The sequence below is a fragment of the Epinephelus lanceolatus genome, chromosome 7, assembly GCF_041903045.1.
Source record: "Epinephelus lanceolatus isolate andai-2023 chromosome 7, ASM4190304v1, whole genome shotgun sequence".
Lineage (NCBI taxonomy): Eukaryota > Metazoa > Chordata > Actinopteri > Perciformes > Serranidae > Epinephelus > Epinephelus lanceolatus.
The window spans coordinates 8,219,401-8,291,489 of record NC_135740.1 but is presented as its reverse complement, the minus strand read 5'-3'; the positions used below and the strand labels follow the sequence as shown (position 1 = coordinate 8,291,489).

At 40.4% G+C, this 72,089-nt stretch overlaps 3 protein-coding genes, 1 long non-coding RNA gene and 1 other non-coding gene across 6 annotated transcripts; 1 reads left to right on the top strand and 4 right to left on the bottom strand.

Moving 5' to 3' along the window:
- Positions 1–11,990: 11,990 nt before the first annotated feature.
- Positions 11,991–25,057, top strand: tctn1 (tectonic family member 1). The gene is made up of 14 exons (XM_078169179.1): positions 11,991–12,285; positions 13,369–13,486; positions 15,175–15,308; positions 15,630–15,781; positions 15,882–15,984; positions 18,192–18,304; positions 19,218–19,238; positions 21,209–21,343; positions 21,763–21,888; positions 23,726–23,815; positions 23,981–24,117; positions 24,216–24,369; positions 24,548–24,679; positions 24,778–25,057. The coding sequence occupies exons 1-14, from the start codon at positions 11,997–11,999 to the stop codon at positions 24,922–24,924; spliced, it is 1,851 nt and encodes a 616-aa protein (XP_078025305.1). The 5' UTR covers positions 11,991–11,996; the 3' UTR covers positions 24,925–25,057.
- Positions 25,029–35,381, bottom strand: hvcn1 (hydrogen voltage-gated channel 1). 2 transcript variants are annotated; one of them, XM_033632588.2, is made up of 6 exons: positions 35,282–35,381; positions 32,497–32,718; positions 29,774–29,878; positions 29,459–29,690; positions 28,644–28,756; positions 25,029–25,535 (listed from the first exon to the last, which is right to left on the bottom strand). In XM_033632588.2, exons 2-6 carry the CDS (start codon positions 32,668–32,670, stop codon positions 25,479–25,481), a joined length of 681 nt encoding a protein of 226 aa, XP_033488479.2. In that variant the 5' UTR covers positions 32,671–32,718; positions 35,282–35,381; the 3' UTR covers positions 25,029–25,478. The 2 variants fall into 2 exon arrangements, with proteins under 2 accessions (XP_033488479.2, XP_078025306.1); XM_078169180.1 differs by lacking the exon at positions 35,282–35,381 and adding an exon at positions 32,816–33,276.
- A 2,410-nt stretch (positions 35,382–37,791) lies between these two features.
- LOC117261241 (uncharacterized) lies at positions 37,792–41,767 on the bottom strand. Its single transcript, XR_004502017.2, has 5 exons — positions 41,667–41,767; positions 40,156–40,253; positions 38,623–38,682; positions 38,349–38,418; positions 37,792–38,087 (listed from the first exon to the last, which is right to left on the bottom strand). It is a non-coding gene; the product is annotated as an uncharacterized LOC117261241 (long non-coding RNA).
- LOC117261513 (small nucleolar RNA SNORA74) lies at positions 39,729–39,927 on the bottom strand. Its single transcript, XR_004502046.1, has one exon. It is a non-coding gene; the product is annotated as a small nucleolar RNA SNORA74 (small nucleolar RNA).
- Positions 41,768–44,443: 2,676 nt separating the features above from the next.
- cfap96 (cilia and flagella associated protein 96) lies at positions 44,444–53,639 on the bottom strand. Its single transcript, XM_033633769.2, has 8 exons — positions 53,529–53,639; positions 53,152–53,260; positions 50,494–50,713; positions 50,195–50,332; positions 49,645–49,720; positions 48,168–48,353; positions 47,853–48,016; positions 44,444–44,628 (listed from the first exon to the last, which is right to left on the bottom strand). Exons 2-8 carry the CDS (start codon positions 53,249–53,251, stop codon positions 44,574–44,576), a joined length of 939 nt encoding a protein of 312 aa, XP_033489660.2. The 5' UTR covers positions 53,252–53,260; positions 53,529–53,639; the 3' UTR covers positions 44,444–44,573.
- Positions 53,640–72,089: the final 18,450 nt, after the last annotated feature.

The following is a 72,089-nucleotide window of genomic DNA, read 5'->3' as shown; positions in this document are numbered from 1 at the left end:
TGTGTGGGCAAGCTGTTTGCTAATGCCAATGCTTTGAACAGAGTGCCCCATGGTGGCAGTGGGGCTATGGTATGGGCTGGCATAAAGCTACAGACACACAGTGCATTTCACTGATGGCAGTTTGAATGTAAAGCTAGACCATGAAGAAATGGGGCAGCTGTATCTCAGAGGTGGAGCGGGTCAGCCACCAATCGGAAGATCAGGAGTTCGATCCCCGGTTCCTCCAGTCCACATGTCAGAGTACCCTTCAGCAAAATACTGAACAGGTGGCTCCTTGTATGGTAGCCTTAGCCACCAGTGTGTGAATGTGACTCATAGTGTAAAAAGCACTTTCAGTAGTCGGAAGACTAGAAAGGTGCTCTACTAGTGCTGTCCATTTACCATTTACAAAAACCGAAGGCTTGAAACCTGAGACCCATTGTTGTGCCATTCATCTGCCACCATGGCCTCATGTTGCAGAGATCTGTACACAATTCCTGGAAGCTGAAAACATTCCAGTTCTTCCATGACCAGCATACTCACCGGACATGTCACCCACTGAGCATGTTTAGGATGCTCTGAATCTGCATGTACGATTCCTGCCGATACCCAGTAACTTCGCACAGTCATTGAGGAGGATTGTGTCAACATTCCACAGGCCACAATCAACAACCTGATCAATTCTATGTAAAAAAGATGTGTTGGTAAAAAATCTGAAAAAATCAGATGGCTCCAACCAGTTTTGAATCTAATTTTCAATACTGGGCTTTGATTACAAACCAAAAAAAAAAAATAGTTGAAAAAAGATGGTGATATTTAAAGTTAGGACAACTTCTAATTCATAATCATTAAAAAATTTGAAAGCATGAGAAATTAGCTGGTTCCTATATTAAGAGGGAAAAACATAAACTACTGGACTATCTCACAAATTATATACATATGAGAAAATACATTGAGGTAAAACTCAACACAAAACATTATTATGTTATATATAATAATAATAATAATAATAATAATGATAAACATTATTAGGGAAAAAAATCTATTCCAATGTTGTTATGAAACCACTCAGTAGCTGCTCATTCTATAGGTGACATATGTGTGCTAAAAGTGCTAGTTCGGCACTGAAGCCAGACACCATTTTGATGGTGTTGGGGGCAATCATAACACAGTGGGTGCAGTTACATGATGGCTTCTCATTCAGAATGAAATAAATCTGAATGAAATCATTCAGAATTAAAGTCTTTCCATGTAATTTACATGAGAAATATTCATTCTGAATGAGGGTTTACTCGGGAGATCATTTTAAATGCCTTTATTCCGGTCTGTGCAAGGTTTGGGGCAGGGAAGGTTTCTGATTGGATAGGGGGCAGGGCGGATGACACGTGTTTACATTTACTGAAAGAAAACACTGTAGTCCTCGCTCCGGATAACAAGATGCTTGACGACGCCGTTCTTAGTGCCTTTTTCGGGCTTGTTTTGCTCATATTCTTGAAGCAGCAGTACGACAACAACCTTGTTCTGCTAATGCTTCGTTTGCTGAGGAGGAGAAGGGAGGTAGGTCGAAGAAGGGAGACAGAAGACCGTGCTTTGGCGAATGGAAACCGGTGAGTGCAACAAGTCCGACTGCTCTATCTCAGCCCGTTGCTATGTGCGCTATATATGTCATTGCACCAGAAGGGCAAGGAAACGAGCATGTGCAGAAAGACCGGAATGAACTTAAAGAGGAATGAGTGTACACCGCGTTCCAAATTATTATGCAAATTGTATTTAAGTGTCATAAAGATTAAATTTTTTGTTTTTCAATTAAACTCATGGATGGTATTGTGTCTCAGGGCTCTTTGGATCACTCAAATCAATCTCAGACACCTGTGATAATTAGTTGGCCAGGTGAGCCCAATTAAAGGAAAAACTACTGAAGAAGGATGTTCCACATTATTAAGCAGACCACCATTTTCAAGCAATATGGGAAAGAAAAAGGATCTCTCTGCTGCTGAAAAGCGTGAAATAGTTGAATGCCTTGGACAAGGTATGAAAACCTTAGATATTTCACGAAAACTTAAGCATGATCATCGTACTATTAAGAGATTTGTGGCTGATTCAGAGCACACACGGGTTCGTGCAGATAAAGGCACAATGAGGAAGGTTTCTGCCAGACAAATACATCGGATTAAGAGAGCAGCTGCTAAAATGCCATTACAAAGCAGCAAACAGGTATTTGAAGCTGCTGGTGCCTCTGGAGTCCCGCGAACATCAAGGTGTAGGATCCTCCAGAGGCTTGCAGTTATGCATAAACCTTCTATTCGGCCACCTCTAACCAATGCTCACAAGCAGAAACGGCTGCAGTGGGCCCAGAAATACATGAAGACTAATTTTCAAACAGTCTTGTTCACTGATGAGTGCCGTGCAACCCTGGATGGTCCAGATGGATGGAGTAGTGGATGGTTGGTGGATGGCCACCATGTCCCAACAAGGCTGCGACGTCAGCAAGGAGGTGGCGGAGTCATGTTTTGGGCCGGAATCATGGGGAGAGAGCTGGTCGGCCCCTTTAGGGTCCCTGAAGGTGTGAACATGACCTCTGCAAAGTATGTGGAGTTTCTGACTGACCACTTTCTTCCATGGTACAAAAAGAAGAACCGTGCTTTCCGAAACAAAATCATCTTCATGCACGACAATGCACCATCTCATGCTGCAAGGAATACCTCTGCATCATTGGCTGCTATGGGCATAAAAGGAGAGAAACTCATGGTGTGGCCTCCATCCTCCCCTGACCTCAACCCTATTGAGAACCTTTGGAGCATCCTCAAGCAAAAGATCTATGAGGGTGGGACGCAGTTCACATCCAAACAGCAGCTCTGGGAGGCTATTCTGACATCCTGCAAAGAAATTCAAGCAGAAACTCTCCAAAAACTCACAAGTTCAATGGATGCAAGAATTGTGAAGCTGCTATCAAATAAGGGGTCCTATGTTAAAATGTAACTTGACCTGTTAAGATGTTTTTGATTGAAATAGCTTTTGATTTCAGTAAATATGACCTCCTAATGCTGCAAATTCAACAAATGACTATTTTCAGTTCTTTACAACCTAGAAAATGTGTTGAAACTCTGTTGTGCATAATAATTTGGAACAGTGCATTTTAAGTTTTTTATTTTTGAAAAAAATACTGTTTTCATTGGGAGGTTTGTTCAATAACATTTGAATTAAACTTTAACAGTTGATGACTTGAAAATTATGTTGACTGTCATTTGCATCGACTATTTAGGAAAATCAGAGAAAAATATCATTTGCATAATAATTTGGAACGCGGTGTATAGAAGTGAGAGAAATTCTTTCATTCGGAATTATAACTGGAATATTCCAGCCCCTTACATCGGATTGAATTTTCAATTGCATTGGCCATTTTCATTCCAAATTTGGTGCTTACAAAATCACTTTTAATAGGAATGAACTTTCATTCCGAATGAAAAGGGAACAAAACTGTCCATGTAAACGCACTCAGTATTGCAATTGCCCCTGGTCTCCCCCAAAAGCTGTTCAGACAGTCCCGTAATATGGTGTTTTCCAAAGCTAGTGCTTTTTTAGTATAAAATGTCCTCCTTGTGTTGTCAGAGACTTTTCAGAGACTGTACTGGCGGTAGTACAACTTTTCTAGATGCACAACTACCAAGTCTAGCGTAGGCTATTTGCATACATCCCACTGAAATAGATAAAGGCATTGTTTCCACGTTTTACTATAAACCAAAACCTGGCACTTTGACTCTAACCTTTGCTACAAGACAATGGCAAAACATTGTGACCTACACACACACACACACACACACACACACACACACAGAGCAGGTACGTGTCAGTGAAGGGCATAAGGCTGGTGTTTTAATTTGGAGAGTAGATAACATGATGTTATCAGGACAGAGAGATGACAGACTGACAGACAGAGACAGACAAAAGGAGACGACAGGGTATAGGCTATGGAGAAACACAGAAAGATGCAGACAACATTTCCAGATAATATAAATATTTAATCACTATGTTTTCTTTCGAATGATTAACAGTATTGTAATGTACATATATAGGATTTGTGTATATGTGACAAATGTTTAAGGTTTTTACAGGATGCCACATCAGAGCCAGTGATAACTGAATCTTCTTTATATTTCTTTCTATCTATACAATACTAATTCATATATTGAGCGACAGTATAAGTATCTGCGTGTAAATTTTGAATCCTGAAGATACAACCCAAGGCTTCTGCAAACTATTTTTGATGTGCACATGTGTGTGTTTGTGAAGGACACTGGTATCAGCAGAGGGAGAGGACTGATGTTTGAAGGCAGAAACAGTAGAGACGATGACCTGATGAGAGATGGACAGATAAATGGACAGATAGATGGAGATGGAGACAGAGAGGGGGATAGGCTGAGAGGATTAGAGGAGCAGAGGTGGTGCTCTGTAGCACTGGGACATGATACACTACAAACACACACATACAGTACATGCTTTGTATGGTGAGTTACAGCAGGTTGAAGGCAGCAGATTTACAGCTAAGGACACTGTTTCCTGTGAAGCAATAGTACATGGTGCAAAGCACAGTGAAGGGCACGCAGCATGTGTGAGTCCATTTCTGTCAGTCTCCAACATTTTATGATGTCTGATAGAAATGAGCCAGGAACCTAAAACCTCTCTTTTAGTAAACTGTAGTTTTTCTTTGTTTAACTTTGTTAAGATATTGAACGGTTCAAATTCTAATAGCAAGTGATGTAGCAATCATTATTTTTCTTAGAATACTGATTTAAGTCTCAGACACACCAAACCCACATCAAAGAACTAGCTGCAATGATAGCCGACCATTGTTTCGCCTCACATTGCCTGTGTCTCAGCCAAAAAGTAGCACATGAACACACCGCAAAGACTACAGTCAGCAGCCAGCACGTATGCGCTGTGCCTGCATGAGAGGAAATAGCTCTCCACACCAGCAGATGGCGGTCGTTAAAAAAGGGAAACCAGAAGACCCTTGTGGCACTAGTCAGCCAGTTAACACATTAACAACACAAAGAACAAATGATACTTACCATGCACAACACCACCAATGTGTACTCATCCCAACTTTCACGCCTACATATGAAGGTATCCTCTTGCCTCTGTTGTTGACATTCAAGAACAGCGTGTCAAGTTACGTTTGTTACGTACATTATGTATTTTCAAAATACACTTCTGTTTTCACAGGAAATGTACAGTTTCTGCTCATTAAATGCAGACAGTCTTTTTCAAAATACACTTAACAACACTGGTGAAACACCTCATATTTATGTTCAATTCCTTGTGCAGAAAAAGCGTGTGGTTAGGTTTAGAAAAATAAAAAATCATCATCATCAAATCATGGTTTGGTTCAACCTTCACATGGGAAGCAAACATTGGGCTCCTGGGTAAAAGTCTGGAGTTCGTTGGGCCTGGCCACCTCCCCTCCTTCCCTCCTCCCACCCTTTCAGGACTTTCGAGCTCTTTCTGTTACGTTGTTACCAGTGGCATTTCAAACTGTTGCTGCCCAGCAGCCTATCATACTGCTGCAAAAGGTACCTTGTGTTGGTGTCTGATGCCAATATCACTGATAAAGCAGCGGTATCAGGAAATGTTTCTGCTAAAGAGTTCAGTGGCTAAAGGAAAATAATCTTACCTCATATGACAAGTTTGTTTCAGTCTTTCTCCCTCTTGACTATCTCTTGTTTTACTTTCCTCACTTCCGTTTCTCTTCTTTCTCTTACTTAGCTGAACCAAAGATACTGGATTACTACAAGATGGCCCACCTACAGTATACTCCCATTGTATGAAATGGTATACATTTCCGGTTTCCTAAGTAGGCATTGTCCCCCGTACCCCAATCAAAGACGATGGAGAACCGCCAATCAAAGACGAGTATCCCAACCTCACTTCTGTCAACATGTGTGTACACTTACGGGCCGTAAGCTAAATAAATAAACGGTCTGTGAAAAAAATATTTGTTCCAGCGGATGTCTTAGTTACAACATGATTGAGCTAACTGGAGTAGTTTCATGTCGTATCCGACAACGGGAGGCTTTTAACAGATGACGTCCTGATGTTAGCTTTGCTGCTGCTGTTAGCTGTCCCTGTCAGCTGCAGCCACAAATGCTTTCTAGACATTGTGATTTCCCAAAACTGAATAAATACCACACATAGCAACACAAAACTGCTTTGCTAGCTCAATCATGTTGTAACTAAGATATCTGCTGGAAAAAATATTTTTTTAATCAAGTGTCTTTGGTGAAACTGCACTGATTTCAGCACCAGAGAGGAGATATCTGTTACCAGATCTCACGAGAGTGTGTTGTTGAGACAGAGACAGGTCTTGAACAAAGTAAATTTTCTCCTGATTTGTCCGTCTGAAATTTGCCATTTGGGTGTCGGAATGTTCTGAAGATATGTGGCTTGTGATAAATGGGTCCAGTATTTGCTTCCGTGACTATGGGGCGAAAGAATCAGCCATAATCTGTAATCACTTTCATTTCTCCCACTGAAGTCAATGGACTCAGGACCTGCTGTTAGTCTCCTAAAGGGGCGTGGTGGTCGTGAACCCCACGTGACACTGATACAGGAAACTGACTCGCAGTGGATCGTCTTGGTTTTTCCACCGTCTTTGGCTAAACTGCCAGTCAGAGCAATTTCATTTTCCGATGGGCTCCTCTGAAAAAACCCGACAGGGACTGACAAGGGGTGAAGGTGCAGGACACACCACAAAGATGAGGGTGACAGAGGCTCACTTATGGCCCAACGTTGACCGACAGACAACCGTAGGCTTGGTGTGTTTTTAACCCATGGAAACTGCTTCAGATTTTCATGAAAACCACTGAAAGAAATTTTCAGTGACTTACTTAGTCTAGTTCCAGTCGCCAAGAGCACGACTGGAAGTGATGTGAGGACACTGGCTCTTTGTCGCATCTGAAAATCCTTAAGTCTTTTAGGAAGGGCAGTTTTCAAACCTGCCTTGGTTACTTCAGTTGAATCGAACGATGGAGGGTTAACCTCCTTGGTGTGGTCCATTTGGGCAGGTGTGAACACACACCAAAACAATCTGACCTAGAACTTGTTAAAGAGGTGATCTCACTCTGGTCACAAACAAACTTTGGTACGGTTTATTTGTGGTGAGAACTTGATCCAACCTTGATGCGACCCAGCAGGAGGAAGCTTTGCACCTTTATTGGATTAAACTATCTCCTGTAGCCAGCTGTACTGTGCTTGTACTTTGGCTACAAAAAGCCTACGCTTGCCCTCTGTATCACATCAGTGCTAAACACTTGTAAGTTGTGTTGAAGACCGCAGGCACACCTGATGGATCTTTGGAAATGTTTCCGGCTCATTTCACCTCATGTTGGCCTAAAGTGGTAAATGTGATGCAGCTGTCTCTCCATTTTCAATGTGGAAAGATGAGAAACCATGAGGTTTCCAACAACGAAATTCCGACCAACTGCCGTGTGAACACAAACCAAACTGGAGACAGTACACAACATTGCAACAAACTGGTCACTGATTCGGACCACAGCAAACAAACCAAAGGTGTGCAAACGCTCTCACACTGAGGCCTGAGTGAATACCTGGTCTGTTAGTCCAAAGTTCCAGCAGCGTTGTCACGGTGACATCAGAGCAGAGGGAGAAAACACTGAGAGCAGGAGGGTGGCTGCTGTGTGTTCTGTTAATGACCACAGGATTTATTCAATAAACCGTTTGCTTCTTAATTAATGCTCTAATTAGACTTCCTTCCTCTCACTGCCACCCAACCACACACACACACACACACACACACACACACACACACATGCAATGCAATTGAGGTGGTGACCTTGTGATAACCTATGTGTTCATCGTTCAATGACCATGCCCCAGCACACACACACACACACACACACACACACAATGGAAGCATGCACCAGTAGTACACAGCGATAACACACACTCTCTATCTCTCATGCAAACACACACACCTTGGACATTACCATCCATAGTGCAGCTGTGCCTCCCCCTGACAGCTGGATATTATCCACAAAGACTCAGATTGAATATATTCATCAGTGGTCCGGCCCACGCCGCCTTAATGGCCATTGAGAATTAATTAATGAGTGTGAGGGACAGAAGACACTGCAGGGAGAAAGAGAGAGGTGTAATGTAACAGGAAACACTGGCTGCCGAAGTTATTCAAAGAAATACCTGTAACAAATAAACCTATTTAACTTTCACAGGATCCATTAGCTGGAAAGAGAGACAGGAAGGAGTCAGATTTGAATCAGGAGAGCAAGAAAAGGTGAAGAACCCCATTTGACTCCTGTGGTTGAGGTCACTACCGTTTGTTTAGGCCTAATTGGGGGATAATAACTGTGAGTGTCCGTGTGTGTAAGTGTGTGTGTGTGCGTGCACACGTGTTTGTGTTCAGTTCTCATATGAGTATATCTATAACATGTCTGAAAAATATCACAACTCGTTAAGCACTCGTTTGTGTTATTTCATGCTCAAAGCATTTATTCAGACACACCTCTGTGGACGTGACGTTAAAGGGACAGTTCGCCCCCAGAACACAAATACATATTTTTTCCTTTTACCTGTAGTGCTGTTTTATCAGTACAAGCTGTTTTGGTGTGAGTTGCAGAGTGTTGGAGATATTGGCTGTACAGATGTCCACTTTCTCTCCACTATAATAGAATTAGATGCCACTCTGCTTGTGGTGCTCAAAGTGCCCAAAATTACATTTGAAAAACTCAACAGCAGTGTTTCTTTCCAGAAATTATGACCAGGTTACTTAAGATAATCCAGTCTTATTTTCTTTCTACTGAACTACACTCACCAACTGTATCACTGCGCAAAAGGTAGCCTGCATCTACTACTACCACTAAGCTAACTAACTTCACAGCTCAGCCGAGGAGGACATCATTAATGTTTACATCACATGCTGTCACAAGTGCGAGCCTCTCGTCCCTGAGTAGATGCACACTACCTTCTGAGCAGTAATACGGTTGGCAGAGTGATACTGTTTGCGGGTGTAGTTTGGTAGAAAGGGAATAGTCCCTACATGAAACTGCTCACAACAAGGTCTGCGGATTATCTTCAGTAACTTGGTCATAATTTCTGGAAAGAGACATTGCTGTTGAGTTTTTCAAATTTTTGGCGCTTTGAGCACCACAAGCTGCGTGCCATCTAGTTCCATTATATTTGAAAAAAGGCAGACATTGCTACGGCCAATATCTCCAACACTCTGTTACTCACATCAAAACTATCTAGACTGATAAATAGCAGCACTGGTAAAAGGAAAGATGTGTAATTTTGATTTGGGGATGAACTGTCCCTTTAACTGCTGCATTAATCAATATTTATATAGTCACAATGTTTCAACTGATGTGTCATATGAACAGGGTTGATCCTATGAACTGACAGTGAATTATCACCAACCCAGCGGTTTCCCTCACCTCTACAGTGTTTTAGCAGATTTCAGCTAATTTGTTTTGGTTTTACAGCCCGCAACTTTACTGTTTTAGTTTACTCTCACATCTCCATTAACCTGGTTTCAGGCAGCTGTTTTCAGTGAAAAGCTCTTTACACCACACAAAGGTTACACACAGACTAGCTGGTGAACAAAGTGGAGCGCTTAGCAACTACTTATATTTGACGACCTCCTGAGTCAAAGCTATATTGTATTTTCTAGTGGGAAAGCTGATAAGGTTAATTTACAGAAATGTATTTGCCAAGAATATGATGAGCAATTATTTTTTATCATTTATCAAGCAAACATCACAGACGCACAGGTATTCTCTGATTCCAGCTTCTCAAATGTGAGGATTTGCTGCATTCTCTGTTTTATGTAATTGTAAATGGAGTATCTCTTTGGGATTTTGTAATCACAGCTGTTCACTATTTTCCAACATGTTATAGATTGATAGATTACAATTTGTAATGCCACATCTATGTTTAATCAGCTGAGCTACACCAAATATGATGCTTTAGTTTAGACCTTAAGGTCTTTGTAGGGTTGGCTCACATGAAATGTAATGTATCTATGGGATCAGCCGACCAATAGGCCAAAAGGACAAACTTGTGAAGCTGTAGCAGATTTTCAACCAGAGACCTCACCTCAGCACTCTTCAAACACACCTGCTATTTGTCTGCAGCCTTTTATCCAATCATTTTACTCCACATTCTTCCTTTTATTTCCATCCAACTGATCCATTTTTGAGTAATTTTATCCAATCAAAGACTCTTTTTCTTTATGGTGAATCTCTAATCACTTAACCAGTCTGATCACTCGCCTCCTTCCCCCAGCCATATGTATATAAATGCTCATTATAATATTGTTTCTTTCAGCATGAATGACAGTCCTCCACTTACCTACATCAACTCACATTCAGCAACACTCATGTAAAATGTTTTAGGGTTACTCCAAATTATCCTGTGAAATGAATAAATGGACAAGTAGATCGTAAGTTAGTCTGTATTTGCTTGTTGGTCCACATCTAACTGCATAAAAATACCCTGTTCCATTTACACCAAAAACAGCATGTTCATACATCATATTAATTAAGAGTGAATAAACTGAATGGATATAGCTAATCATATCAGCATTCCAACTTTAAATACGGCTGGGGGGAAGGAGAATGTAATTATTCTAGTCATGTCACTCATGGTTTTGCTGTCCTGTGCTGCCATCTTGTGGATTACTGAAAACACTGCAACAAGAAATTTTAACAGAATTGCCAGTCAGGTCTGTAGCTACTTAGAAACACTAGAGCTAACCCTAAAACACTCCTTACATGCAGTCTAAACTTAAGATCCCAAACTGATTCCAAGCAAGGCATTAACAAGATAATTTATCTGAGATAAAGCCAGAGCTACAAGGAGAGGGATTGTTGGACTTCGATTCATAAGGGCCCCCAAAAAAAGACCACATTAAATGCTGATGTTACTGTGTGTCTGCTGGATGTGCAAATGGAAAATTGTTTGCTTACACATTCACCATCACATCTCTATGTGGTGATAATATGATAAAGTTGTGTTTTTGTTCCTATGCCTCCAAGAGGACAAAAATGATCATGGTCATATAAAAGCTAATTAAGTAAATAGACCAAAAAAGTGCTATTAAGAAAAGTTAGTCAACAATGATTTTCAGGTAATAAATTCACAACACATTAGTTATCTTTTCACTTTCCTTCTACATTAGTTATCACATTTTATCTGTGAAAAAGGAAATTGCATTTGATTTGTTGGGGCAGTGTTTTTGGAATTTGCATACTCATCTTTCAAATGTAGTGTAAATTGACTGAAGCATCATCATTCACCATCTTCTTTAAAGGGGTCAGGAGTTCCTGAGGCCAATTGCAAAACCTTGTTGAATAAACCCGAGGATATCCGCCAGTGACGTAAGGTAGTTACCAAGGGCCCCAGTGCATGCAATTGTGACGGGCTCAGTGCACACTAGTTACTAGTTTTAAGGTGCACACACATCACTGGCAACTGTTTATAAAAAGCCAAAGGAATATACTGTTTTCCTCCTGTTCATTTCCCTCCACTTTTCTGTTTAAAAGGCATGACTGCTTGCTGGGCTTGTAGATGTGCTCAGCTTGTCAGTCTGTCAGCTCTTCAAGATTTTGCACCTAAACTAACTACTGTATCATATCATCTTGTCACATGATTAAATAGAGACTTGGTATTAGGCAACATCAGCATAGATTTTATTGCATACCTGTGTATGACAAAAATATAAACGAAAACAAGAAATTATTGATGTAATTGAATAGTGTATGTATGCATGTTTTTTATAGTTCATGCAGAATAATTTAATAAAAGAAAAGACAAAGAAAAGACCTACAAACCGCAGTGCAAACGCCCATAGGACCTCCTTCCCTTATCCGGCTGAGCAGGAACAATTCCTTACTTGAACAGCAGGTGGCGGTAATGCTTCATTAAAGGCAGTAACATGTTAATGCAATAATAGACGAAGAAGAACCATAGCAACGGTTAAAACAAAGATGGCGGTCTCAGCTGCTGCGCTGTGGTCCACTTTAGTCCTACTCTGTTTATTCTTGTTTACTGCCGTCTCTTCCAATGAAAATACAACAAGCTACAACTGGAATACGACTCTTGGTGACCAGAGCGTCACATACAACGTTACGGACAGTTACACAACTACGCAGCCTACAGAGTTTGAGTCAACAACCGCAACACCGGGCTCCAGCAGCACAGAGGGGACCAGTCAGCCGAGCCTGCCCGCCGACCCGCTGCCTGTCTCCGGCCAACTGCTCACTCCTGTCACCAACGGTAACCCACTCTGTTAAACACGTTCTCCAGTCTTAGTGTTATATTAAAAAGCTAATTAGCTTCGGTCTGCATTTGTTGTAATGTGCCACTTATCTGTTTATTATTATTATTATTTTAACTTTAAAAATACAAACTGTACATGAATCTAAGTATAAAACACACAAACAATAAGACCCCCCCCCCCCCCCCCCCCCCCCCCCCAAATATCCAATATATATTTATAACACGATAACTGATACCAATATCGATATATCCACTTATTCCCCACCAAATTTTAGTGATCATCAAGTCTCTTCTGTAGTGGAATTAACATCATGTACTATGCATGCATACTCTTGTAGTGATGGCCCACCAGCAGATGGAGACTATAGATGAGAATACTTTTCAGCGTATGTAACATTCATTCATTTTGCAAAGTACGAAAAAGCATGTTGGCTCATTCTGTTTCATTTTAAAGCCAATAGCGGTCGATACCGATGATGTGCTGATAGTATTGTGCAACCCTAAAAAAAACAAGCTGTAGAAAGTATGTGCTTTTGAAAGTAACTAATTGTACATATTTGCTCATTCAGATATCTAGTTGCGTATACACACATTGCAGACACATAATGGCCATGTACTATATCTTCATACTGCATATGCTGTAACCACACCAAGATCATATTTCTGTAGCTCAGAATAGGGTTGCAACAGTATGAGATTTTACTGTATGATGACCGTATCAGAAAATATCACAGTATCACTGTATTCGTTATAGCACAATCACTATTATCATTATCAGTAAATGAAAATTGGATTGTTGTTGTTGATGCGCAAATGCTTTTTTTTTTCTTATAACAAGTGCAGGTTAGATTTTTTAACGGTTGCAGTTTTTCTTTTCCAACACTGCAGATAAGCAAATGTACGCTCTATTATTACCGTCAATTTTAATACCAAGGTATACCTTGAAACCGGTATGTCACTGCAACTCTAGCTCAGAAGGTGTAGGTAGCTTTGTTAAGTTAAGGAAAGTTTAAGACAAGTGGCTAAACTAGCCTTGTTGTGAGAATGTCTGTCTAACCTGAGCCTTGTTGTGTGTTTCAGTCGACAGGTTGTGTCCCTGTGACGAGCACAAGGATGTGTGTGACATCAACTGCTGCTGTGACAGAGTGTGTAGTGAGGAGGTGGCTCTGTTCACCAGCTGCTCAGTGGACACTGTCAGGTAAGCCTTCCACGAGACCACAGGGAGAAGGGACTAGGTTGCTAGTCTGTGTCTGTAATACATTACACTTCCAATGATTCATACGTATCCAGGAGCTGCGAAGCATCGCTGTTGTAAGAAAGCATGGAACATAAAAGACAGTTGATTTCATTTCCTGTTAATTGTCAATAGACACTGTTCAAATAATGGCGGAGAATGGGCAAATAAAGGTGGCTGGGTAAAACATTGAGGAGGAGCGGAACTACCTGTGCTCCAGCAGCTCACATTGTAAATTCAATGTGATGAACTTTTCCACAGCACTAATTCAATCAGTACTACAGCACAGTCATGTCATACTCACCAGTTTGCTGCTCTGAGTTTCTCTTTTTTAACAGAAATACTGTTTTAAATTCACTAATTAACTCCTATTACTGACACTCTGCAGTTTTTTTTTGAGTATGATTAAGTCACTCTTCTCCTGCTAACATTTCAAATTAAAAGCCTAGAAGGTTAGAGAGGGATTTGTCTTGCATAGCTAGACCTATCTCCCACATTTGCGCGAACTTGGAATTTGGGGAGGCGGGCCAGGCATTAAAACGCTAAATCCCTCCAAAAGAAAACATTGCAAGACATTGTATCTTGTAGGTTGCTGGTTTGAAGGTTGTTGTTTTACACACAGCTCTACAATGACAGATGGGTCTGTCTATGTGAGACTAGTTCCATGTAGTGACAGGGATTTTCAAAAAGGTAACAACTAGCAGTAGCAGAGAGGGATGAGAATTTTGTCTGAAATAGGCAGCCAATGGCAGGCCTATACCCGCAGTCTATACATCCTGTGAGCCAGACTAGGAGGGGGTTAAGTCCTTTGAGCCCCTGGAAGGCCTTGAATGTAAAATACCTGAGCAGGAAGTGTTGTTTCAGTGACGGCAGCTTAACAGAGATGGAATGTGGCAAAATGGAAGTGACTTGAAATAATTAGTGATCAAAACAATATTTGTGAGGAAGTGAGAGCAGCGGAGTGTTGAGTGTGACAAGACTGGAAGAAGTTGTTGCACTGATGGAATAAGGGCTGTTGAAATGTCTTATGTTGAGTTTAAGACAAAAGTAAAACACAGAGGAAGTGTTGACTTTGTGTTAAAAGCAAACAATGTTAAAAGAGGAACATTTGAAAAAACAAGGAGGGATCTTCTGAAAATATGACAAAATATGCAGCAGAAATAATAATGTGAAACTTTTCATGTTATAACAAGTATATTGTTATAACAAGAACAGTTTGTTGTTATAACATGAAAATATCTTGTAAAAACATTAAAAACATCTTGTTATAACAAGAAACTTTTCATGTTATTACTGATACTGATCAGGTGTTTTTTTCTGGCATAGCAGCAATACATCTGCAGAGGTTCTCTGATCAGCTGAGATACATAAACTCTCTGAGTCTGGCCACTTTTTTATAATTTACAGTAAATTAATTCAGTTCAACTTGAATTCATATGAAATAGATGTATTTATGAAACACAGTTTACTTATGAATTCAACACATCCCTTTGTTGAATAGTCTGCTTGCTTGTGGACAGATTTAATGACCTTTTTTCCATTGTGTATCAGTATGATTCACTGTTTCTTACAGGTACACATGTTAGTAATTTCTGTCTCCATACAGTTTATGTACCGGCTCATTCTCTGTGTTTGTTCCTTTTTGTTTGCAGTGGCCCAAAGCAGCTGTGCAGCCACGATGTGGCGTCCTACTCTTTAAGGAACACAATAGATGGCTACTCAGAGATACAGTCGTCTGTCCGGAAGGAGACTAATTATGACATCTTCTGCATTCACTCACAGAACCGTGAGTCATCAATGGCGTTTATTTGGATTAGAAATGACCCGTGGCCGAAGCTTTATTAAAGAAACTACCACTTATTACTTAACTCTTAAACCAATCGGTCAGTTAGTAAATATAAATACACCTTAGTGCTAAATTTAAATGATAAGGTTGTTGTTATTTTTCTAATTTTCAGAATAGAAATATAATGCAGCATATTATTGTATGGCTACTTGTAGACTGGTATAGACTATAAATAGTATGCAGGCATGTCACAAAGTACTTTATAATGTGTCTGTCTCCATCTCCCAGTCGTCTCAGTCACTAACTGTTTGTTCTGTCCAGGTGTTGATGGATTTTCTCATCCCTCTCCTGCTCTCCCAACTGACAGCAAGTTTGACTCACTCTTCAAAGACTTTACCAGCTTTATTTTTGGCTCAGAGGAGAACAGTGTTCAGGTTTCTGCTGCAGAGCTCCAAGCCTCGTCTGGATACCAGGCGAGTCTCTGTTTATCTGTCTCTGTTTGTCTCAGACTGAATATTTGTAACGATCACAAAATAGCAATGTTGTTTCTCTGCTGCTGGTTTATGGTTTCAGTATGGAGATGTGATGGTGACAGCAGGAGAGAGTGGACAGAGGGGGATGTTCTTGCTGCCAGCTCCTGGTGTCACTGCTGACTGTATGGACAACAGTCCTGCAGGTAACATTCATGCATAGTGGTCAGCCCTTAGGTTGACTGCTTTGGCCTGGTGGATGGGTCGACGAGGGGGAGGGTGCTAACTCAATTAAATACTCAGTCCACCATCTACTGTCACACCAAATTCCTTTAAAAAAATGTATACTTTGAAGTTTCTTTAATGTGTATTATCAGTTACATTTCAGAGTCCAAATGAACCATTCTTCACATCGTTATAAATTAGCTCTACCTCTCAGCACTTATTTGAAAAGAAAATACTTTACTTTTAAAGCATGTTCACTCGTTACTCCAGCACCAAGAGCTGAGTTTCATTAACATGGAGAACCATTTGGTTAAAACAGATCGTTGATGCTGTTTCTCTGATCTAGCTCAGCTAAAAACACAAAAAAATTGACGAGCCTTTAATTCCTTTTACGTAAAACTGTTGCTCAGTAAACATGGGGAAATACAATCAAGTAGTCTATTTAAACCTCAATGAATATTACTTGTGTAAAGTTGGGCTTCAGATAACATATCAATAATGAATCACTCATTTGATCTAGCTCTGAGACAGCGCATCAGAGACAGAGAGAGAGTTATGACACTCATTTACAGAACTCCAGGATTGCAGCACCCAACATACTGGCACAACATCTGTTCATCCTGTTAAAACAATGCTCACCACTTGGATTACTTTTTTGAAAAACCCTTTTAATGCTTTTGATCTAAGGACCCTTTTGAACTAAAGAAATATAAATAACTTACAGAGTAATAGAGGAATGGACACATAATTTGCCTTTATGACCGCTTCAGAAGTAGGGAGTCACCACCTTTGTTTTTGTCGTCTCTTTTCTTTACCAAGCTGGTAAATCCGAATGAATCACTGTATTCGTCGGTGCTCGTGGTTTTAGTTAAATGAACTGAAGGATTGAATTATGGACAGTCTAACCCAGCTCACAATATGTAGCATGTAGCCATACTGATAAAAGTTTAAACATTTATATTTGTATGGGCAATCTAAACAGCTGACTAACGTTAGCTCTCAAGGGTAGCCAACAACCTGGTTTTATACATCCGAAAAACTGGACGTTTAATTGGGACCAGGCTTTTAATTGAAGTGTTATGGTATTTGGTAGCCTTCGACACACGATAACTTTAACTGGATTTTAACTGGTCCTCACTGAAACACTGAGAGCATCAGAAATAGAAAGATCTTTAGAACATTTCATCCCTCCAAAACACCATATACCAGCATGAGGCAGCATCCATACTGTAGTGGCAAAAAACATAAGGTTGGGCTTTTCCTTTAACCTCTTTTCCAATCTCTTTTTTTTATCACACATAGAGAGTGCAGGTGCAGTGTGCCAGACTCACAGCCTTCTTTCCAAAATAATTCCCAAGAGTATTTACCATTCAATGTTTCTTAGAAGTTACTGCAGAATAAACATAATATAAAAACAAGAAGCAATCGGTTCAGTGTCTTTATGTTTTAACTGAAGCATAGCAGGTTTCATTCACCTGTAGCAGCTGAGGTTGAGGTCAGTGACAGGATGTGTTGTCACCTGCCTTCTCCCCACCATGCATCATGCAAAGCAGCTTATAGGATAGCACCCTAACCACCTCTGGAGGGGGCACACTTGCAAACACAAACATCAATGAATTATGTGAATAGAAATAAACTAAAATGCAACTCTTACACATACATAATGTGAAGAACTGACTTCAGAACAACTTCAAACAGGACAAGTCAGTTAAGAGTTTTATTCTTCTGATTGGCCCCCTCACAGTCACACTCTAAATATGTCGCATGACTGCTGTCATAATACATAACCCACAACAGACTTGGTACAAAGTGCAACACAAATAAAGTAAAACACAGTAAAGGTCTGAATTATAGCCTGTAACAGGTGGGTTATTCAGCAGACATTCAGGAAAGTGGTGTAGCTCTGCTTCTTTGAAAACAGGAGAAAATCCTTCATGCATTTTTTAAGATTATTTCATCTTTATATGCCATTATTTTTCAAACTGTGTCAATAAGATATTTATTTAAAATCCAAAGTTTTCAGTTGGTTAAAGGAATGGTCTGACATTTTAGGAAATAACTCTCTTTATCATCTTATCATTGTAATTTTATATTTCAAACATGCTTAAAAGAGTTTAACAGAAGACTATTTTTTTATTTGTATGTGTGTGTGTGTTGTTGCTTTAGTTTCTCCTGCCTGTCTCCTCAGCGTTCCTGAAGGATCAGAGCAGTAAGTGTTCCCGCCGTGTGGTCCTGCAGCAGGACTGCAGCACTCTGAGGGCCCTCAGCATGGACACCTACACAAACATCCAGCTCTTTGCTGTGAGTCTCACATTAACTCACACATACATGAGTATATCTGAAATTGAAGCTTTTTTTGGTCTGCATTTTGGCCTTTCGTCCAAATGCAAACTGCATTTTAGGTCACTGAAAATGGATCTTTTGTAAAACTGTCTAGGGTAAAGATTTTCAGGGACTTCATTTTCAGTGTTGACGTGTAGACAGGGAGTAGCAGACATGACCAAAAAAAATGTATTACATAAATGTAGGTGTTACTGTTCCACTATATTGAGGAACAGAGATGTCAGAATGAGCTACGGAGGTCACTCCTACTGGTAGCCTTCAAGCAATAGCTTTTTTTTTTTCAGGCTTCTGGTTGGCCAACTTCTTCTTCTCCTCCTTCTTCTTCTTCTTCTTCTTCTTCTTCTCCTTCTTCTTCTTCTTCTTCTTCTTCATTTTTACATTGCTTTAATTTTACGGTTTTATAACCAAGTGCTGGTTTGGCATGCTCTTGACAGCACTTAAGTTGTGTCTTGTGTTGTCATTTGGATGGAGATTTTTCTATAACAGTGCTTGTGTGGATGGAAATATTTATGAGAATAATAGAGACAAAACCTTGATTTCACCTTAGGAGATATATACTGTGATTAAAGGGCTGATTAAAGGGACTCTTACATTTTGTAATTTACTTTTTGGTGAGCTCACTTTCTGAATCTGATTCAGCTATATTCCTCTACCTGCTTAACTAATGGACATTTACCAGAATTATTTCAGGTAGCTAGAAAGCATCTCTGGGTGGACCTTTCCTTTTTATTCATTTGGTAACAGGGATGTTTGTTTATAAGATGAATAAGCTACTGTACTGAAATGCTTAAAATACAAAGAGAAACTTAACAAAGAAAGAATCAGTTGATGTTGATTAAAGATGTTTAACTAAATCTTTTCCACTCTACAGGGGAGGAATAAAGATGCAGCTGTAAGTATGATTGCTTTTTGTTTGACTCTGAAACAATCCATCAGTTTTTAGTTGAACCACAGAAATTTAACAACTATATTGATCAGTGAATAATCATTTTAGTCAAGTAAGCATCAGAGGTTAAATGCTACAACTTTGTCTTCTTTAAATACTTTATGCCAAATGATGCCTTCATATACTGAATGTGTATAAAGCAATGATGTGAAGAGCTGTTTGTCTTCACCCTACTTGATATTATATTTTGTTTTTGTTGGTTAGCTGATATACACTTTTAAAGGTACGCCCCTGGTTTTCATTTTAATTCCCAATAGAGCCTCCAAATCCCATAATGACCTCCCAGCTCAGTGTTGGTGTTTTGAAACCCAGCTGAGAGGAAGTCTGGGGAACATGCAGGTGTTATTGGTTGCTTTAAAATAACTATGGAGCTGCATCAAGGTCTGTGTTAAAAACTTTAACATGCATATGCCTAAACAGGAAATTTAGCAAGACACCAACATTCTTTTTGCGCAAAGACATACAGCCCCCAAAAACATGTCACATGCCACATAGTGCAATAGGACACAAAAAGCTGAGGTTAACTGCTGCAATATGAGGACAGGAAACATTTTTGCATTTACTAAGAAGAGGGAAGTATTTAGTTATTTTCACATTTGCATTGACAACACACTGAACTTTTTGCTCTGCAAACTATTTAATCAAACCATACTAGAAGTGTCATTTGTCATTAGTTAGACCTGTTCTTTCTACCTTTCATGGAATTCCATTCATTTCAGCATGGTATGAAAATAAATCAATTGGAACTTGAATCTTGATCTATTGGATCTGTCATATCATATCGAGACACGTAATCCACCACAGTGAAGATGCTGTCTGCTTTTACTGTTTCTTTGATGCACTGCAAACTGTTTTGATGAGTCTGTGCTTTAAAGGGGACCTTTTATGCTTTTCCTTTTTTCTGCAATATGTATGTATAACGTTACAACAGCACGTGTTACACAGAGATCACACTATAGGGACGATACAAATTCCCTAGTTTATGCGTTTTTACACAGAACCAAATGACAGCAGCATCATGTTGCTCCAGTGTGTGATTTTAGACTGCATGCTGGGATCAGGGAAGCAAAGGAGGTGTGATGAGCATGACATGTAATACAACAGCATTGGTCTTTGGTGTGACATGTGACATATACTGTAAGCATCGACAGCACTTTATAAACAATAACAATGGCATTAACATGGCGATAACAACCATTTACCGTCACTGTTATATGGCAGCTGATCTTGTTGTCTGCTTGGAGGGTAAGAAGCTCCCGGATCTCATTGTTTTCCAAATTTGCAGACATTTTTGGTCACTGTTCTTCTTATTTGAGTTAGCTGCTAATGGCTATCAGCTACCTTTTAAATCTCCCGGCAGTGGGTTGCACATATAACATGTCGTCAAAATGTCACACCCGTTCCACCCACGATCCTGTCTGACGTAGTTTCGGCACTATTCTCCTTTACAGTCATTCACTGGCTACAGTAATGGTGCAGAGACCCCAAGATAAGGAAGATCTGGAAATGGTGACAAATCAGAGCAAAATAGGCTTTTTTGGGAGGGGGACTTATAGAGATAGGCACCTAAACGTAGCATTTCAGATAGAGAGTGATTACAGGTGTTCCAGTATAGACAGTGTGAGGAAAATAAAGTATGTGACCATTAAAGCATGTAATCATGTTGTAGTAGAAACCCAAAATACAAGTGTAAACCTAAAAATGAGCATAAAAGGTCCTCTTTAATTACCTCATTATAACAACATAGCTTTGAAAAATGGAAATGAATGGCTTCCTGTAATGCACTGAAATAAAATCAATTGTAACATTGACAGTATACAAACTGTAACTCTGTACACTAAAGATGAATCTGCTAGATATTTGGGTTAAATATTAATAAAAGTGGACTAATGTGTTTGTCTGTGACATTGCTGGAGGTTGTTCCTGTGGAGCTGGCCTCAGTCATCCTGCAGTCTGTAGATGGGACTCAGACAGAGCTAAAGATGAGTGATGGAGAAATCCTCAACCCTGTTCTCCTGAAGCCAACCCTCTGTGCTAATGTGGTGCTGAAGGTGAGTCACCCACACTCCAACACAACATTCTGAAGGGCCCTACCTGTATTTTTGGATTAAAAGCTGCCAATGTAAAAACATATGGAGTAGGGCTGGGCAATATATCGATTATATTGATATCATGATATGAGACTAAATGTCACTGTAGATTTTGGACATTGTAACATCTTAAGTGTTGTCTTTTCCTGGTTTTAAAGGCTGCATTACAGTAAACTAATGTAATTCTTACCAAACGGTTGTAGCTGTTCTGTTATTTGCCTATACTCTTGTAATCATTATATCCACATTACTCATTGAATAGGTCACACAAGTGACTGAAATTGTAGATATAAAATGAAATTGTAGATATAAAATGAAAACACTGGCCAATAGAAGAAGTCATTGTCTGTTGGACAAACTACATATTTTTGTGTCCATAGGTTGCCTATGTGATAAAGTACAATCCAGCCGGTGAGGTAGTGAATGTGACGGTGTCTCTGGTGCTTGGATTTGTCCGTGAAGCTGCGCTGTCCCCGCAACAGGAGTTTCACATCACATTTGTCCAGGTAGTGTCTCAACAAGAATTGTCTACTTACTGTGGAGTGTTATCCACAAAAGGGGTGGTTTTCTAGTTAAGGAAATCTTAGGAGCGCTGTGTTGCATTCAGAACTACTGTTAGATTAGATACAGTATTAGCTACAAAACAGGCTTAATAAAAAAAAGCTCAGTATGATTCAAAGGTTGCTGCAGTGAGGAATGGGGTCATTGCTGGTTCTGGATTGGACTGCATTTTGAGGGCAGCTGTCTTTTTTTTGGTTTACATTTTAACAAGCCTCTCAGACAGCGAGGGGGCAACAGACCAGCAGCAATGAATGGATACACTAGGGCAGTGGTTCTCAACTGGTGGGCCATGGACCAAAAGTGGGTTGCGGGTCCATTCTGAATGGACCACATGTTACTCGCGAATGTGACAAGTTTGTAAAAAACACACTTTGTTTTGAAGTAGAATAAATTTCCAGCACAAGCTTAAATTTTGAAGCGCTGTCTCCTGCTGTAGAATGAATAAATAATGTACAGCTACCAGACACAGCAGCAACCTGGCTCGAGGACATGGCCAAATGGAAGTACGACACTGAATATATTAAACTTTGTGGAACTTGATTAAAGACTAAGGCAAAATTTAGACCTTGTGGCTGGACCACTTGGGAACCACAGGACTAGGCTAAAGTCATAAAATGTTGGGGCGTCAGTGGCTTAGTGGATAGAGCAGGCGCTTTAGTGTGAAAGTGTTTGTAATATTTCTGATGTAACAAATCTTTAAACCTACAGCTGAGCCTAATATTGTCTTTTACTTTATACTCACGACATTCATATTGGTTTAAATAAACAATTTAATAGTATAAGGTCTTACACAGCATTCGGATTAAGTGTTGAATACCAACACTAATAGTAGAGACACCAACACATTTGATTCCACAGCCTCTACATATTAATGTCTCACGTGGGAAACATACAGATACACAGATTACATCGACATTTGGTCATAAACACATACATTATTGCCCCTACATACATATATACTCACAGGTACTTCAGTGTTTACCTGCCCACTGCCATAGCTACCACTGAGGACTCAAAGTCCGGCCCCCAGCAGCTTTTACCATGGGCTGCTTTTGTATGTGGATCTTCCAATAAAGACAGTCTGTGTGCACCTGTCTGGATGGTGTGAGTGTACAGGAAGTCTTGAAGAGATAAAGAAATATGTAGAATAACAGAATTTTCCCCTTTGGGCTATTTTGACCTGCATGAATTAGTAGTCATGGTAATCAACAACAACGAAACGAGACCTTGGTTAACATTTTGACCTGGCTACAGCCCTGTGCACGCCTGCGTATGAATACACTCACATATACACACTCACCATGGTACTTAATTTAGAGCAGCCGAGTCAGACGAGACAAAGTTTGAGACTGAGATACGACTGAAAGCTCTGTTAAAGATCTGCTTTCTTCATGCAAGAGTGCAGATTTGTGAAACTTTTTAGAATGTGTTCCAATGATGTAGTCATCCGTAGCATGCTACCTGTGCCTAGACTACAGACACTCATGATAATACAGTAGCAAAGATCATTGGCTATGAGGGTTGCTCGGTTGATCCTGTAGGTTTTAAGTCTGCCTGACCCTCTACTCTTGAGGAAAGCTGCAAAATGATTTTTGAGACTTACAGCAAGTCAAGTTTCCCTTTCACATTGTTATGGGGTGGTGAGAAAATCTATCCATTCGTGTTAGTAGACTCTGATTGACTAAAAATAAATAAATTGTGCACAAACTTTAAATGTAATAAATTAAAAGTAGTTTTGAGACTAATGTGAGTAATGTACTTTATCTTGTGTGTATTAAACAGGAGGATATGGAGGAGGTGGTCATCCACTACAGTGGAAATCCAGGTTATGTGGTTGGACTACCTCTTGTGTCCGGAACAAAAACAGCAGAATATCCTTTACCTCCCTGGACACTGGATTTCCCTCAACTTGACCTACAGACAGTATGAGTGAGCAGTAGTAGTAAGGGTTAAGAGTAGTTTGACAGAGTTTGATGAAAAGGGGATATTCTGATGTGCTACAAAGCCCAGGGTTTGTCCTTAATAGTTGTCATCACAGGGATTGCTCGAAGCATCGACCCCAGAGACACACTGTCTCTTCTCCACAGTACTGAGGACCAGGACTGTCTGCAGGGACCACATCGGCGCTCCCCTGTCCTGTTTGGTGTGGACTCTGTGTCTGGCTGCACATTAAGGCAGGACATCCTTACACTCAACAAATCTGATCACTGTACAGATACAGGTGCTTCCTCATGTTGTAATACTTATGTGATGGCTTGTCTTGTCCCTGTAGACTGGAGGATGCTGCCAACTGCTCCCTGGTCTTCCAGGTACTTTTGGATGTTCTGAGAGGACCAAACCATGCTCTGTATGTGGCTTCCTTTGGAAACTCGCCGTTAGACTATCCACTGGACTGGGTATCAATCAAGAGCAACTTTAATCCTGGGGTGAGCACAGTTTGACAACATCTGATTGGAGAAGTCATAAGGGGGACCTATTATCAAATCTGACTGGTTTATGAATTTTAAATATATTGTATATTTTCACACTGTACGTGTTTCCATGAAAACACAGTATGTGCTTTATGTTGTGGGTCCACAATCCAGCAGTGTTTGTGTTTTGCAGGACGCACAAAGTTGCAGCATCCCGTTGTCACTTCATTTAGAAATTGAATGGACCAAATATGGATCCTTGGTGAACCCCCAAGCTCAGATTGTGAGCATCAGAGAAGTCATCCAAACCAACACCACCAGTTTGGTGAGACTTGCTTTTGCATAAATGCTGCCAGGTTTTTACATACAAATAAAAAAAGATGCAATCTAATCATTTCTACTGTCTGTCTTGTCCTCCCACAGGACATGTTGTCTGGAGGCAGCAGCATCTTGTCAATCAGGAGCTCTGTGACCTTCATACCAGTTTCTTCTGCCGCTCTTCCTGGTTACAGAGCCATGCCCACCATCGATGCCAAACTGCCCTTTGACTTCTTCTTCCCTTTTGTCTGAACACTCCATGTAGACTTATCTTCCCTCTGTTTGTATGATTGTGTTCCTGTAAATTGTGTAAATAATGTATATAGGATGTTTGTAAAAAGATTATTTAACAAATGTTTTTTAATAAATGAAACCAATTCATTTATTTATTTATTTTTTTACACAACATAAAGTACTTTTAAATGTCACTAAGCAGATGTATATTAATTTTATGTACAATTCATCAGTGTGAGAACAAATATTTACTTTGAAATTAAGGCCATGGCCTTGCAGCTTTATGGAGTGATATCCAGTAGCATCTGAATATCTGACATTCATTACATATATGCAGATCTTTAACTGATTTCCATCAGTATAATGACAGGAAACCTGGATATGGATCTACTATACTATACATATATTCAAAAAGATGCTTTCTCTTCAGGTAATGTGGTAACAAATACAAGGAATACTGAAATCAGGTCTAAAATATAAGTTGATCATGGAATGTATAGTTTAAAAGAGTGCAGAAAGATACATGATAAAATGACACTGAATGGCAGCTCCTCAACAGTATGGTCGATGAGTTAGAAGTCTATGCTGTGCTTCTTCAGGAGGGCTTGAAGTTTCTGGTTCTCTTGTTCCTAAGGTAGATGGAGACAGAAAGGAGAGTCAGTTTGTTGCTGGACCTCATCTAAAGCTTTTACACCTGCTGTCACTTAAATTGTGTTAGTCCAAACTCATGTCCAGATTCTCCAAGGTCTTGTCCAGGGAAGGTGCAGTATGCACAACCTGTCTGAGGGTCTGACTGTGCAAGTTTGATCCCCCGTTGGACCTATTTTTGGCGTTGCCACATTTTGAGACCTCAGCATCTCCAGTACTTTAATGAGTACAATGTCATCATGACTGACAGAACCAATGCCAGTGCTAAAAAATTAAAACCTAAGATGGAATAAACTAGTTTTTGACCAAGTGGCAACATCCAGGGCTGAAAAATAAAGTCAATATTAAAAACTGCAGTTCCTCTAATGGCCACTTGAGGCTGGCTCCAAGAGCGAGTCAATCCTCTTTGAGGATCATGTAAAAGTGCCCAACTTTGCAGCAGAAATAAACATATTTACAGCCTGATACAAAAAACAGTTTTGGTCTCTATAGCAAATTTTCCTGTTCATGACAACTGTACAGGGGGTGGTTTTTTGTATAACTCACTCATTTAAATATTAAGGCTTAAGGGTGGATGTGGCCACTCTGGGTGATAGGTGGGTGTCATCTGTTAAGATAAGTCGCGACCATGCCAACAACATTGATTGGGTAATGTAATCCATGGGTGTGTAAAGAGAGTACACATTGGAGCTGGGGCCCTGTTCATTTCTATGAAAGTTACTCAGTGGCACATGAAGCCAAAATGGTTCAACTGATCATCCTGGTAATTTTATACTTGGCAGTTGAACTACTTCTGCACTGTGGGACCCATAGAGCAGGCCCATTAGAGACTTCTGCTGGCCAAGCTGGCTACTTGTGGTTTAGCACTCCGCTAACATGGATGGGGATAAAATGATTCAATCATGTGGCTCTTCTAGACTTTCCAATTGTTACTGAACTGAATTAATTGAATCCTTATAGTGAAATGAGTCATTTCACACAGGTTGTGACTCTCAAAAAAATGTATCCACTGATTTACAGATGTCTCTTTCACAATGTACAGTACAGGCCAAAAGTTTGGACACACCTTCTCATTCAATGCGTTTTCTTTATTTTCATGACTATTTACATTGTAGATTCTCACTGAAGGCATCAAAACTATGAATGAACACATGTGGAGTTATGTACTTAACAAAAAAAGGTGAAATAACTGAAAACATGTTTTATATTCTAGTTTCTTCAAAATAGCCACCCTTTGCTCTGATTACTGCTTTGCACACTCTTGGCATTCTCTCCATGAGCTTCAAGAGGTAGTCACCTGAAATGGTTTCCACTTCACAGGTGTGCCTTATCAGGGTTAATTAGTGGAATTTCTTGCTTTATCAATGGGGTTGGGACCATCAGTTGTGTTGTGCAGAAGTCAGGTTAATACACAGCCGACAGCCCTATTGGACAACTGTTAAAATTCATATTATGGCAAGAACCAATCAGCTAACTAAAGAAAAACGAGTGGCCATCATTACTTTAAGAAATGAAGGTCAGTCAGTCTGGAAAATTGCAAAAACTTTAAATGTGTCCCCAAGTGGAGTCGCAAAAACCATCAAGCGCTACAACGAAACTGGCACACATGAGGACCGACCCAGGAAAGGAAGACCAAGAGTCACCTCTGCTTCTGAGGATAAGTTCATCCGAGTCACCAGCCTCAGAAATCGCAAGTTAACAGCAGCTCAGATCAGAGACCAGATGAATGCCACACAGAGTTCTAGCAGCAGACCCATCTCTAGAACAACTGTTAAGAGGAGACTGCGCCAATCAGGCCTTCATGGTCAAATAGCTGCTAGGAAACTGTGTATTAACCTGACTTCTGCACAACACAACTGATGGTCCCAACCCCATTGATAAAGCAAGAAATTCCACTAATTAACCCTGATAAGGCACACCTGTGAAGTGGAAACCATTTCAGGTGACTACCTCTTGAAGCTCATGGAGAGAATGCCAAGAGTGTGCAAAGCAGTAATCAGAGCAAAGGGTGGCTATTTTGAAGAAACTAGAATATAAAACATGTTTTCAGTTATTTCACCTTTTTTTGTTAAGTACATAACTCCACATGTGTTCATTCATAGTTTTGATGCCTTCAGTGAGAATCTACAATGTAAATAGTCATGAAAATAAAGAAAACGCATTGAATGAGAAGGTGTGTCCAAACTTTTGGTCTGTACTGTAAGTCAATGCGAAAGTCTTCATGGGCTGCAGGGCATCCCCTGACAGTGTAATTAAACGGTTTGGCCACTATGAAAAATTGGCTCCAATGCCCAGGGCACTTCTTGGGGGCCTGATGTAACCATGGCGTAACCCCAGATTCACAGGTTATGGGTGAAGCTACAGCTGTCGCTATTTCTATGTATTGTAAGTTCATGTAAGTTAACTGTTAAATGTTGGTTGCCTAAGAGTGTTGTTCAGCATTTAGTTGTGCCAGAGCACCCTCTAAGGGGTTGGATGTTCAGTTCTTCCGCTTAATTGTTTAATGACTTTAATCTTGTTTACCCCTACCAATATTAGCATCAGCATTATCACCATAGCTGATGCACTGCTAACCAAGGTAGCACCTAGTGTTAGGGCTGTCTTCACCCTCTCGTCCAATTAAGGTCAATTCAGGCTCCAAAAATCCAAGATGGCGATGGCCAAAATGCCAAACTCAAGGCTTCAAAACGGGAGTCCCCAAATCAATGGGTGACTTCACAATAGCTACATCAATTATTTAATACCGTCCATTTTCTTGAAAACTGAGTTAATGAGCAGAAATAAAATTCTGGGTCACATGCTAAAGCTTTATTATACATTAGCTAAATTTATATATTTTGAGTCTAAAAGCAACAAAATGAGCTGATTCAATCTCCACCATGTATCAGTTTTGAACTGTAGGACAGAAAGTCCCCCCAGGTTGTCACATGACCTCAAAATGTCTCAATTGTAGCTACAGCCCTGAAGACACCAAATACATAAATTCCTTATTATAATATAAATAAGAAACTTGATACATTGAACTCCTTTTTTCACTGAAGTAAATGTGAACCTTTCTAATTTAGTATGAAGCAGCTGTAAGGAATCACCAGTTTATCAGTGCGCTCCTGTAGCTCTGTGACTCTTCGAACGAGGTGGTCATAGCTCTCCTTCAGCTTGTGGATCCTCTGGTCTGCACGGGTCTTCACTGACACCAGAATACCTGCAATATATTCAAACACAGTCATTGCCATGTGAAGCAACTACAGTGCCTTGCAAAAGTATTCACCTGTGGCCTTTTTCTTATTTTGTTGTGTTACAACCTGTAATTTAAATGGATTTTTATTGGAAGTTTTTGGCAATGGAACTACACGATACAGTCAAAATTGGTGAGGTGAAATGAAAAATAAAAAGACTGAGAGGTGGTGCATGCATATGTATTCACCCCCTGCTATGACGTCCCTAAATAAGACCTGGTGTTTACCAATTACCATCAAAAGTCACAGAATTTGTTAGATAAAGTCCACCCGTGTTCAGTCTAAGTGTCACATAATCTCAGTATATAAACCCTTCTTTTGAAAGGTTTCAACTTTTCAGTTCATTATTATCAGATTGTATATTCTCTTTTGATAGTAAAGGCTGTTGATGCCTGAATTAGCCAAAATGTTGTCTGGATCTGTCTTAAGTTGCTAATGTAACTGTCAACTATGACCGACGCAGAGAAGAGGAAGTCTTGGCCTGGATATCTGCTGGCTTCAGTGGAACCCCCAAAATTGTATGTTGCCCCCAGAGGCTATATCATCATCTTACAAGGCCAATGGGCTCCAAGATTGCCCTTTAAGTGCAATATGACCCCCATCCAATTCCCTCACCCACACATAGGAATACTTTTCATTGTACATCCTTTCAGACAAAGGCTACTGACCGTTGATAATTCTGGCCACCCTCCAGAGTCGCAGCAGGATGAGGAGACCCATTCCATCAAAGGCTTCTTCAAGGAAGAGGACCACAATGTCCAACACGAAGGAAACCACCACCACCAGACCATCAAACACCTCAAACTTGTGTTGAAAGAACTCCAGGCGGTAAGCATACAGCTTACCAAACAGCTCCACCATGAAGAATGTGAGAAGAGCCAAGCTCAGGTAGTGAAACACCTGCAAAAAAACTTGTGTCAGTAATGGTATTACATAAAGGTCTGGGAGTTTGCTTGGAGTATGGGGACAAATCTGTGTCTCACCTCAGAAGCAGTGTGGCTATGTTTCAACTCGATAACAGCCAGATCTATAAGCAGCTCCGCCAGAACAAAAAAGGCATCGAGGATTACCAAACACACCACCAACACCTGGAAGCAAAGTCAGACATTCATACAAGGGGCCTCTCTTTTAACTTTAAAGGCAAGTGCACCGATCCTATACATCAAAGTGGGTTCCAAGGTGCTATGGAGTACTACTGCATATGTGAAAAAAGTCTCAAGAGGGACATAAATTTTTTTAATAATAAATGTCCTCAAGTGATGTCCCTTGAGTCATCGTCAGCTGGGTCTGAAGCCTTCTTGTTTGAAAAGTAAAACTAGAATTACCGCTCGCAGTTATATCCCTCCACAAACCCATCTAGTTGCAGTTACAGTTTATATCCACGTCTGTGAAATCACGGATTCTTCACACACATCTTCCCCCCGACAGCAAAGAAGATCTATACAACCAGCACAGTTTCAAGGTGGGCACCGAAGATTAGTGTCACCAATTTTGTAACTGACCAAATATTTCCTCTTCTTTTCTTGAGTTATGATGTTGAATAATGGCCAGAAAAGTGTTTCTGTAGGACAATATGATGTCACCATTAAGCTGACCTTTGACCTTTTGGATATGAAATGTCATCAATTAATCATTTTATCCTACAGGACATTTGTTTGAAATTTTTGTCATACTTAGCATATGAATTCCTGAATTATGGCCAAAAGCCTGTTTTGTGAGGTCACAGTAACCTTGACCTTTGACTGCCAAATTCTAATCGGTTCATTTGGAGTCAAAGCAAAGTGCCAAATTTGAGGAAACTGGCCCAAGGCCTTCTTGAGATATCATGCTTAAGAAATTGGATGGCACAAGGTCACAGTGACCTTGACTATTGAACATTAAATTCTAGTCTGTTCATCCTGGAATCAAAGTGGACGTCTGTGTCAAATTTGAAGTGATTCTCTTAAGTCTTCCTTAAGATATTACATTCATGAGGATGCGATGGACAAGGTCGCAGTGACCTTAACCTTTGACCACCAAATTCTAAATCAGTTCATCCTTAACTCAAAGTGGATGTTTGTGTAAAGTCTGGAGAAATTCCTTCCAGGTGTTCCTGAGATATTGTTTTCATGAGAATGAGACAGACCAAAATGAAATTGACTTTTGACTACTACAATCTTATCATTTCATCCCTGAGTCCAAGTGGACGTTTGTGCCAATTTAGAAAAAAATACCCCAAGGTGTTCCTGATACATCACATTCACAAGAATGGGACATACATATGTACTAAGCTAAAACAAATAAGAATGCCAAACATTTCCTGGTACCAGCTTTTCATATGTGACAATTTTCTGCTTCTTTGAGTTTTGTATCATTGTAAATTGAATATCTTCTGAACAATGGTTGGACAAAACAAGCAATCTGAAGACTTCACCAACAAGGGTTGGGAGAAAAAAAAATCAATTCTTAAATGATAACGATTCTCTCTTGAAAGATTGGCTTAGGAGGGGGACATACAACCATGTGACTTTAAACAGTTGTATTTTTTATTCATTTTAAATACACTCTAACCCGAAAAGCCTGCTGGTGGTTTGGAAAGTGTGTTTTCCTTAACAATTGCTCAAATTGGGGCACCCATTTGCTCACCTGGTAGAGCAAATCGCTAAAATTACACAGTTTATCATTGCTAAAAGCTGTGAAAACAGAAATTATCATCAGATTTTTAAACACATCGTAACAACAAAGGCTTCCTTTGGGAAACATAATCACATCTAAGCTTAAAATAGTGATTTTTTTTTTATCAAAGTCACTTTGTTCTACATGATTAATTTAAACTTTTGCCATAGAAAACCATTTGTACAAAAAAAAAAAAAAAGAAATCTGAGCTCCTGCATGTATGACAATAAAAACTAGGCATTTTTTAACCCCAAGAATTTATTTTCAACTTTTAACTTTCAAACAACAAAGGGTTAAACTTCAAAATCCAGTAACAACCACTGTGCCAAGTTACAGGTATTATTATGGCTGCTGCTACCACTTTTGTGTGTGTCATGGTTTATTTAGGAAAACTGTCTTTATATGCACACGTTGTCAATGTGTGTTCACTGTGATGTGTGTATGTGTGTGTTTGCAGAGGTGTGTGATGTGTAGGCTTATTAAATTTTGTTGGTTTTGTGCGGTCGGACAGGTGGCTGTCATGCACCCATATTCTGCTGAAGTGCACACACAGCTTGTGTGATGATGCAATATTAAAGGAGAACCTGCATTTTGCTTAAGTAATCAGCTGTTTGTTTAGGTGATGACTTCCTCGATGCTGTTGCTTGTTGCATCAGCTCCAATACCTACATTTGGTGTGAATATAAAAAAATATATATATATATGTTATGGTGGAGGGAGGGTCATGTATTTCCCCCCACTCACTCAGAGAGGCTTAAGGAAAAATATTTGTAGCTTTGGGGAGGGACATGGTAAAGAAGAAGTCACACCCACAATCATTCATGTACAGAATTCTAAAATTTTGATGCATCGATAATGGTTTTATACTTGCATCATAGCCCTCCTGAAACAGAATCAAACTGTGAGGTTCCTAAACATTCTTACGGCTCCCTTGGACTGATTGGTATTGTTCATATCTGTTCCTCCAACAGTGACATCATTGTGGAGAGACCATGATGGACCGTTGACATTGCCTATTAACAAATGCACTGAAAAGCTTAGAGTGACGTACCTGGAACCGGTCGGAGCTGTAGAGCCTTTGCAGTGACTCCCTGAAGGACAGCGTAACTGGAAACTGGCCAGTGGCTGGACTCAGCTCCTCGCTGTTCTCGTGTAACTCTTCATCCTCCCACCGGAGCGGCTCCTTATCGCCCACAGTGGTGAAATAGCTCAGGTACCGAGCCATGACGGCAGGCTGTACAACAGGAGTGGACCAAGCCCCAGCTCAGCTCACCTCAGAGGGAAGAATCAAAGTGTACAACTCAATTCAAATGTAGCCTACGTTAAAAGCTTCACAGCAAGATTACACAGCTGTTTCTTTTGCTACGTACAAACTGTTTTCCTCTTATTTCACAAAACCCCTCCGGTTGGCCGTGACATTTGTTAATGGCAAAGCCAAAAAATCAGTGAGCGCCAGAGTGAAAATGTCGTTACTGTATTCCACCCAGAGCTGAGTAATTCGTATCAGCATCTGCTCAGAATTCTCCATATGTTAGACAATCTGAGTTTACTTCTCTTTTCTTAGGTTTGCAACACGTTATTGAGAAACCAAAGTCTGGTGTCAAAAGGAAGATGTAGGCTTCCTCCTTGGTGATCCCTCATACACAATCCAAGAGCTGCTTGCTTGAAGGAAAAAAAGTCATGAGACTGTTCATAGTTGAGGAGAATGTCATCCTCCCAGTACTACAAAATCCTTCCCTCTTGTAAAGTCGATCAAACTGCCACTACATCCTCATTCTAGACAGATAAATGAAATCTGGACATGGAGGTTATTGATTATACCATTTACAAGCCTGACAACATTCCAGTGAAAAGAACACAGGTTAAGGGACTGTTTATTATTTACGAGAGAGGAGGGGTGGCGCAAAAAGGGGGGGAGATGTGTCAGATAAGTTTTTAAACACTGGGGTGGGACTTAAGCAGGATTTATACTTCTGCGTCAAATGGACGCCATACCCTACGCTGTAGCCTGATGTGCTCCTCCCCTGAAATGTAACTACACCTTGTGGCGACATAGACCTCCTGTCTATTTTTGTGAGCTAAAACCATTTCCCTCAGTGGAAAGGAAGCTTTTATTCACTTTTATCTCACAAACAATAATTTGTGAGGACAATAAAGGCCCCAAGTCTTGTGTGTGATTTATCCTGGCTTCATATAAGTAGAGGAAATCTCTGCTAGTCGCTAGGCTAATTTATACAATGTAAAATGCTGCAGGTTTGTGCTAATAGCATTAGCATGTTGTATCTGTTTGGAAAAAAGTGTTTAGTATAAGACAGTTGTTTTGTCAGTGAACCTTGTGAGTTGTAATAGAGCTGAATTTTGTACGTTACTTTGTTAAATGTTGCTGTTGTCCCTGGTTTTATATGAGTCAAGAAAATCTCTACTAGCCCCAAAGCTAATTTATAAGATGTAAAATGCCATAGGCTTGTGCTAATAACATTAGCATGTTGTTTATGTGGGGAAAATGTGTCCGACAAAAGAGAAGTGGTTTGTCTGTGAATCCTACGAGTTATAGTGAAGCCAATCTGTGTTCTTGTGTTTGAAACTGTATCTATTAAGCCATGTTTAATGTGTGTTTTGAATCAACTCAACTTTACAGCACTTCACAGAAACCCTGCCACCAACTAGTGTTGTAGAGGTGTAACTGCAGAGTGACACAGACACACCAGCGCACAAGTTTAAATGCACACAACGGTGTAGGCGACGTGCATAGGCGACGGTGTAGACCCTGCATAGAGCTGATGCACAAGTAGAAATCTGCCTTTATGTCTTTTTATTTTGGCTTAATGGAGGGGCATATAACTTTAAATGGTTGTATTTTGTATTTACTTTAATGTCGATTTTTAAGGAAAACTTGCCTTCCAAACCAGCTGGCACATTTTTTTTTTAAAACTTGCCGATCTGAAACTGTAAAATCAGAAATTATCATTGGATTTTCAAATTTCCTATGATCTTTGGACACATCATGTGTGACACACGCTTTCGTCAGACAAAAAACATAACCAAAACTGAACTTAATAAAGTGATATTTCATTAAAATCACTTTATTTTATGTCTCATTTAAAATCTGGTAAAAAAAAAAAAACAAACAACTTCAGCAACTTCAGGATTTCATCTTCAGCTCTGAACTTTAACATCACAGGGTAAATTATAAAAACCTAATAACTAACTCATGGCGGAGGGAGGGCCATGTATTTTTTTGCCAGTCACTCAGAGAGGCTTAACGAAAAATATTTATAGTTTGGAGGAGAGTCAAATTAAAAAATACATAAATAAATAAAGTCTGCGCCAGCCACCCCCTCTTCTGATAAGTAAAGAACAGTCCCTAAATCTAATCAGACATACTACAAACACCAAAAGTATGCATCCCTCTATGAAGACATACTAGTCATGAGATAATCACCTTTGAGGACATGTTATTTCCACATAAAATAATTGCAGCCGATTAATCTGTAGCATTCATAAACTACCAGACAATAAACTAACTTGTTTGCTCGGTCGCAGAGAATATTCAACGCTTCCCAACAGACTTTGCAGAGATTTAATGCTGCAGTTTGTGTGGACAACCTGTCCCTCGTTGTTTTAGCTCCTAGCCTTTGCTGAAGGGTCACAGCAGCTGGACAGGAGGCTAAAACTCGTGATAAAAACATCCGTCTTACTCGTTTTTGCCAACCAAGCGTTTTTACTGACAGTCACGTTCCACAGTGTGAGCTCTGCTAGAGGCAAAGACTTAGCGCGTCAGATCTGACAGTGTTACTTTGACTAGAATAACAGTTATATCGCACCAGATGTCTTACCTTTTTCTGCTCCACTTTGCCCCCTAAAAATCACACTGCTCTTCTCAGACACAAAACTCTGAAAAACTTGGGGCAGAAAACTCCGCCTCCGCCTGCAAACCAAACCCCATCTGATCTGTGCGCAGACACACAGCGTCCTGCCAAACTACCTTCAAAAATCTGGGACTTTTATGTTTTCTCATTTAGCTTTAAACATCACAGTAAAGAACTTATTATGATACTCTACTTACATACACACTGTTAACACGACATGCACCAATGAAAATTAAATTAATATGTTTTGTTTCCAGCAGTGTCCCCACAAATCCACTACAAGTCACCTCATATATGGCGAGTAGCATTTTTAAAAGTGACGTTTCTATAATGCTTTTCAGGAGGTTATATACGAGCCGAATTGAAGTGTTGGTATAATTTATTTGGACAAGGTCTTGTTTGGTAACTAAAGAGTATAATTTCATGTTTGCAAGGTAATTAGGCTTAAATGTCTCTATTTTCGGATGGGGTTTGCTAGACATAACGGACCTGTAGGGGCTGCCCTATTAGCATTTCCCAAAGGGGTTTTGCATCCTGTCAGGCTTTCTACTCTTTTTTCCAGCAATTTAAAAAGACAGTAAAGACAGTGTTTTTTTAAAGCCAATATTGGTTTATTGGAGGGATTAAATATTTTCCTGCATCAATGGACTGGATTGTACTCAGATTACATTCAACTCAGTTCTGTGCATCTGAACTGTGCTGCTTCGTGTACAGAACATGAGAATAGTAATAATGTGTTTTAAGTAACGCTGTTCACAGGCTTTATATTAACTGTCTGGTGTAGTTTTATTAGACTTTGCTGAGTTGTGCAGACACGCAAGCTATGTTCTCCACAACAGATACATCTCAAGACCATTGTCTGTGACCACACCGCCACCTACTGGCACATACTGGCATCTAATGTATATCTTAAAATGACGAAAACTCTGTGTGTGTGTGTGTGTGTGTGTGTGTGTGTGTGTGTGTGTGTGTGTGTGTGTTCCACGTTTTTCTTCTCACTGACTTGGTCAATCCAACCAATTGAAATTGCAAACTTTGAATGGGCACATCTCATGCCCCGTATGTCGTAGAGACATGAAACTTTGCACAGAGGTGCCTCTCTTCATGAGGAACAAATTTGCCCCAAGAACCCATAACTTCCAGTTATATTGATTTTCCGCCATTTTGAATTTTTTGAAAAACACTTCAAATCGATCTCTTCCTAGGAAGTTTGACCGATCTGCATGAAACTCGGTTAACATAATCTAGGGACCAATATCTAAAGTTCCCTCTTGGCAAAAGTTGGAAAACTTACTAAAACTGAGCTTCTATAAGGCAATGAATATTGCGGAGGGCGTGGCTCATCACATAAAGGTGTATAACATCTCAAGGGTTTCACCGATCACCACGCAACTTTGTAGGCATATGACCACACATAATCTGAGGGGACCCCTCCATTATTGACCCTATCAAACAAAAAGGGGGCGCTAGAGAGCTAATTTCTTATCTAGGCCTAACCGCCATATGGATTTTTACTAAACTTGGTAGATATGTAGAACAGGACGCCTCAAGGTGACTGGAGAAATTTAACTCTAATTGGCAACTGGGTGGCGCTATAACAACAGAAAAATGCTTCAAAATGGCTAAAATGCGACAGATCGCTGTGGCTCCCCCTGTGGCCCAATGTTGTTGTTTTTCTAATTTTTGGTATGACTAAGTCATGGTATGGTATGCTGTACATAATCACGGAAACTGTCAGTGTGTCATTCTGTCAGTCAGTCATTCTGTCTGTCCCACGTTTTTCTACTCACTGATGTGGTCAGTCTATGTGAAACTGCACATAGGCATTGAGGATTGAAGCTTTGCTGGAGGCTTTTTGAAGATTTTACTGAGATAGTCTGCACTGGTTTCTCTTTTGTCACCCAATCAAACACTGACACTCTGTCCCCTCAAAATCTAATTACATCTTTAATGGTATTGTCGCCTAAATTGTACCTTCAAAAGTCCATTTTACTTTCTAAATCCTACATTCTGTACAGATAAATTGTTGGGATTCTTCATCTTACAAGCAGCTGTCAATCACTGATTGTGAATTGCAAACTAGGCGCTGGTCAAATATGACTCAAGATTCTGTTATGGCAGCTGCCATGTTAAAAACTAAGCACCACCCATCAGCCAAAGCAAACTCTGGTTTTACTGCTGAACAGTTCAATGTTTCCTAGTTTGACTACAGTTAATGAGCAGTTATTGACAGGTATGTTCAATACTCGTAGGCTCTGATTGGTTGTCAACATGATTCTTTCAAATGCTATTAGAACTATGGAGGCAGAGGAGCATGATTCTTTTCAGATTGTCTGCCTCATGTATTACTGTCAGGACACTGCTACAACAAATATCTTTATATAATGCAATATTTGCTAAAAAAAAGTTACCTACAGCTCTAAGCCTTGAGTCAACTCTGAAAAACTAATGACAATCACCAAACAGGACCATTGTGATAATGCACAATTAAACTTTATTCAAACATGTGCACATGATTTCAGATGTACTTAGTTCAGACCACAGATTTTATATTCTAGAAAAACCGGTCAACTTATTTTATGTAGATGTTTAATGTAGGTGATGCCTTCATAATTTATAAACTTGTTTCTAGCCTAAACCAAGTTTTGCAGACATGGTTGCACCGTAGGGGTGTACTGATGACTGTCCGCAGCCCAGTCACATCCCAGCAGGCGGACTGAGACAGGAACATATCCACTCATCCAGACCAGCCCGGCAGATTACACCAACCACACTAGAAACACAAAGCACAAGTGTTACCAGACAGCACATACCAAGGTTTAGTTTAATGGGCTGTAACAGAAGTGTGTTTCAGGTCTTCAGTCAGGTTCTGGTAAATGGTTTTTACTTAAATCTGTGCCAAAGTCCTGAGGTTTCTCTCCCAATACTGAGATTCCACAGCAGAGAGGAGGAGGTCTCTGCCACGGCAGTACATGATTGGGTTTACACTGTTTCTATACACACTGTATGCAAACTGGCAGGATGTCATAGATACCTGGTTCAGTCTCACTTCTTTTTTTTTCCAGAAGTTTGCTCTCCCTGCAGGCCAGCTGCTCCACATGCTCCTGCAGAGAAAAGAGCAATCAGTAAAACTAAAACCATACAACTGATCACTGCTGTCTGTCAGCTGCTATGCTCAGAGCTTTTATGCTTCACCACGGTGTTTGTCAGCATGATGTGTTATATTGAGTCATCACAGCATGAAACATGATCGTTTCATATTAAAAAAAAAAAAAAAAAAACACGGTTCAAGTGGTTCTGCTACTTACCCTCAGTCAGCCTGCAGCATGACAGTCAGCCCCACGCTGAGCAGCTTCAAGAGGCTCTGCCTACAACACAAGGAAAACAGTAATGTGTAAAGAGAAGTGTACCAGGTCCCATTTGTCTGGTTTAGTAACAGTTTAAAGGAATTTGAGCCAACGTGTCAGATGTGAATGGAGCTCCTTGCTATGAAAACCAACTGTAAAATCAATCAATCAGACAGAACTGGGACACAGTCTGTCAGTTTGTATTGGGGCTGGACCCATTAATCACTTTTGTATCAGCATGGGGATTTGAAAGAGTGCAATTTAAAAAATGTGAGTGCCACACTTTTAATTATGACTTAAATAACGTAACAAGTGTCTGAACAAGCTGTAGTAAGTGACAGTTTATAAAACACGAGGCAAGTTGACTAAGTTAACTCACTGGTTTAAAACAGAACCCTGAGAAGACCTCAGTAACAAGCAAGTGCATTTAGGGCTCCACAATGGCATTAAAAAACACATTTTTTCCTCAATTGATCGATAAATATAATGCTGCCAGTCTAAAATGTATCTTGATAATGAGTGAAGCCTCAAGGAACTGCAGGGTTCTTTGTCAAACTTAATACTGGTTATTAAACATAATAGAACAACAAGAATTAACTGCAATTTTGGCTTGGTTTAGAATATATTTTGTAAAAATATTAAACTACATCTAAATGTTAATATCGAACTGGCACATGCTTTCTGTCTTAATACAAGTTAGCTTGCCTTATTAAAATAATGGTGCCGTCTCTGGAATGGTACTTTTTCAGATTGAACTGGAAGTCACCCAGAATTCATAGAACTTCAGTTACATTAGCAACTCTCAATTTGTTGCATTTCCCATCTTGACTGGCACCTACTGACAGCATATTTTACAGCATAAATTGCGGTCATTTTTTAATCTCTAAACCTATGAGCAAAGCCAAAATGCAACCCTCATCAGGACAAGGCAATGTAATCCAAGTTAAAGGTTTATCTGGGTTTGAGCCTGTGAGAAACATGTCGCCTATTGTCAGGCTCCACTAGTGCATATCAACAATGTAAGCAAAAGGCATACCCAAAAGCCCCCCTAATGGTGTCAGTATGTCAATGTGCGGCCCTGCACTAGGCCTGCCCTGCTGTTGGATCAGGGCAGGCCACTCTCGTTGGGCCATGCTCTGTGACAACTCAGAAGCAGCAGACTCTAAAACAGAACCCGCAGAGCTACAAGCAGGCACAGAGACTTCCTCTACCAGCACTGTAACACTGAGCCAGACACATCACCTGGTCAGCTGACTGAGTGCTGGGGTGGGAGGGAGCGATAATGTGGGTTGCGCTACAATAACTGAATGAAAGGTTGGGAGAAACCTGAGCAGAGCCTCATGCAGAGACAGAGGCCCATCCCCAAACAATGCACCTGCTGTCATCATTCCTCTTAATGTCATGTCATTAAATCTGTGCTCTCCTTCCACATCAAAAGTGATAGCATGGTAGCTAATGCTTTATAATACTTAAATGACAGTTCTGAATATTTACCATTAGTCCCAAAGGCAAGGCAGGACTCCCGTTGGTGGCTCTATCCCATAGTGTCTGCTATATGATACAGCACTTGCTCATCAGGAGACGCTGCAGCTCTGAAAGGGACAAAAATGAATGTCACATGGGTGCACAATGATGAAGGCCACAGTCAAGCCTTCAAGTGTTTAAACCTGTCAAACAAACTGGGTACAGACTCTACAGTAAGGTATAGTTACTCATCTCTTTGCATCTCAAGGGCATTATATGCATTTGCAACCTTGTAGCGTTACATAAATTAATGCTCAAAGTTTGCCAATTAGAATTTTAGCTAGGTGCATTTTAGCTCCAACCTTTCTGTTGTCAACAATCATGCATCACACATAATAAAACCTCACTATTAAAAAGTCAGTATGAAACAACCATATCATATTAGAAAATGACATTAAGTTTTTCATCTTGAGGAAAAAAAAGATCAGTTAAAGATAAACCCAGGAAGCCTTTGTGCTGTTTCAGTTCTTTTTAGTACCTTTGGTTTTTGAAGCATTCTGCAGCTTATACTAATGTAACCTTAGTTACTTTAAACATTATATTTTTGTGTTATTTAAAAAGGAGGTAACTAAGTCAACATTCAAATTTATATTTTACAGAATACTGTGGCATGATGATGACTTTAGCAGGTATAATCCTACATTGTTATTTTGGACTTACAAATTTATACTATTACATTCAGTAATTACTCCTTTATTATAAGCACATGAGCCGTTATTCAATTAATATAATTTCGTGTGTACCTTTAGTTGCTACTTTATGTCCCCTTAGCCTCAAGTGAGTGTTAACTATAGTTCCTACCCAACGTTGTTTTGCGGGGGACAGGTGTTGGTGTAACAGACTCGGGGTAACGTGCTGCAGTTAACAGTGAAGCTGGGTGTATGCTGCCCTGCTATATTTTCATGTGAACTTAAAAAAATAAAACACAAATTGTAGCTCGTTTATCTCCCACAGGCCAGCCGGACTGGGGAACGCTACCGAACGGGAAAGTAGTTAGCCAGAATGCATTGCGCCATGACGTCGTTGCCTAGTCTCCATTTAGGACCGTCTCCTACTAGTAACTCAAACAGGGCAAGCCTTTGTTACTACATACATCTTTCACTATATTCCCACAACACTTGAGTTTTAGAGTTTGTTGCTTCGGACTCTTTTCCACCGAAAATATTGAGCGGGACGGTTAGCTAGCAGCAATCCTATTACACTCACGTGCTCGAGGTTGCGCACGTGCATCCCTTTGAACAGTAATTGGCTTCTAGACCATGAATTAACAGTTACTGTACATTCAGGCTGCTTTGGCGGGAATGTTAACTTCTTAGGACACAACGAGCTCACATACAACCGCCACTTCTGCACAGAAATAAAGTAACCGCATTAACTTTACAGAGCTAACCGTTCACTCTCTCGTGACGGTTTATATGATTCAGTAACGTAAGTTATTACGTCATTACATTAACGCTTGTTTAAAGTAATGAATTACTCACCTTAGCTGACAAGCATTTCTGCACCGATCCACGCGCCATGATTCTGGTAGACTGAGAGACCGAGCGGAAGTCGCGCATAGATTTATGAAGTGTACTATGCCGCTGTGCATTGTGGGAAGGGAAGCTCTCCCAAAGATCGTCGAACGAACAGATGCACCATCTGCCCATTTTCCTCTGAACAACACAACAGCCTGCAGAACTCCAGTAAAGCTCTGCTCATTTCACCCAAATGTATTTACGCCACACTTGAAAAAGCATTCAGCAAGTAATACAAGAAAACAAAGCCATCGTGAAATAATATATAATATTAGATATCAATTTCTGAGTAATTCTGTTACTGATGACTCAGCTGCTGGTGAATTTCACAATTGCAAGCCATAGATTTGACAATTTCCTTATATGTGGAATCTTCAGCAGAAGGACTTAAGTTACACTCACTGGTTCCTCTGGCCATTCCAAAGAATTGTTGCAGGAATTTGTACGCAATCATCTATATGTCAGTGACACGATGTATTTTAGGGGGTCTTTGTAATCATGTGTAGTTGCCCTTCTTGTGTTTGTATGTTTCACTTACAGCACATATTAACATAATCTTTGGCTTTTCTCTGTAGGTTAGTTATCTCATTTTGTGTTTTATATTGTTTGTTTTAGAGCTGAGACACTTTTATTCTGTATTTTTCTTCCATGTTGTCTGTCTGTAAGTTATGTTGCTGCCTGTCTTGGCCAGGACACTCTTGAAAAATAAATTATTTTTTGGTCAAATAAAGGTTAAATTTAAAAAAAAGAACAGTATATTCTTGAGGGAAATTCATATTACGATGGAAAAATGCTTTCAAAACATATCAGAAATATACTAGATGAAACTCACCCACAGGGGATACTTTTTTGGACATTCCTTTATGTACAATTGAACTGGTATTGCTACCCTGTTATACATACTATGTTAGTAAGAAAGTAAGAAAATTTTGCTTTGGATAGGTACAGGAAACCAGAGGTGATGAGGTTAGACAGGCTTAATATTCTGGTGAGTTTTGTGTATCGAAACAGAAACAAGTATTTGCCACCTCTTCTTTAATTTTACAAAATATAATCTGAATGGACATTGAGCATTTTGTAAGGAGAGGTGTAGTGACAAGAAGTTCATTGACAGAAGCCATTAACTGGAAAGTTCCAAATAAATAAAAAGAAACAGACTGGCTCCAACCTGGATTTTTGCAAAAAACCTTTGACTATGGTACCACAGTTAGCTATGTTAACAACAAGAAGGCAGTCAAAAACTTACTCAGCAAACAGCTAACTTTCAGGGAATGTTCTCTAATGTTTGGTTATATATTTTGCAACCTTTAAAAAAAGGTTCTAAGAACAGTTAGATACTCATATTTCTGCTTATGTTTTGGTTAATTTCATTGCTGCCCTATCAGCAATAGATTTTGTGCTGTACTATACCTTTCCTTAAGCTACTGCTTGTCCTGTTTAGCATCCATCCATCCATTTTCATCTGATATCCAGGTCCAGTTCACAGGGGCAGCAGGCTGAGCAAAGTGCTCCAGACATCCCTCTCCCCAGCAACGCTTTCCAGCTCTTTCTGGGGGATCCAGAGGCGTTCCCAGGCCAGATGAGATATGTAATTCCTCCAGCATGTTCTGGATCTTCCCTTAGGGCCTCCTACCAGCTGGACTTTCCTGGAACACCTCTAATGGGAGGTGCCCAGGAGGCATCCTAATTAGATGCCCAAACCACCTCAACTGACCCCTTTCAACGCAAAGGAGCAGCGGCTCTACTCCGAGCTCCCTCCTGAGCTCCTCACCCTATCTCTAAGGCTGAGCCCAGCCACCCTACAGAGGAATCTCATTTCAGCTGCTTATATCCGCAATCTCATTCTTTCGGTCATTACCCAAAGCTCAAGACCAGGGGTGAGGGTTTGGACATAGGTGGACTGGTAAATCGAAAGCTTTGTCTTGCCTTTACATGATGATCTAGTGTAGTGCCAGCATCACTGCTGAGGCCGCGCCAAACTGCCCATCCAGCTCATACTCCATTTTACCCTCCCTCATGAACAAGACCATGAGATTCTTGAACTCTTTCACTTGGGGATGCAACTCCCTCCCAACCTAGAGGGGGCAACCCACCGCTTTCCAGCAGGGAAAGACCGTTTAGCAGGTTGCATATAATTCTTTATATAAAGATACAGTAACTTGCTTGTTGTGAGTTATGTCATAAATTATGTAACAGTATCCAACCCTCTTACACTGTATCTACCTGTAGATCATATGAATCAGCTACAACATGGAATAAGTTGAATATACTCATAGCAAGCATTGCAACACATTCTCACCTTAACTCGCCAAATACTGCTGAAACCAAAAGATCCATTAAAATACAATTTCACACATAGTGTTTGTGGTGTGTTTAAGAACAACGTTTAATAGAAGACATGAGGCGACACAAGGCAACACATCAGTCAGTGTCAATCAGCACTAACTCTCTGACCTCGAGGACCAAACAACCATCATCCAGTTCTTTTGAAAAGAACATTGTAAACAACTTGCATAGACATACTGTTGTACTGATCATGGGTAATTCTTCTTTTCCATAAAGTCTCATTGTAAAAGCATCCTGTCACACAGTGCAAGACCAAAGTAACTTCTCAGCTTTATTTGATCTCTTGTTTGTTATTGGGTGCAACATCCATTACAAAGATACCCGAAAGAGAAAATGAAACAAAGATGCAAAACAAAAAACACTTTCCAATTGAATTAATCCTTTGATCCATCTATATAAATAAATTTTGTGATAAACATTTTTTAAAGCATTATATCTGTATGAATCCTGTGGCCGATAGAAAAAAACACAGAAGTAGTAAAATAACTCAAGTCAGCCAGTGCTGGTGCAGTATGGGTAATGAAGTCAGAAGGTCATCACAGCTGGAATGGTTGAGGTGTAGTTTGCAGAGTTCACACTCCTGAAAAAGCAGAAGAAAAAACAAATAAAAAAGATTTAGCTCAGTGTGTGTCTTTCTCTTTATACTGACTTTTTGCACAGTTTTGACTATTTATCTTGCAAAAACTGGCAGATTAAATTACAGCTCTCCTCAGAGACTCTGATACAATACCATACCACATTTAGTTCAACTAATATTGTCTTTAAAATGTCAAAGTTATAATGTATCAAAGACTAAACTTGAATTTTATTTTTACTCATTTATTAATTTCAAGAACAAAAATCCTTAACATTCAAGTCACACCACAGGTACATCACTCTATGATCAGGGCCAACAAGTCAACTTAACGAAACAACAACACACATTGTTTTTACATTTACAATGACACACACAAATGCTTTTTGATCTGAGGCCTCAGTCAGCAGGAGCACAAAAACAGCGTGGTTCGGAGAAGATCATGGTTTAGGTTACAGTTAGCTAACTTTTTTAAAGTGCTGGTGGGAGGTCTCTTCTTTGAGAAGCAAACACATGGCCAAGGGCAGAAAGCTGCTAAACCCTGTGGCCAGCTCATCAGGCAAAACCACCTACTGCCATGTCAGAGGGGGGGAATTTGGGTTTAGTTCGGTTTTTTTTTCTCCTTCGTATTAGTTCTAGTTAAACGTCCATTTTGTTTTCCCCTTTTTATGTTAGATGGTTTGGGCAAGCCACTATATGTGTTCCCTCATGTTTCATTTTGTTAGGTCACTTTGTTTAGTTAACACTTTGTTTTGTTGCTGTTAGTTTGAATATAGTTCTATGTTGTTGACCACTTGCACCACTTTGCATCTTTTGGGTAAATAAAAACCCTATTTTTCCCAACACACTCCTGTTTTCCTCATTGCCTCACTGCTTGGTCCCTGACGTGACCCCTTGTGGTATGTTCAAGAAATGGTGAGAAAAGAGAATCAAGTCATGAACAATGGAAACGAGATCATATTCAGAATGACTGTAGAGAGATGACAGAAAAATGTACTTCTAAAAAGGGAACAAGATACAGGACTAACAAGCCATTAATCAGGATATGTCTGATCATCCACTTTATACCAACAATACACCCTATACTGAAGTCCATCTGAGAATAACTTTTACATGGTTACGGTTATCCTCTCATAGACTGTGTGTAGAAATGGGGAGGTGGAGCCGCACACCACCAGAACAACGTGTGTGTTGCTGTAAGACTGGCATACAAAATGAAACACATATACTTGTGTGTCCTCTTACACAGGATATCCGTGAGAAATATGGACATGAAATGAACTGAACTAACTCTTCATGAACACTAATAAAAGAATATTAGTCATGTTGCACGCATGTCATGCGGTACTTGAATACCAGCAGGCCTCTACTGAATGATGGGACTCTGTGTTGTTAGGTGTATTACCTTTTAAGGTAATTAGGTCCTTATGTGTATCCTGTTGGATTTCTTTGGAGTGCATGTTAATGACATCAGCTGACAGGAAGTAAACATGGACCCAGGCTGTTGTTTAGCAGTGCAATTCAGATCTACAACACACTACTTCCTCTTTTGCTCACAATAGACAAAAGTCATAATTCATATAGCCTGGATTTTATGGGGAACCTAGTGGTGCATTTAGCAGCTAAAGCGGCTCATTCTCATCTCCAGGTGGGGCGGCTGTGGCTTAGGAGCTAAAGTGGGTCGTCCATTTATCTGAAGATCGGTGGTTCGACCTCTGGCTTCACCTGTCCACTTGTTGAAGTATCCATGGGCAAGATACTGAACCCAAATTGCTCCCGATGGCTGTGTGTGATTGCCTATGGGCCCGTTTCCACCGCAGGAACTTCGGGGTAATTTTACGGGGCCGGGGCCATTGGTGCATGTCTCCACCGCAGGAACCACCCCCGAAGGACAGAGTTCCGAACTTTTACAGGTGCTAAACAAGTCCCCGCCTTGGAGTAGGCACTCAGAACGGCCCTGAAAAACTCCTGGGTGGGGCTTGGGGTTTACTTGGTGCTGATTGGATACACTCAAGGTGGGATGTGACGTCAACAGAAAGCGGCAAAATAGCCGGCATTTTTAAAACTCAGCAGACGAGGGTTAGCTCGTTCATAGCTTCCACCGCCATGTAAACGAAGAGACACGCCAGAAACCCAGCAACCACCTCAGCTCCTTCCATGTTGATTATCGTCTTTCTTATGTCTGCTTTCTTCTTCTTACTTCTGCTTCGTACTTCTGCTTCTTCTCCTTTGTTGTTGTTCTTCTTTGTTTGTTTCTTTGCTGCGTCACCCCGGTCAAAATGGTCGCGCAACGAATACGTCACATCCAGAGCCCAGTAACTTTACAGGAACCTTCCTCCTACTCCGCCCTCTCAGTGGAGACACGGTGGTTGAGAGGGCCGAGCGAGAGGACGTTCCTGTAAAGTTCCTGCCCCCCAAATAGTTCCAGGAACTTCTTCAGTGGAAACAGGCCTTATGACTTGAACTGAGTAGCAGGTGACTCCGCCAAAGGGTATGAATGTGTGCATGAATGGGTAAATGTGACATGTAGTGTAAAAGTGCTTTGAATGGTCAGAAGTCTAGAAAGGTACTATACAAGTGCGAGTCCATTTACAATTTACCAGGTTGTCAAATAGGGAAACTTTTTCACGACCCTTGGCAAGTGATGCAGACCCCGAATGGCACCATTCAGCTTGCTTATGAGACGCACCAGGCTTTCAAGTAACTCCAATGAAAACCTGTCAGTGGCAATATTTGACACTGAGAGCAAGTGACATAGTAGAAAGAGCAAGAAAGTCTAAGCTGGGTGGGATGGAGGGAAGTGGATGGGTAAACAAACACAGGACTTTCATCCATAAGATGGTTGTTCCTGTCCCACGTTAAACTTGTCAATCTTGTTTTAACGTAAGGTCATGTGACTTATTTATGGGCAGCACATCACTGACGTTATGTATTTATGTTGTGACATTACATTTACCAATAATACTGTAACAAACATACTTATTTTAAACCAAACCATGATCTAGTAGTAGAAGTAGATTTGTGGCCAAAAAGTCAGTTAATGCAGCTTCAGAATGAGACAGTTCCACTAACTAGAAATGCCCTCCAAAAGGATGCTGCCTTAGATTTGTGACCTTTACTGTAAATAAGGAGAAGCCATTGTGATCTCTAGAGGGTGATTTATGTCACTTGAAATCCCCCCATGTGAGAACAGAGAAAGGGAAGATCAATAATAGAGACAGGGATCAAACCTGTTGACATTGACAGTGATGATACTCTTGACAGGTATGCTCTTAGGACCAGGTACAGGACGGAAGATTGGCTCTTGCTTGGTTGGTTTGGAACGGCGAATGACGTACAGATCTGCAGAATGTGAGGGATAAGTGCCAAACGTCCCCGCTTTCATTCCTCCAATCTAACACAAGATACAGTCACACACACACCCAGATAAATTATTAAAAACAGACATATGTCAGATCAATGTCACTGAATGGTAAGCAATTGATTTTTCACTCAGACATTTGCTTCTAACCCTGATGTGTTGCAGCAGACAGAGGGATAATCACCTTTTTGCTGGGGGACGACGGCTTGAAGGGAACTGTGGAGACCTTCTGTGCAGCTGGGAGGGACTTGTTTGCTGGTGGGGGTGGCTTGTCAGAGCGATATGGATTACCTTGGAAGTAATCTCTGGGGTGAAGGTTGAGTTTAAAGGGGCCATCTTTTATCTTGGAGTGATGGATTGCTGCCTCTTTCTGTATAGTGCACACAAATACAAACGTTTGAAATTCAAAACTAAAGAGTTGTGCAGACAGTTATGAGACAGGAGTCGATGGTACTAGTAGCCCATGTTTTTTGAACATGTATGTTAAGTTAACTGACTATAACTGAACTCATTACCCTAGAGAGCTTTATTTTCCATCTTTAATATTTTTTAATAGTGTACAATGGTGACCAAAATGCTAGGAACTGGAGGGAGAAAACAGAGAGAAGCTGTGAGAGTTGTTGTGACTGGCTAGTGTCAGCCTGGTGAGCAAGTAAACAGCTCGCCAGCTACAGCAGTTCATCAACTGGCCCTGTGAGATGTCACTATAGGAGACACTATATATAACTTTTACATAGTGATAAGAACCACCTGTCTTGTTGTGTCCGCACCATAAGAACTAGGAACAATCATAGTTCTTAAAGCATAATTTTGAGGGACTTTTTTTTAGCCATGTAAACAACAAAAAACACAAAACCCAAACAACAGCATGTTATGTAAAAAGTGGGGGAAAAAACACTGAAAAAGTGACCAACAGTAAAGTCTAGGGATTTCTGAGCATATATGTGATGGTGGAACTACAACACAATTTTGACTTGTCAAAGCAAAAGTGATGTTGTTTTACCAACCGCTGGGTGGCTTACAGTACATCACTTCAGCATTCCTATTGGCTATGTGAATGCAAACAGAAAAAATGCCCTTGAGGGTACAGTACGTAGTTCTCTGGGGAGCTCTCCAGTGGGCAGTTCCTTGCAGGGAGGTCCCAGAAATTTTGATCCAAAAACACCTTAAGGCCCTAACTTATACAGGCTAAACTTAAAAGGTTTTCTCCTTATCTTGGTCTTATACTTAAGGAATCCCTTAAAATTAGAAACCATTGCACAAAGGACTTAAGGTATCACAAGCTTGAACAAAAGCAAAAAAATGGTTATCATTGAAACTAATATTTTACCACTGTAAAATCTTTCAATGCAGTAAATGCCTTAACATTTTTACTTCACTAAGGTAACCCTGTTAGGGATTCTGTGCATCACCCTTAAGTCATACTTAAGGAGAAAACTTAAGGTGTTTTGTGCAACTGGCTTCTGAACATCTGAATGTGCTTGCTTGTTGCCCCATCTGACTTCTTCTGAGAGCAGTCACTGTATTTCCAGATGTTAGCAATTTCAGTAATTTGGTGAGTAGCCTACAATGTTAACATAACCAACAGAAATGATGGCCCAAACTAAAGAAGAAAATAAGGCCCAAAGGTGTAACACTAATCCAGAAGCGTCTTGTGTTACCTTCATTGCTTCTTTGGCTCTGTTATAGGGGTCTGAGGCATACAGCTCAATCTTGGACAGTGTCACATTGGGATAGCTGCAGGAGATAACGTGGTATTTACTTCAGCTGCAAATATTGTGCTATTATCATGAGTTAGCCATAGCATCCTTGTCACAGAGTATGTTTTTAAGATAAAAAATGAGTGCAATTCAAATATTTAAGTCTAAAAAAAGATCACAAAATCCTAGTGTCAAGTCCCTCTCTGTACAATGTCTGTTGCACAACACTGCTCATTGTCACGAGGACTGTGACACTATGATAATTACATATTAGGATACATTTCATAACAGATTTATCTTCCCAGAAAAGCTTTGGGATTTGATTCATGTGATTGCTAGTTATTAGAAGCTGTCCTACAACAAATAATTCATGACATGCAAATCTTCAAATATTTGAGTTGTATGTAAAAATGCATTTACACACTCTGGTATTGTAGTTGTTCCAGGGTATAGAGAACAAATAGATTACATTATGATGTGCTTTAAACTAGAAAGACTTCTTGCCATAAACCTGTAACCACTGCCTTTCTTGGGAGGTGAGGTGACAATGTTGCGTCCAGGAGCGCGATTGACTTTCCGGGTGACTGAGAGTGGACTCATGGATTCAACCGGTCCAGATAGAGTCCCATAGTAACTACCTGAACCACAGCTGGAGGCAGAGAGAAATGAAGGAGACATAAATACAACACATGAGTAGATGTAGGAGTATGTGGTTTTGGAACAGGATAAGAACATTTTTGTGCTATTTTTGTGTATGTTACTGTTTGTGTGTGTGTTCTCTGTGGTGTGTTTGTGTGTGTGTTCTCTCACGGCTTCTTGACTCCATTACAGGGCAGGAACGCCTTGCCCAGGTTCTTTTTGGCCTGCTGGATGCGGTTCTGTCGGGCAAGTTTCACCGGGTCACTCAGTGCTTCACGTTCAAATACCCGTTTGAAGGATTTCTCAAAAAAGCCGTTCTGCAGGGCACATCGTTGTTTAGCCACACCCGCCTGCATCTGTCGGCTACGATAGGCCGACTCATTAAATGGACCTGGATTTAGAAGGAAGACGTCACATATTTACATGCACCCTGCAATATTTTTGATGATCTCTATAGAGTGATGCATCTGTGTCACCACACGTATGAATGTAACTTTGCTAGAATGTAGCTAATACGTGTATACAATGTCTGTTTTATGTTTGTGTCATCATCAAAAGGTGAGTTCGCCCATATCACCAAAATCATATTTAGTGCCAGCCCCATCTCATGGAAATATATGCACTAAGTCTTAACAATGCATCATGTGGTGGTGGTGGGTATGTAATATGTTACAATAACAATGCCAGTGCAGAGTCAATGAGGACCATTTTTTGTATTTGGAAACACAAATTAAGAGCCAGAAAATTCACATAGCATGGGTGCTGGATGGGTCAAACAAACATGGACTTTCAACGAGGAGACCACTGTTAGTCAGCGTAGCTACATGACTTTACAGACTTCATTTAACTATGCAGAGTACTTTATGTAGATACTTCACATAACCATGCAAAGTATCTAAGCTTATGTCACTCACATCCCATAGTTATTTAAAATCAAGCCATGTTCTTTTCCTAAACTTGAAGTATGTTTCTTGTTCTCTAAACCTACCCTAACTGAGACTGTTTCACACCAAAACTTTGACTGTTTGAATTGGCATTGTTTTCGTGTTGTCAGCATGTAATTTTAAGACATTTTGTGTCCACCACCACCTAGCTAATGCACTGTTAAGAGGACATGAAACTGTGTTAATATTGCTCTTGCTTACTACTTGCCATGCAGGCAGTTATGGGTTTTATCTATTGAGATTTTCCAATAAAAATTACATGTAAAAACTGAGCAGCAGAATGTCTTTCCAGAAACAGTGTACCAGTTACTCTGGACAATTTACAGACTCGTGATGGAGAGTTTAGAACCATATATTATAGGGATGTAACAATAGCAAAAACTCATGGTACAATATTACCACGATAAAAAAATCCACAATACGATATATATCACGGTATTTAAAAAACAAAACAAAGCCAGTTTTGGGTGGTTGGAGGAACATTTTCCACCAAAAAGAAGATGGTTGCTCATTTTTCCATTGAGGAAGTGCATTTGAGATCAGAGCTGCCACACTGTCAGAAACACAGCCTCTGATTGGTCAACAAGTCAGAAGCACTGCTTCTGATTGGTTGACAGACTCAACCCAAAGACGGTGGTTGTGAGATAGACTCCTGCAGGCAGATCAGCTGGAATAGCTCTGCTTCAGCGAAACAGAACATGTTCAGATAACGGTACATTTGACATCCCATTCATTTCCCTTGCCCGATCAGACAACTGCATGAGGCCTACACTACTCTGAACACAGAGTTTACTTCCTGCAGGTAAGCATTAATGTCGAGCCCTGGCAATTTTTGACAAGGAGAAATAACACAACGTAGCTATAGACGAATTCGGCGAGCGATTTGTGTATGCCGCCATCTTGCGGCGGCGCCATTGCTGTGGTGACTTGTGTCAGTCATCAATTCATTATGCTGTCATTGTGAACTGACTCTCTACAATGACAGCATCATGTATAGCTGGATTGATGATGTTAGACGGTGGCCTCCGGTAACTGATGAAGGTATCTTAAATGAGTATCGATATTAATATAGAAATTAATCATTTGTTTGAGCGATAAGCAGGAAAGATTAGAGTATTAGGGAGATAACAGACTGTATCATTAAACAATGTGTAATATAATATTAGCATACGTTACGTGTGCTGACGTTAGCAAACTAGCAGCTTGACATTTAATCATTATAGACAGGCTATGTGACTAAAAACAACAACAACAACAACAACAACACGTGTTTGTGTTTTGTTTTAGGTATTCAAGAACATTTTATTGATCGCCTGGCCTCCGATGACCAGAAAAACGGCAATCTCCCTATTACTCTAATCTAATCTACTAATCTACTCTAATCTTTCCTGCTTATCGCTCAAACAAATGATTAATCTCTATATTAATATCGGTACTCATTTAAGATACCTTCATCAGTTACCGGAAGCCACTGTCTAACATCATCACTCCAGCTATTCATGATGCTGTCATTGTAGAGAGTATAATGAATTAATGACTGACATGTCACCGCAGCAATGGCGCCGCCGTAAAATGGCGGCATACACAAATCGCTCGCCGAATTCGTCTATACTTGTGAAACATGTTATCTCGTGGTAAATTTCATCGAAGTCCCACAACAATATTGAAACATTTTATTATCGTGATATCGCAACATTTTATTTATTGTTACATCCCTAATATTCCCCCAAAGAGGATGGTCTGTGGATTGCTACCTGCCACTAATGTATCTAAAAGGATTTGTTTTGTCATTTAAGAAAACTTGTTAATTAATTCTCATCACATACAGGTATATATATTTTTGTGAATTAATTCTATACTACACTATATTCTATACTATACTTACGGCTGGTGGGTGGGTTGTACTTGTCTCCTACAGAGATGTAGCTCATCTCTTTAAAGACCCCCACACGCTCCATGTCACTTTTCCCATCACCTGACGGCATCTTTATACACTGGAGACACACAGAGGAGACACACACACACACACACACAAAAAATCAGGATGTGTATCTTTTAATACAATGCAGTGTAATGCAACATCACCATGGCCTCAGAATGACCAGAGTTTCATAAAAGACAAATGAATGTACTGGTTAGTGAGTGTGTAATCCTGTATTAAAGTATAGCAAACTGTAAGCTGGACAATAAGGAGGACATTTGATGTAAATACACGTTACAAACACACACTTGGTTACACACATACAGATACAATAAACATACCTGTGGATGACGGACTAATTGGAGGCTGTCTTATTGAATGTCAGTGTCATTAGACATCTATCTATCTATCTATCTATCTATCTATCTATCTATCTATCTATCTATCTGTCTATCTGTCTGTCTGTGTCACTATGTAACTATAGGATACAACCTCTGTGTCTGTGTATACAGGTTGGTTACCTTGGAGAAGGGGAAGTAAATAAACTTCGTCAAGCAAGAAAGATCCTTCCTGGAAGTAAGGCAACATTGCCTTCAAAATAAAAGCACAACATTTTTTTGATGAATTAAAAATTATCTAAAATATATTGTTTGTGGGAATAAACGACTGGACTTGTGAAATCTTGCATTACAATCTACCAGTTGTCGTTTTTAAAAAAGAAAAAAGAAAAAGAAAATCAAGCTATGTTTGCTGGATGTCTTTAGTTTAATCATGTACTCTCTTTTGAATTACTTAGGCACGCAATGCTCTTGGGCCTGCTGTAATTGTAATGCTAATGTATATTCTACATGTCTGCAGTTTCCTTATTATCCCTGTTGAAATACTGAAATTTATCAGTGTGTTTCTTTCAGTGTTTCATGTGGGTAGAGGACAACACAAAAGAGGGAAGCGTGCTCCCACTAATCCAATAGAAATGAATCAGTGGACTGTTTCACCAGCATCATGCAGCCTTAAATTCTCCAGGGACTCCAAACTGTGGTGCTGGTGCAGTGAGCTGTACTGCTGACTTGTAATTGAGCTACAGGGATCACATTTCAGCAGCAGTGCTTCTACAGTTTCATTATGTTTTCCTCCGCTTTTCATGCATTTGTTTGAATTATTATGTTCTATGTTGCCCCATATAAATATTCTTTTAGCTTAAATCGTGCATGACTGAAGTGTATTTCGTGGCCAGTATATAACATAAGGAGAGAAAGAGAGTTCTTTATTGTCATGTGCAGCCTATTACAGAGAAGCAATCACTGGCATTGGAGCTCTTACAGCTCATGCTCCATTCAACAATGCTCATTAACTATATAGAAGGATTAGAAAAAAAAATACACAAGTAAAAAAAGAGAATCTAAGACATCAAATACTACAAGTTGAAGTTAAAATGTAGGGATACAATCTTTAAATTAAATTCTTTACAGTAACTTTGTCTAATATCACATCAAATCAAGTTGTAAAGTATGCTATTAAGTTTTTTTTTATCAGTCCAGACACCATTTCAAACTTATTGACCCTTTACTTGCTGCACCAGTGGCAAAGAACTCAGTGTCTATTCCTTGTACGATAGCCATAGCAACTGACACATGGTACAACAATAGCATTAGCTCACTATATGATCTCTATGTTGATGGCACGTATGCCTCTTTTGACCAGCTAATTAAAAAATCTGACATCCCTATAGTACACTTTTACAGATACCTAAAGCTCCGAAGCTTTGTGGCCTCCTATTTCGGGTGTTTCCCTTCCTGTATGTGCGTTCCCTTTAGAGTTTAGATTCTCTGCCCGAGCCCGAGCCCGGCCCGACCCGGCATACGGGCCCAAGCCGGGTCAGGCCGGGAGCCCCCCTCCCTCTGACGGGCCCAGGCCAGGCCCGGTCAGATATGACATTTTTATTTTTTTTAAGCTATGATTTGATAATGTTATAGGCTATGTATTGTAGCGACCCTGCAGTAAATGTTCTGTTATAATCTCAATGTTCTGTGAGTTAATGGCATGTTTGGGATTGAATGAGGTGTGGGGTGCGAGTGTGACGGGGATGAGGAGGGCTGTGTGAGTGCGCGTGCTGTGTGTGTATAAGCGAGCTGGAGGAGAGAGCAGGAGTGCACAGATGGAGTTACAGCTAAGTTGTTGTTTGTTGGTTGTCTTGGCGTGGTTACGGCCAACAGTAACCTGTACTGTTCAGTAATAAACCGTGGTTTAATTGCCGAATAACTGCGTCATCCTTTCCACACGTCCTGGCGGACGCTACAGTATTATAAAAAAATAAAATTAAACCACAATTTGTATGACACATAGCCTAAAATTACAACAAACTTAGTTACAATGTTGCAACACTGTGCACGCACAGCCCTTCACCACCTGTATCCTAAAATAAACACCTGTTTTATTACATAATCATGCTTCCGTGTTGCGCCATTCATTAAGATCCTATGTTTCTGTCATTCAAATAACAAGACTTGTGGTTTAATACTCTTAATTATAACAGCCAACTTATTGAAAAATGTCGGGTTTAAATCGGGCTCAGGCCCATAATTACAGTTAATTGGACGGGCTGGGCCAGTCCCGGACATAACGTGCACAGGCTTGGGCCGGGTCGGGCTGGATTTTTTGGGCCCGATCTAAGCTCTAGTTCCCTTTCCCTACGAATGGCTGAAAATCTACGAAATATTCCATGCTCATAACCATGAAGCTCTGGACTCTTTCAAACAGAGATGGGAGGAGGACACTGGAGAGTAGATATCGGATGGGGTGTGGCACAACACTATTCAAAAAATGTATTAAGAGTTTCTCTATTTGTCTGATCCAGAGCTAAGCTGGATAAGATTAGCAGCGACATTGAGAGGTGTGAACAGTCTTTGGCTATTTTACGTCACATGTTCTGGTCATAGGGTGGTACGGTGATGTGATGGTTAGCACTGGTGCCTCACAGCAAGAGGGTTGCCGGTTCTCCCCGTGTCAGCATGGGTTTTCTCCAGGTACTCCGGCTTCCTCCCACAGTCCAAAGACATGCAGAGTGGGTTAAGTTTAATTGGTGCCTCTAAATTGTCCGTAGGTGTGAATGTGAATGTGAATGTGAATAGTTGTCTGTCTCTATGTGTCAGCCCTGTGATAGTCTGGCAGCTGGGATAGCGAACGGGCCGCTGGAAAACCGAAGATCAAGGACGTGGCGACGCGGCCCTGCCACAGCAGCCGCCCGTGGGCAAACAAATCAGTCTCCAGCATGCTGCTGTCCAGCAACCTCGAATCTGTAGGGAAGGGGGGCGGACATGACTCGCGGCAGTATTTTGAATTTGAGTGCAGTAACCGTTTTGGCCACATTCTTACATACAGCGCCTTTAAGTAGAGCCCAAGAGGACGTTGTTTCTTTCTGCTCACTTCTGGCTAGAAGGCTCATCCTGCGTAAATGGAAGGACTCCTCACCTCAAACGTATGGACGTTGGATCAAGGATGTATTGTATTATTTACAGCTTGAGAAAATCCTTTGTTTTATCAAAGGATCAACTGCATGCTTCTTTGCCACCTGGCAACCATTTTTAACTTTTGTGTCAGATATGGAAGCCGAAATTGAAATATACCATGTTATATTCCCCTACTTATTTCATATAAGATAATTAATTTGTTGTCATTTTTTTCCCTTTTCTTCTCTTTTGTATTCCCTTTGACTGGTCTAGCTTTCTTTCTTTGTTTTTGTGTTGGTGGGTGGGTGCACATGCTGCTCTAAACCACTCAATAAGCTTCAATGGTCCATAAACAACTCAAAATAAATGTATCATTGATACCAGTACAATTTTCAACCCAAACCAAAAGCTGTACTCCATATCAGTGACACAGTCACGTAACTTCAGCCATTCTTATTATGATTCTTAATTTAGAGACAACTTGTATGAGAGAGATCTAGAGCAACTGTTTTCCTTTACCATCTATTTTCATTATTTTCAGAATATTCTGAGAATAAAGTTATAATTTCAAGGGAATAAAAGTAATTATGTTTTGATATGAGTAAGTTATTGCTCTGAGAACACAATGTGGTACATTATGATTGGATTGGGTTGGGTGGCAGAGCAGCTATGGGGTGGACCCAGTGGGCTGCTACTGTGAGCAAACAATATTGGGCCTTTCTGTGGGCTGAAGTGACAGGCAAGTGTGCCTGTGGCTGTCTCCACATTCAAACACCATGGATACCTAAACCACGGATGTATCAAGAAGTACTCACAATACATAAAGTAGTGTTACACTGTTATATACACTGATCAGCCAAAACATTAAAACCACTGACAGGTGAAGTGAATAACACTGATCATCTTGTTTCAATGTTCTGCTGGGGAACCTTTCTGGCATTCCTGTGGCTGCTGCTGGACACTGTTGCAGCTCAATCTATTATCTGTTTAATCTATTTATTTTACCCTGATAATAACCCAGTACTTTCAGAGGCAGAGAATATTTAGGGCATTATTTTACATAAAAATGTTTTAATTGGAAAATCTTGAGTTATGTTGTCACTCTTGCCACAAGGGGGCAGGCCAGCCTTGCGAATAAGGGGAGATGATACTAGAGCGCTCTACTATACAAATTCCAAATGCTCTCAGCTAGTTATTGAGGATCACTGAGGTACGCAGAGAAAGAGAGTGGTGAAAGGAACAAAGACAGCCAAGTATGACAGAGAGGAGATAAGAGATAACAGGAGAGGAGGTGGGAGGAGAAAGTAAGACAGTGACAGACAGAGGAGGGGACAGAAATGTAGAAGAAGAGACACAGAGAAACACGTGGACTCAGACATGGAGGATACAGGGACAGTGGCATAAAGGAGAGGAGAGGACATGTACAGAGTGAGAGAGGTAGAGAGACATTGAGACAAGGGGGCTGACTCTCTGTTGGCCGAACGTCCTTGGAGATCGGGGGAGGGCAGCTCAGCAGCAGCTGGGTCACACACACACACACACACACACACACACACACACACTAACATGCATACTGTATGTAGAGATACTCCACAGTAATATAAAAAAGGAAAACACGCACAACACTCAGAGCAAGCACACAGCAATCTGTTATAGCTGAATGATGTCATTGTATCTTTATCATCCTCTGACCATCAATATATTTTTTCATTTTTTATCTGTATTAATGATGCACATGACAGCCCACAACCTGCGGGTCCCACAGGTTGACCCGCGTGTCGAGTGGTTCAGGTAGGTGGGTTATTAAGTGATAAAGAAGCGTTCTGAGTTATTAATAACTTAACCTAACCTTTTGCAATAGTCCACCTTCCACCGCTCCCCTCTGTCTTTCTCTTTGAATCTCTGTCTGTTTTCAGTTCAATAGGCTTTATTGGCATGACATTTGACATGTGTTGCTCAGAACACAGCAAGCAGCTTTATCTTCAACGCTACTGCACTCAGGGTTACCATTGTTTAGTTTATGACCACGAAAAATCTGTTAAAGTCCAACATATTTAAATCCCTCAAGTCATAATATCCAGTGAAGATATTTCCCTCTGAGAATATGTTGTCCTAACAGCAAGCGAGCGTGTCTCTGTCCACACTGAATCTGCTCTCCATGCACTTCTGTTACATTACATAAATAAACCACTGTACCTATTAGCTGTAGGATGTCAGCTGTGTAGGACCACGTAGGATGTCAGCTGTGTGCACGAGATGATACTTAAGATGTAAATACTTAAAAGATGGATGAGAAGGTTGTTATGAGTTGTATCTAGGTGCTCTGCGTATGCTCCAGTGTCCGCCCTGGGCTTTGACCCGGAAGTCAAAAGCATTAAATGCATAACAAAAGAAGCTGGTAACAACATGGCAAAATCTACATCCATAGCCATGCATTTTTTGACGGACAAGGAGACACAGTTCATGCTGTGTCAGCTGAAAGAGTTAAGTATTTTAAAATACATGGATGGGAGCAAAACACGGAATAGTGACCTGTTCAACTTGGTCTGTGACATAATAGGTCAACCGGTAAAAAGTCCAATACTAACAAGCTGAAAGGGGACATATCGCCACCTATCGTAGCGGAGCCGGACATACTTTGGTCAATAAATCGATTCCCCTCCCGTGCTTGTATACTAGGACAAGGATGGTGATCCAATCAAATGGTCTAGTCAAGCTATAACTATAGCTCTTAACTGTGTATGTTAATGTACTGATTGAGCACATGTTTGCAGGTCAGGTCGGGTGGATTTGCTCTCATAACAGGGTGGGGTGGTGCAGGTTTTAAAAACCCTGGCACACACATTTGTAATCTCTATCAGTTCTAGCTGAAATGAAATTCTTTAGCTTTTCTGATGAAGAAATATATTGTTTGCACTCTGCTAGTGTGAACAAAACAATTTATTGAACGCAGCTCAACAGAGCCAATATGAGGGCGTGGTTGTCCCATACTACTCACAACGTGCCATCACAGGAGTATCACTCATTACAGTCAGGGAGACAGGAAACTGTTAAGCATTTGCACTTACAAGCAGTATGAATATATCTCATAAAGGATTTGTAAACATTATAATGCACTCTTGAGTAGATATATTATAGACATTTGTGTGTTTATAAATGCATTTTATTATAAGTATAGCTAACAGCATGAACAGCATGAAAGGGTTATTGGTCATTGACTGCTCTGTGCAGATTTAGATGTTACTGTGATGATACAGTAAATCTTTTAGTAAATTTTTGTTTCATCTTAGCTGTCTTCATCTTTAATCATACCTTTTAGGCTGAGCTTGATCATCACATCATACAGGGGGATGAGGAGGAATGGACCTGACTGATAATTAGCTACTGATGTGTCACACCTGAAGGAGCACAGGAGCAATGGTAGGAATGTTGAGTTGTACAGCACTAAAGCTCCATTCGGACAGGGCTAACATTAGAGAGGGAGGTGGGGAATTCACTGTACTCCTCAGCAATTTAACTCAATGTTCTGGGAAATTACAGGATATAATGAGGCAAAGATGTTGTATCTGAATCACAAAGCATACATATCTCAACACACAAATATATTGATATTATTCAGTGTGACTTCCTGAGGACACTTTAACTCGCCTGAGAATCGTCACTTTCAATTATTCTTCAGTATTAAAGCAATTCAGTGACAGATGTCTGTACATCCATGGGTAGACTGGCATTGCCAGACCACATCACAAATGTGAGTTAAGGCCTTTGCACATGAAGGGTCTCATTCATTAAACATGAGCAAAATGACTTTGTGTGTAAATATGTTAGTAGCTACGACCTTTTTGTAGGTACTAACAAAATCTACACCTGCTTCTGATTGCTCATAGTTCTTGTGTAAATAAGGAATGCACATAAATATTGCTTGCCATTATTAGAAACATGACAGAAGATATAAAACATATATAGGCTATAACACATTTAGCTAAATTAGTTGGCAACCAGCAGAGTTAGGGTACAGATTAGGTTTCTTCAAAAAAAAATGGGGTTATTTAAATAGACTTTATACATTTGTTTTCTTTCATTTCTGGCATCTCATTCCCACTTGAATCAATCAGGAGAGAGAAATGTATCTTCTGTTTGAGTGGCCAAGACTGTGAGATCCAAGTTACTGACCAAACACTGAGCTATCAGTGATGGCTGTCAGACGGCTGTATACAGTGTATAGTGTGTGTATAATTCACCTCCCGTCCACGTCCATTCAGTGCGAGTGAAGGGGTTAATAAAACATTTGCTTCCAGTGGCAAAGCAAATTCACATCTTCACATCAGGTTGAGTTCAAAGGCAAAGAAGCATGTGTGGAGGAGACACTGATTGTGGCCGTCTTTAACCAGCAAATAATGCATGATACTGGCTACTAAATATAAAAACTGCCCCACATGAGTTCTGCCTGACTGGCAGTGACTCGGAAAAAGGGAATTAAAATAATCCTTGATTTGAGATAATGTTAGTTGATTTTCCAATCAAGAAATTATGATTGTTTAATCCTGTATAACAATAAAACTAGACCAGTCAGTGGTGATACTTTACCCACTAGAACCTGTGTGTAAAATAAACAGGTGAGACTGGAATTAGATAGTTGTTGCCAGACCATTTCGTTCATCCTAACTATTTATACTTTGTCGAATTGTTAGACTTTAAAGATGGGCTTGTGAGTATTGAGACCAGCAACCCTCAGGTTTACTATTGTAAATTATCCATATTCTATTGTGATGTGTTGTAAGGTTATTCAAGCAAGTATAGTTCAACACTGAAGATGGCCAATTTGCCTGCAACCTACTGCCATTTTAGCAACATAATGTTTTTATGAATATAATTTCAAATTCGAAATAATCATTTTTCTAATAATCATTCCTGTCCTGATCCAGTTATGATGAAGCTGAATGTATGGACAATCAGCAAGACTTTCTTTATGCTATATTCATTAACAATTTCTATCCTTCCTCCAATCAGCTGACTATAGCCCCTTTTACACTGCCAGATTTTTGGAGAATGTTGGGCCATTTTGCCGGCAAGCTGCGAGCGTTTAGACACACAGAGCCAGATTGGCGAGTTGATCCGAGGTGCCCAATTTTCCACCTCATAGGGTAGACATATTTTTTGGTTTAAACAGAACGAGGCGCCCTACCGCCACGAGAGGGGCTGTTGATGACTTGTGGGAGGAGCTGTTGATGACGCCGCACGTGTGAGCCACTGGCGGTGGATAAACAGGAAAATGGCTGATAGCAAGAATGAGTAGCTAGTACTAGTAGCAAGAGGGAAACGCAAACCTGACAGACACAGTAAAGATGAGCAACTGTGGAGACAAAGAATTGCACGCCCTCCTTGTCCTCCAGCCATTAACCGTCAGATGACGGGGACAGTGAAGGACGGGCCGACTTATGAGAGAATCGCCGAAGGACTGACCAGCCGCGGCTTCCCTCAGAGCACATCACTGTTTACGTCACACGCTGAGCTACACGTTTTGTTACTTGCTCACGCCCCCCCATTGCCCCAAAAAAGGCACATTCTGTAAACAAAAGTAGTTTGTATTTATATTGCCAATGCTGAAAGAAGACTGATTGGGCTTTCCTGCAAATTTGCACAATTCCTGTCTAAAAAGGGCTTATGTGTGTGTGCCCTCTCTCGGTTAGCCAATCAAACTTTGCCACGATGTCCTTCAGCCATTCATTCAGATTCAGATTCAGATTCAGAATACTTTATTAATCCCCGGGGGGAAATTGTTTTTGTTCCAAAAACAAATTCCAAATTCCAAATTTATGTTGCTACTGCTGAACTTTAAATCTGTTCTCCTCTCTGCTGCTGTCAGCTGTCATGTTAGGCGGAATCATTGAGCCCTCATCCACACCATTCACTTCCAGGCACCTTATCTAGAGCCCAGGACAAGCTCATCAAAAGCCCACTCTTCCTTACATCCAGATCCTCTGCTCCCTCTTCATCTCATCTCATCACCCCTATTTCCACCACCAGCGTCTAGACTCCATGGAGGGCTCCCTAATCTACCTTCTTTACCACCCTCCTGGAATATATGACATCATGATGGGGTCTAATCGCTTTTCACATTTACATTATGTGCACATGTCAATAAATATTCTTCTCTCTCAGAACGACTCTCTCCTGATTGAACTGCTCTTGATTTTTCCAACCGGTTGTCATTCCGAAGTCATCGAATACCACTGCTTGGTTAGTGATTTCGGCATCAGACACCAAAGAAAAAATGCTTCCCTTCGCGGCAGCATGATATGCCACTGAGTGGTGTCAATATGTATCGCCACCAGACAGCATCAATTTAAAACACCTCCGAATAACAACTTAATTTAAGGAGCTGGAAAGTCTCTATAACACACCTGAAAGGGGCGTTGGATGGGTCCAACAAACACTTCCCATGCGAATGTTTAGCCAAACCATGTTTTTTTTCCAAACCTAACCACTTGCTTCAGTTGCAAATAAATTTAGATATGTGGTGTTTTACCAGCGTTGTTCATTTTGAAAAAGACTGTATGTGTCTAATGAGCATAAACTGTTCATTGCCTGTGAAAATCAAAGTGTATTTTGAAAAGACACAATGTGTGTAACAATCTTTAATTGACATAGCGTTCGGAAACTTCAACAACAGGACACAGGAGGATACCGTCATTAATCTAACTAATCTAGACAAGCGTAAGTGGTGTAGAAAGGGAGGAAACAATATGATTTCTGGGGGAGAACCCAAAGATCCACCCCCAAAGATTTAGGCCTAATATATAATTAAAGAAATATGTGTTGATGTCTAAGCTAACTCAAGAGTTTTATCTGTCTTTCTTACATATAATCTCTGTTGCATCACCATGAGCCTAATTATACAATTCATAACTTCTTAAGGTTATCCTAGATGTAAGTCTGCATGGTGGCTGTTCTGGAGATGGTGTCAAAATCCATTTCTAAATTCAGTTACATGAGAGTTGCCCGAGTCATAAAATACAGAAAGTGGACTTCTGATAAGTGTTGGTCTTTCCTCAGATGAGACTGAATGTGAGTGCTGCATTCTGCATGTGAGGCTTCACTGTTCAGTATTGTGTCATGGCCTGGGGCGGCATCACTGATGTCAGGGCTGGTTATTTTTTCCATTGGCAGTCACAACCAGCAATGACTGTCACAGTGTACTTGAGAGGGATGCCACTCTGTCAGGATTTGGCTTCTTGGTCAAAGATTTGTGAAGAATATGAGTGAAACAACATTTTGCAAACTCAGAGTGACACATTACAAAGCTGAGAAACTCAAAGTAAATTCAGAATGAACACAAAGGCCCATGTCCAAACATCATACGAAAGTCCAGCAAATAATTGTGTCTGTGCTGAGTGCTGAGTATAGCTAATGTGTCATTAGAGTTGAATCAGTAATTTGAACTCACTAAATACTCATACCAGCCTTCTGATTTCCCCTCTCTCTTTGTTCCCGCTTCCTAAAAGTTGTATTGACACATTGCAGGAAATCCATTCAATTACTGATCCAAGAGGGAAATCATTGAGGAATTCACTGTGAATTGATTGTAATTTGTTGAGTTTTAAATAGCAGCCTATATTACAAAGTTTCATCAACAGTCTCAATCAGAATTAATTTGATTTGGGCACAGCCACAATCACAAGAAAAAGTGCTGGTATTCATAGTCACAGAGAAAAATAATAAGGTGACATAAAAATAACAACATTTAAAACCATCTAACACAATGATCATCAGTGTTAATGGGAGCTGCTCACAGCTGTTAGTTTTGCTTCAGACATCAGCCTTGACAAACGGTCTTAAACTAATTTGAATTTAAAGGTTCAGCGTGTAGGATTTAGGGGGATACATTGGCACAAATGGAATATAGTGTATAATCACCTGAAAATAAGAATTGTTGTGTTTTATTTACCTCAGAATGAGCCATTGATATCTACACAGAGCAGGTCCTCATCTACAGAGTTCGCAATGTTCACCACCATGTTTCTAGAGCTGCCCAGAATGGACAAACCAAACACTGCCTCTACACAGGGCCATTTGCATTTTCCGCGCCAGCCACTGTACTCAGAAGCCCATCTGCAACAAACAGCTTCAGAAAAACACTGATTTATAATGTGAAACTGCTTTATTTGGTGTTTTTACCACACTTAACTATTTGGGTACGAATGATTAACAATACATCACCTTTAAATTAGTGTATTATTTATTGAAACCTAAAACAAACTCGAGACCTTCTTGGTAGTGGTCCCCTGCTTGGACCACACCCATCTTCGCACTCTAACCTTCATTTTTATCTTGACTAAACACCTCTAAAGACTGTGTAGTATCTGACGTGCCATGTTATGTGATGACCTGGGTCTTTTATGATCAGTTAAGGGCCCAGGTCAAGACTTTATTATGGCCCAGGTCAAGGATTAATAAACTAGGTTGAAAGGTTGGATTCCATCTAGATTGTCTCTCTGTCACCTGTCACATTTTGTCTCAAAGTTCACAAGTTGAGCCGTTATTCAGAGCAGTTCATATTGGCTTTGAATTCTCTCTCAGGCAATGCTTGATTTGATGCTGTACTTCTTGTAATAAACCTTTCTATATACAAGCAGGACGGTGTCAGCGGAGTCTCCTTCATCACCTTCACATCATCGCTATTTAATAAACAACAACTGCATCGTGAACAGTTGCTAAGCTATCCACCTTATTTTTCACAGAAACACGGAGGCAAAACAGAACGCAGCCAGCTTCTGTTTTTTTGTGCGACACTTCCTGTCCAGCACTCTTACCACTGTGTAAATGGGAATCGCCTTGCTGTTTACCTTGCTGAGTTTAGCTATATATATGTATATATCACATTTTTCACATCACTATATCACCGTTTAGACTAATCTGATGTTTGTAAAGTCTATAAACACAATGACTGAACAAACATTAGTATTTTCTCTGTGTTATCGTAGATTAGCTGGGCTAACTGTTAGCTGTTAGCCATTAGCCGTGTCTGTAATAACTCACTAAACTCACAAAGTGGCCAGTGAAAAAAATATTTTCTCCAGCGGATGTCTTAGTTACAACATGATTGAGCTAACTGGAGTAGTTTCATGTCATATCCAACAACGGGAGGCTTTTAACGGATGACGATCCTGATGTTAGCTTTGCTGCTAGTGTTAACGTTAGCTGTCCCTGTCAGCTGCAGCCACTGATGCTTTCTAGACATTGTGATTTCCCAAAACTGAATAAATACCACACATAGCAACACAAAACTGCTTTGCTAGCTCAATCATGTTGTAACAGCTGGATGGTTGATGCGTATATGCTGATTCTGGTGCTATCAGAGCCGATCTGCACATCACTATGGCTTAATGATCAACTCAATTAAAACAACCCGTCCTGTGTTAGGAGTGTATGTCGCTGACAGAAAGAAAGAAAGAAAAGGGAAAAAAAGATAGAAAAGCAGCGTACACCTCACATATTTATTTCTCACAGGTGCGCACACGTGTGGCTGGCATGCAGAAGCACCGTCTGTGTGTCTGTGTGTCGAGGGTGCGAGCCGCAGCTTCAGTTGCTCAGGTAGAGAGGCTATGTAGCCTGGTGTGTTTTTTCGCTGCTTCGGTTCTGCAGGTTCTCTGCTGGTACACTGGAGACGGGGATCAAGCAGTTTGTCTCACTCAGGATAGATTGTGCTTTTTTGGTTCATAGCTTATGATTGACGTGCGATTTATTCGCGTTTAGAGGGAATAAATTTCTGTTATAACGGAAACGTGGGCACAGTTATCTAACGTTATACAACATACACAGACTAACTAACTAACTGATTGACTAACATAAACAACTGAAAATTGAAAAAAAATTAGCTTGCACCGTTAGCTCCGGTAAGGGAAAGCATGAGGGAAAGTGGCTGACCGGAAGTCACGTACAAAAAAATGGAAGTTGATCACTATTTACTTCCGTGTTTGAAAAAAAGGTGGATAGGGTTGACAAAACCTGTCCACAGACAGACAGACAGAAAGACAGGTAAAATACTTAAAGCGGCTTCTTCCACAACTAGTGTCACTAGGACCAAATTTGCCATGTGGACACACACAAACAGACTCATAAGGTGAAAATGCAATTTTTAGGCCATGAAATGGGGGATTGGTATGAAGTCGGAGTAGATAATTATGGTGGGTCAGGGAAAAACGGTGTATCAAGGGCATAGCTTCAGCTACCGCCAAGGATGTAGGCGTCCTTCCAACATTTGGGAAGTGAGGGGTGTGGGAGTCAATCACTTTGCTTTGCTGGTGCAGGTGGGTGCCGATTTGGAAAACTGGACCAGCACAGGACTAGGTAGTTACTAAACTCAGATGGTGAACATGATAAACATTATACCTGCTTAACATTAGCATGTTAACATTTTCATTGTGTTGGCATGCTAATGTTAGATTCAGCTCAAATCATTGCTGTGACTGCACCTTCACAGAGCCACTAGGATTGGCTGTAAACGTGAGTCTAAGACTAAATTCATACTAATACATTATCACTTTAAAATGCATAACTTTTGCTGTGTTTACACTTAGTGACTACAGTACTCCAGCATAGACTGGGGATCTTGCAGGATCTCTATTTGCAAGATTGTTAGCTTCAAAAAGAAAAAAAAGTGGACAGACATTGCTGCAGCCCCTGAAATCTCAAATAAGTCTGCTATAGCTAGATAGCCAACCACCGTCCCCATCCATCCATCCATTAGCCTAATTGTAAGCTAACATGAGCTACTTTAATGTTTGCTAAAAGACACACTGTGCATTTCAGATGAAGATTTCCAGCAACAGTCACAGCCACAAGTGGTTACATGATGTGATTTTTGAAGCTAGCAATCTTTAGTTAAAACAGAAGGTTAGGTCGTAGGCTAATAGCATACATTTCAGTATCTAACATTAATGTTAGCTTGCAAATAGCCACTGTGGTTAGCTTGCTAGCTATAGCATACTTACAGGAGATTTTGAGGGCTGCAGCAAATTTTGTCCACCTTTTTCCTTCTCCACTATTTCATGGCACAAATGGGAAGACATGTCTACAACTCCACGTTCTCCTCCTTATCTACAATTCAAGAGGGTAGACACTGCTTCACACTGAAAACCAACGGTGCCACCGTGGAGCATAGTCCGCCTGGTCCTGCCCTACTTTACTGTGATTGGTTGGTACTACTGTGCTGTGATTGGTTATTGCTCGTTCCCTCCAGTTTCCTTATTCGGTTGATTGAACTGTTTAAATTTGCGCATTTAGCTACATTTGTTTTTAGACTGTGGAAAAGGAGGATAAAGCGGAGCCGCGGAGTGAATGGGAGTGGAGACTGAAAGAAGTGGACAGAAATGTCTATAGCCCCTGCATTCCCCAGTAAGTATGCTAGATGCTTTAGCTAGCTCACTAACTACTGCAGGAGCCAGGGCTTGACGCTTAGCATTTTCCCAAGTAGCACGTGTGCTCCTAAGTTGAAAAATCTAGTAGCACACAAATAATTTTAGGGGCACGATGAAAAGTTACCAAATAATGTGTTTTTCTTTAATAAAGTGATATGAGGTCAACGAGGAGGCATTTATAAGCAAAACAATTCAATTCATAGCTTTTTAAGTTTTAGTTATATTCTCTAAAGAGTGCAGAGAGAATAATATGGCAACAACTCATGTATTGTCAGTTATTTATTGGTGCAAACGTGCACAGTGCAACTGAGACAGTATCAAAACAGCAAGTAAAATTCTCCAAAAAGTGCAGAGAATAATACTGTAACAAGTACTGACAACAGACTTAAGCTTATTTGGCCTGTGTTATAACAGAACATTCATACAACAGGCAGGGTTCACAGAATGTGCTTGAATTTTAAAGCTGAGGGGAGGGGGTCAGTGTCCTTGAATTTCAAATGAAATTAACCAATTAGTTACAACCCAAGTAGTTCTAAATGCAAAATCAAAGTCTGCTCAGTCTCTTTAAACACAAAGGATATTGTCCCAGCAGCTTTTGTAATCTGGTCGTCTGGCCCGTTTGGAGGTCAGCCAGCGGTCCACTGCAGGAGTTGGATCGAATTCCTCGACCGAAGGCCCCTCCAAGCTGATCCGCACGACCTGTCTCCTCACAGCTGCCTGCAAGGGTTTTTGTTGTGCCGCTATGAATGCATCTCTGCACGCGGTATGCCTATGCGATTTACTGTGTTTCACTAAATTATCTCGTTTGAAGTTCGCGTTGCCTGTGACAAAAACGGACTTTCCAGCTGCTTGCTTCTGCGCTTTGCAGTACTTACAATACATTAATTGGTTTTCGTAAAGGAGCCACGGGAATGTTTTCTGCCAGTCAGCATTAAACCTGTACTTTTTACGGCTGGGAATGGTAGTGTTATCACCTGCTCCTCCGGTTTCTTCAGTCACGTTAGCTTCTTCATCTAACTCTAATTCTTCCTCGTCCTGGGTCCACAGCTTCTGGCTCTGTCGCCCTTTTAAAATAATTGCTAATGCGCTTCATAGTTCATGCGTTTTGTTTTCGTTTGTTTGGCTTCGCCTCGTTACCATAGATACTCCCTCTGCCTTTAACCGCCTTCCACAGCACGTTGGCAAGCACGCTCACTACGTGTAAAATCACATTTTTTTTTTTCAGCTGAGGCTGCATTCAAGTGCACAACCGGCCACAACCTCCAAATGTCAGCAACACATCATTAAACATTTATTGAACGGTAAAATTCGGTAGTCGCACACGTGCTACTAATTGCATTTCACAGTTGGCACTGAACTATTTTTTACTAGCATTTGCAACGAGGTGCTCGCACTGTCGAGCCCTGGCAGGAGCTACTAGCAAGTTTATGTTAATTACTTGAATCTTTGCTAGTAGCCTATTTCTTATTATGAAGCACGTATTATTATCATAGGCGTAAGATTGGGTAGGGACGATAGGGACACGTCCCTACCAATATTCAGCCCCTTCTGTATTGTCCCTACCAATATAAACACTGGCTGTCGGCGTCCGCTCAATATGGTACACAAAGGGTTAACAATCGTTGGTGTCTACCATAAGTCCTCTAACCTCGTATTGCTCATCAATTGGCTCTACCATTATTTTGGTAATGTGTGATTGGTCCTCCCCAGCGCCGCTCTCTCCACTGACTTTGTGGGTGCGCGTCACCGTTAGCACTCCACACTGGAGCACCGAGTGTGAACGGTGAGTCGGTTGGTTCAGTAAATGAGCTGAAAAAAATTGTATTTTCTGCCAACACCTGTTGATGTTAGGCTAACTGAATGGCGTTCCTTGGCAACTCTTTGCTAGATAATGAGATGCTAACGAGCTAATACTAGCTGAGCTAAGTTTGGCAACTATTAGATCAATATTGTAGCATCCCTTCACAGTGAAGCTAAGAGGCATGAACTCGTTTCGTTGCTCTTTATTCTCAAACTCAATACAGGCTACTGTGTGCCGTAGCCAACGGCAAAAGAACAAACCTGTCTGCTCGTAATGTGCTCTTAACATTAGCGGCTCACTTCAACATCTCCCGCTAGTCCCAAAACTACACACACCCCCGAACTAGCAGAAACAACAACAACCCTCCCTCTTAGAGCCTCTGACAATCACAAGTGGCTATCTCTCACAAATCACTGTCATAGGTAGCTGACATGACTGACAGGCTTCACAGCCTCTAAACACACACAACTTCACTGGCAATGACACGTCACTGACATCATGGAAAACTCAGTAACTGCAATCACAGACCTTTTAACTAGATGAACATAACATGTCTTACAGTGACAGCATAACATAACATAACAGTTAACACCACATGTCACCCAGTCCGTTACAATATTATATGCCAGAGAACATGAAATTCCACTTCACATGTTCCATCAGCAATCATAGATGTCATGTAGTGATGACACAGTTCAAATTAATGTTTGTAGTAAGATGACATGATATAAACAGTCTGAATAAATAAAGTGTAAACACTATAAATAATAGCTCCTTCAGTGACAGTCTTCAGCATCCATGGTGTGTGAAGGAGAGACTTAGGAGAATAGAGATCCACTGCTCCCAGTAAAAACATCAACATTGAGTCGTATTTATGTAATAGATATTGGGTGTAAGTGCAACATTTTGCACACAGTTGTATTATAATGGTTTTGGAGCATTTACATTTTTGTTGATTTATTTTATTTATGTTTAACATGATGAAGCTGACTAACTTGTGTTGACATTATGGCTGTTCTTTAGCCTATATACATTCAGATGTTGTTTAATCAATTACAAACAAGGAAACTGAGTTCTGTCTTCCTTTTTTTGGGTTTAGCTGTGTAGGCAGTTGTAGCCAATGCTGGAATAGCTATTTTACCTGGTGCACTGTTCGCCATTGCCGCTTGCTCTCCCCTTCTGCCGGCGGCATGGGAACGGGCATATGCAGTAGAACAGCCAATAGGAACGCAGTGGTCTGAGCTGACTTTTGATTGGTTGATGCACATTGGCACAATACTGATTCTTTAGAGGCTGAACACAGAGCCATGATGAGGTGCAGAAACCTGTCTGTTTGTCTCAGACCACTTGATTTACATTATGCTTAGAGAATATAAAATTTTTACTCAATTATACCAAAACAATGTTGCCTACTGGAGCTTTAACACACAAAATGATAACTTATGATAGTGCATGGACTATTGTAACAATATCTGAGTCCTTACTACAGTTGATTGTTTAGTGTGTATAGGTGAGCATCCATAAGACATACATTTTCAGTCACATCTATAATGTTTATATAATTTTTATTTATGCAAAAAAATATTTATTCATGCATTATAAAATGGCCTTATAATGCATTATTGAAATAGTCTTCATAGAAAGTGTTTCTGATCCTTTTTGTGCTGGGGGTCTCATTCCGTGCTGTCTGGACTCCCTGTCAGATCAGCAAACTTTCTGTTGCTGCCATCTCCAAAGCGCTCTCAACACAGCAGCAGCGGCTACCATCCAACATTAAGCTGTTAAACAGTCCCAGCAAACTTACACCGACACCGAAACGGCTCAACTGTCATTAAACACATTAGGTAATGTTAGCTGTGTGATGCTAAGAGTAAGCCCCATCACTGTGTGTGTGTAGTCGGGCGTACTCTCACAATTGTCCCTGACTTGGAGCTGTATTTTATGGAGTTGGTAGTTAAGTGTGCCACCAAAGATCCCACCAAAATGTAAGGAAGCATGGCTACACACCATACCATTCACATTATTGGTATCGAATGAAATATTGGTATTGGTATCACTTTAAGGGTACTGGTATTGGTACTGTTATGGTAATTTCTTTAATGTATTTTTTTGTTTATTTCCTTTGCCTTGACCACCTGATACTCATGTTGCTTTCAGTAAAAAGTTTCACTTCACTGTTGGTCTGGATTTCACTTTAAAACACTATTTTAAAATGAAAACGTGTGGATGTTGCCC

Coding starts and splice junctions, on each gene's coding strand:
- tctn1 (XM_078169179.1), top strand. CDS start 11,997: ATGGCGGTCTCAGCTGCTGCGCTGTGGTCCACTTTAGTCCTACTCTGT. Junction 15,782..15,881: donor AAGCCTCGTCTGGATACCAG/GCGAGTCTCTGT, acceptor TTATGGTTTCAG/TATGGAGATGTGATGGTGAC. Junction 21,344..21,762: donor GTGCTAATGTGGTGCTGAAG/GTGAGTCACCCA, acceptor TTGTGTCCATAG/GTTGCCTATGTGATAAAGTA.
- hvcn1 (XM_033632588.2), bottom strand. CDS start 32,670: ATGGCTCGGTACCTGAGCTATTTCACCACTGTGGGCGATAAGGAGCCG. Junction 29,879..32,496: donor ACAGCTCCGACCGGTTCCAG/GTACGTCACTCT, acceptor CTTTGCTTCCAG/GTGTTGGTGGTGTGTTTGGT. Junction 25,536..28,643: donor AGGAGCGCACTGATAAACTG/GTGATTCCTTAC, acceptor CATCTACCTTAG/GAACAAGAGAACCAGAAACT.
- cfap96 (XM_033633769.2), bottom strand. CDS start 53,251: ATGCCGTCAGGTGATGGGAAAAGTGACATGGAGCGTGTGGGGGTCTTT. Junction 49,721..50,194: donor AAGAAAGGCAGTGGTTACAG/GTTTATGGCAAG, acceptor TATCTCCTGCAG/CTATCCCAATGTGACACTGT. Junction 44,629..47,852: donor ATCACTGTCAATGTCAACAG/GTTTGATCCCTG, acceptor CTGCTTTTTCAG/GAGTGTGAACTCTGCAAACT.